This window comes from Gadus chalcogrammus, chromosome 21 (assembly GCF_026213295.1).
Source record: "Gadus chalcogrammus isolate NIFS_2021 chromosome 21, NIFS_Gcha_1.0, whole genome shotgun sequence".
NCBI classification, from domain to species: Eukaryota; Metazoa; Chordata; class Actinopteri; order Gadiformes; family Gadidae; genus Gadus; species Gadus chalcogrammus.
Window position 1 is genome coordinate 1564195 of NC_079432.1, and position 72089 is coordinate 1636283.

The following is a 72089-nucleotide window of genomic DNA, read 5'->3' on the forward strand; positions in this document are numbered from 1 at the left end:
GCGCCGCACTCCAGAAGTTCAGTGCGCGAGAGAAGCTTGACACTTGTTTTTATACTGGCAGCCCACCCCGTCTCTCTCTCTCTCTCTCTCTCTCTCTCTCTCTCTCTCTCTCTCTCTCTCTCTCTCGCTCTCTCGCTCTGCTCTGCTCTGCTCTGCTCTGCTCTGCTCTGCTCTATTCTTATCGTTTCTCTGTCTTATTGAAGTAGACCTCTTCCACACAAAGCCCTCCTGCTGGGTCATAAAGCCCCGGGGTTTAATGATTCAGCCTCTTGTGATGGACAGCAACTGTTGCCGCGAGGCCGCGCAACCCCAGGACCACGGAGAGGGCCCAATGCGCATGTCCATCTGTTATCACCCTCATTGGGACGGTAGTTGCGCAATTGTAAACACAACATGTGCTGCTGTTGTTTTTGTGTCGCAAGGAGAAGTAATATTTATAATAATGTGGTTTTATAAACAGAAAAAAATCGAAAAGCCTAATTTTAAGTCAAAAGGTTTATTTTATTTAGAGCAAACCAATTAAACAATATGGCGAAAATAATATTTTGCTACAAATATTTTCAATCAAATTTTTGTATTTTCTATTTATTCTGCTTCCGGAAGTGAAGCGTGGGTAAAAAGGTTAACGCGTAGAAACGTGACCACGTGACCACGCGAAAGGTCCGATCTTCGTTCTCCGGTCTTCTGGCGAAGTCGCTAACAGTTCGATTCTCCATCTAAATAATAGCATCCCCATCAAGACCGTCAATCAAAAGGATAACAGAACGATAACAGATCGACGACCCTCACGGCCGACACACAATCAGCGGTCGGGTTTCAGAGAGTTCGTTCTCCTGCAGAACAACATCCTGTCCGATGAGCTGAGCGTCCACCGGACCCGCCCATGGACCTGACCCCGGACCCGACCACGTACCAGACCCTGGACCCGACCCAGGGTCCGGCCCAGCTACCCCGGGACGGAGGAGCCGGTACGTTCTAACACCTTCTGATTAGTGGCGCTTGATTTACCGTTCTGGCAGAACCGCGTTGGACGATCAGTGATGTTACACACCGCTGAACTGCGGTGTTTACCAGACAGATAAAACCACAGTCAAATAAATATTTTATATCGTGATATACTGAATACGATCTATGAAGCAAGTGTAGCAAAAATAACAAGTTAGTATGTCGATTTTTAATAACTTAGATTTTTCGTTGTGTTCATTTTGGTTGTCCAACCAGTTTGGCTTGTGTTGTAAACACTAATCGATATTGATTCCCTTATTGTTCACCATCCAACCGTGATCTCTAAAGTCCTCCAGTTGTCCACTAACCTCGACAACCTCAAATACTCGATTAATATTATATTCTCATGAACGGGTAAAGTTAATCCTGCCTACAGCGAGGTTTTGAACCGAGGACTTTTGAGTCAAACACGCTAACCGCTGGTCAGCTCGGATACGGATCATAAACCAAAAACAACTCCGTGGACGTTGCGCCCGCGGTGAACGAGCCGTTACCATGGTTACTCCGGCAGGAGGCGGGGCCGCCTGGCTGGTGAGGAAGGCGCGGCTGGCGGTGGCGCTGGCGGTCATCAAGTCCCGCCCCCCCGGGCTGAGTGGCAGGCAGCAGGCGGAGGCTCTGGCCTCGAGGATGAGGAGCAGAGACGCCGGGCTGAGGAGCAGAGGCCAGGAGCTCCAGGAGGAGGTGCTGCGTCTGAGGCAGCAGCTGCTCCTCGCCAAGATGGCCGCCCAGAGACGGGACGTGGGCGGAGCCTCAGGTAAGATGGACGCCATCCGTCTGAAGTTCCCGGCCGTAGGGGAGCTGGGGGGGGGGGAACCAGACCTAGAGGGGGAGGAGGAGGTGATGGTGATGGTGATGATGATGATGATGATGATGATGAGGATGGGTGCTTGTGGGCTGTTTCATTATTTATCGGATGCTTTTATCCGAAGTGTCACGTAGTGGCCTCAGAGGCGGGTCACAGCTCCACGCCACCCGATTGGCCAAGGCGTTTGGCTCCTCTTTTGTTTGTGTGTGTGTGTGGGTGCGTGTGCGCGTGCGTGTGTGTGTGCGCGTGCGTGTGTGTGCGTGCTCGCAAGTGATTTGTCCATTCCTGAAGATGGATGGTTCAGCATTGTTGGGGGGGGGGCGGGGGGGGGAAGCACCTGCATGGAGGTACACCATCACACGGCCCCGTCGGTGGCGTGGACGGAAAGGTCATACCGAGACGCCGTGGAGTTGCCACCGGGCGGGGGATTGTGTGTTCGCACCGCCCAGATCAGAGCAGCCAATCAGAGCGGCCGTTGTACTCGGGGCTCTCACTGCCATAGTGGAGTTGGAGTGTGAGACTCGTGGGCCAGGGGGGGGGGGGGGGGGGGGGGGGGGGTCCGCAGCCGGACTCTCCGTCTTAATAAAGCCCGTTCTCGCCGGGCGTTCCCGGGCTGCTGGGTGGAGAGGGCTCGGAGGCCTATCGGGAATAAAGTGAAGACGGATAAACGAATAAATCAGTCCACGGGGCGGGAAGAAAGGAAACCTTGATTTTTAATTTACGGGGCTCTGGTTGTTGGGTCTTAATGAAGCGATGCAGACGGGGGGCTCTTAAAGTCTTTATTCCATTCCAGGAGACGCGCTGGGAGGGCGATTAGCAGCTGGCAGCCCACCATCGCAACACTCTAAAGGAGTCGTTTGTCACATCAGAAGCGCTCATAAGGTCCACCTGGGAACGTCTCCCGGGGTCTTCTGTTCTGAAGCCCGGTGCTGCTGGATCCTGGTTTTATTTGAATGAGGACTGTATACTGTTGAAACCTGATCGCCCGTTGTGGAGAACTACAACTCCGCTGGCCAGTATATTAGCAGTGGAGGGACGAGGGTTTGAAGTCGCTGTTGATGGACACCAGAAGCTTCCATGAATGTGGAGTGATATTTGACCTTCTGAAAGCACTCCCCCGTGACCTGCGTCTGACAACAACAAGGTGGGCGGAGGGCGAGGGAGGCCGTGTGTGTGTGTGTGTGTGTGTGTGTGTGTGTGTGTGTGTGTGTGTGTGTGTGTGTGTGTGTGTGTGTGTGTGTGTGTGTGTGTGTGTGTGTGTGTGTGTGTGTGTGTGTGTGTGTGTGTGTGGGTCCATGGCCGCCTGCTCCTTTTATGTGTTATTTTATTTACACTCAGGGCTCCCGTTTGGGATGGATTGAAACCGTTTTACGAAGAGCAGGGAGAATCCCTCCGGGATGACTATCTAGTGGCACGACAATGAAATGGGTTGGACGACAGTTGAATCCAGTGTTCTGTCAGTCAGGTGCAACATTTTATGTCCTTATCGATGAATCTATTGATCACTTTGTCCAGGTCATTCATTCAATATCTAGTGATTTAGAAGATGCTGTTTAGCGTCTTCGTGTCATTGATGAGCAGCTAGGAGTCAGGTGTCTTGCTCAAGGGCCAGACCGCAGATATCGTGGTCAAACCGGGAGCCTTTCGTCTGGAAGTCAAAGACCTTCATCACCTTCATCACTGTACCTCAGCAGAGGCTTTACAGGTCTGCCTGCTCCCCACCAGAGCCCAGGGAAACGCTGTTCAACTCCTAATGATCTTAAACGAAGAACATTCCGAATATTGACACTTCTGAAGCTGTCAATGGACCAGATGATGCTCATCATGAATGAGGGTTGATGAGAGTGAGTGTGAGGGCATGGCGTCTCGCGGGCTGTAGGCTCCTGGGTTTGGTACGGACGGTTAAACATGGCCGCCACAATGGGTAATGGACCGAGTATCTCCAGGAGAGACGCGGAGAAGCCGCTATCTCATCCAGCTAACGAGCCCCCCCCCCCCTCCTAACGAGGGCCCCCAGCCTAACGACCCCCCCCCCCCCCCCCTAACGAGGACCTCCACCCTCATGAGTCAACGGGGAGGGACAGCGTTGCTAGGGAAACCAGGACTCTCCTCATGCAGGACCACCACAGGGATGGACCTCCGTCAGCAGAGTGGGAGATGATCGACCAGGAAGACCTCCGCTCATTGGATGCCGTCAGGCCTTGTGCGTTTTGTTACCGACGGCAACGGCTTAAAACGCCACATCAGTTGTTGTGTCAATCACTGCTCAAACCATCGTAGCTCTAAAAGTTTGATGAAACCAACGGTGGACGTAGTGTTGAGCCAACACACTGTCACGCTGCAGAGCATTAATACTCTGCTGGAATGGACCATGGACTAGGCTCCAGTCGTTGCCGGGAAATCACTTGGACCGAATGTGGAGTGTTTGGTTTCAGGCGCTGAGATGTTTTTGGGAGAGACTTCATTAAGGGCTAACTTCCAGCCCTACCACCTCGGTCAGGCCTGCGGTCTCCGGCCCACTTTGAGGTCTTCGTGCCCACGTTGCATCACAGCTATGGTCTATTCAATATCTCCATTAGCAGACGCTCATCTCCCGTAGGTTCTGAAGCAGCATCTGCTGGGTATGATTGCGTGTGTGTTTATGTGCGTGCGTCGTGTTAGATATATATGGCATGGTGCAGATGGTTCACTTCAACTGTAGCTTGTAGGATTGTGTGTGCTTCACAATACAACTCATCTGCAGACTTCAAATAAACACAAATAATCGAATGACATCATGGATGACATCAGAAAGGCATCGGGTGTATAGTTGTGTTCTAGTGTAGGTTAAGGTGGGTAGGTCGTGACGTTGGTTAAAGTGGCCTCCTAACCCTGACTGTTGAACCCACTCCGCCATTAGCTCCCGGATAGCCAACCTTTAACTGGGGTTTCCCCTCACACATCTTTCACTTCAGCAGCAGTACAATTTCAAACCTTAATTACATATTCGGCCTCGACCTCATTAACCGGGACGTCACACGCACAGGGAGTTCAACCGAGTCTCGTGAGACATGGGAGCGACGTGAGACATGCTAGCCTGCGCTGAACCGCTTCGTGACGCCCTCGTTGTCTTCAGGGAAATAAAACACCTGTTGCTAACGAGCCGTAATCTAATTGTCTGGAGTTCCACAGGTGAGGATGGTTTCCTGCCCCAGGACCTGGGGGTCCCTGCTGAGGAGGAGGCCTCCATGGTGGACTCTGAGTCCCTCCTGCCCCACGTGGACCCGGTACACCCCGTGGTCTCTGGGGGTCCACACACAGACCCTGTACCCCCTGCGGTCCCCGTGAACCCCCAGACCCTCTCCTCGGCACCCCCCAGGTGGTTCCCCCCGCCCCAGACCGCCTCTCCCCGGGGGGGGTCCATGCAGGGCCACATGCGGTTCCTCCAGAGCCTGTGTGGGCTCCGGCGGGCCGCGGACAGGGGGGGCGGCGGGGGGGGGGCCCCGGGGCCCGCCTGGTCCGGCCCCCAGCAGGAGGGCTCTGCGGTGATGGCCGAGTCCCTCAGCCAGCTGCTGGGCTCGGTGGTGGCGGCGGCGGTGTGTCCGGCGGACCCCCCCGCGCTGCCCTCGGGGGCCCTGGTCCTGGAGGCCTGCCGCGTGCTGGCCGGGGCCACGGACGCCGGGGGTTTGAACCGGCAACCCTTGTTCGTGACGGAGGTGGAGGGGTCCCTGAAGGAGCTGGTGGGGCTTCTGCTCAGCGCAGATCGACTCGGCAAGGTGAGTCACGCAGGTGTGTGTGTGTGTGTGTGTGTGTGTGTGTGTGTGTGTGTGTGTGTGTGTGTGTGTGTGTGTGTGTGTGTGTGTGTGTGTGTGTGTGTGTGTGTGTGTGTGTGTGTGTGTGTGTGTGTGTGTGTGTGTGTGATCCGTACACACCCTTCCTCAGCGTGCCTCTGGCTTTAATATTCATTTTGGTATTTTTCCCTAACAACGGTTACATAAAAAGGCGGCTCACAATAGAAATATGAATCACAAAGGCCTCGGAGCTCAGGACGACCATTACTAATCCACAACACATCGTGTTGTGAAAAGAAAAGGTCCTTTAGAGACGGAAGCAGCAGCCTCACAGCTGTTCACACGTCCCTGTGGTTGGTTCCCCCGGGTGGTGGCTCGCCGGGTGTCGACCCGGTCCACGAGAGCTGTTCAGATACCAGTATCGATACCGATAACAGTATCGAGTCTATGGACCAATCCGATACCTTCACATGAGTAGCTCCTTTACTACACAGACAGAGAATGTCGCAAACACGACAGTGTTACGCTGCGTCCGTTAACGGTAACGGAGGTTGAAAGTCGGAACAGGAAACGCGTCATATCTGACGTACGTGCGTTCGAGTGACGCTGTCAGAATAACATGGAGGCTCACGCTTAACTATAATAATACAAATGTATTATAATTATAGATTATAGATGTTAATTATCTAGTTCTGAAAAAAATGTGTGGACACTAAGTGAACTGACTCTACATTGCTGTCATCGTAAGAGAACCCTTCAGTAAGAACAATTGCTAATAGTAGTTTGAATGCTAGATGCTGCATCGGTTTATGCTCGGTATCGGCCAATACTCAAGTTCAGGGATCGGTGTCCCATTAATTTTTCTCATTTTAATGCTCTTATCAACATGGAGAAGTGCATCGGCTTGCCTTGTGCAAATGTTTTTTTATTGATAACAACATTGGCATATACTGATCAAAACAGGACGATACAAAAAAAATGCCTATAGTGCAATTAAACGATGAACATACAAACATACTGCCTTGAGCATAGCAGTCAGGCTACTGCTTCTTTGTTTTGAGCCAAAGAAAAAAAAAATAAATAATAATAATTAACGCTGTTACAATTGGTTTGCGTTAACGCCGTTAATAACGCGTTTAACTGACGGCACTAAAAAAAATGGTATGGGACATCTGTAGTTGTGGCTCGGTGTGTGTAGACCCACTCCACTCTGAGGTCTGCTTCACAGCACAGCTCCGTGCCCTCTGGCCCCCTGGGGAGGCCTGGGCTGGAACCAGGTCTATGACGGCACCGGTTTGATGAGGTGTGCTGCTGTCCAGAGATGTGAGGGGAGCCGAGGCTCAGGAGGGGATTCAACCCTAATCCCCCCTCCCTGGAGGTCTGGGAGAAGGCGAGGAAGGGTTTCCACGGCAATATCACCACGGGTCGTCCGTGCCGACAACGCGGGGGCAATTTCCTCGGTAGTTTGTGAAGAAAGGCTGCCTGCCCCCTTGCTGGGAGGCAGGCAGGAAACGAGCCATTCTCCGTTTGTCACGGAGCTCGGGGAGAAGCCTTTAATGGAGGCAGAGGCCGAGGACAGCTGAGCTAGTTGCCGATGTCGACACGATGTCGACATGCTGATAGGCTTAAGACTCACGACAGCGTTCTGAGCCATCCGACTGAGCGGTCATTACGTTGAAGTAGGCGGACGTTGGGAACGTGGAAGCAGAACTGAAACCAGTTACCCTTCCTCTGTTGACGTTGCCAACCTCATATTGTGCTAATTTTAAGGACGTATCTTCTATGAATCATCGAAACCACAACACTGTTATCTTGTTGAGTCGATACCTTCATTTCATGACCATTCAATACCATACAAAGACAAAAAGAGATCATCTAAATGAATTATTGCCAGGCTGCATGTGAACGTGATGCTGTGACTGTGTGTGATTGGGGGGAGGTGGGGGGGGGGTAATATTTAGCCCTAGACCCCGGCTCATCACTGGTTTAATACCAGACCATTAAACCGTTCCATTAGGTGATGCCGGCCGTATTCACTCTTTGATAGAGCGTCCCACAGATGAATGAAACATTAGCGAGGCTCGTTTAGGAGGATTTTCCGGATGGTTGGAAAACAATTGGAGTCGAGGAGATCAGGGATCTTATCCCCAATGAGCTCCGGGTTCGTTGGGATTTGATGGAAATTGGTCTGTGGATCCGGTGAACTTTCCTTATTAGCTTTTTAGTCGTGTGATAATGACAAGTTAGGCAGCTTTGTGCTGGTGTGTTGAAGGCCAGCAGGGCCACATTTCTCCACTTAACAATGAGCCCCGGTATTATGGACATTGTTGACGGACTTAAAAGAAATATGACAAGAAATCCATATTTTTTTGAGAGATATATATATATATTTTTTTAGATTTTGTGAAGAAAACTCATTTTTATAAAAAAAAAATAACCCTTTTTCTAAATGTAAGAGTTTCTAATGCACTTGAGAAGGTTGGACTTTGGATTTCTATCCTGTGATTAGTTGAATACTTAGGTGTGTCAAGGCTGAACACTCTGCCCGTCAAGTCTTCTGTCATCACAGCCTTCAGAAGAAGTTAGCTTTCAAGTTGAAAGGACCTTATACAAATCCCCTAATAAAGGGGCTTCCCTTGATGTTCCATTACAAACCTGATATTTCATCTTATTAGCTAAATCATTCAAAGGTTTGGCTGATTGATGATTAATTAATCACAGATTCCCATGCAGAGGCAGGGGGTGGGTTTGTTTACCAGAACCCTTTGGCCTCTGGGGGCCAGTCTGCCCCCCAGTCATCAGGACAGTCTTCCCTTTGATCAACCTCAAGACAGATTTAATGCTTCTAATATCTTTAAGAACTCACCGCCGGTCGTATTGATTCCCGTTGTCTCGGTTTGAGAGCCGTTTCAGTGGCTGGACGCGCCCATAAATCAGAGCTGACAGCCATTCCTGATCCTAATTGTGCAATTTCTCTGAAGGAACTGAAACACAGGGCAGAGCTGTGTCGTCATAAAGAGACCGACCATATGGGTGGACGGTGGACCTCAAAGCAGTAACAAGTTTTGATAATAATTATAATTAGTCTGGACCATTATTTTGCAGACCCTGTTGTAAGTGTTGACAACCACCAGACATAGATTAGAAACAACAGCTGTTTATTAGAAACATTATTGGACAGAGTCAAGACAAACCATAGGCAGCAGAAAGACAAGATAATTCGATTTTAATTGTACATTTTTCTTTTCATTGGTGCATTTCAATCTCAACATAGTGTGTGTCTCACAAACAGTATTCCTACTGTCTTTGCTGCTGTCTTCCACCTGATAGTACACCTAAACACTCTTCAGGTTGTAAGTATCATCTCTACCAGTGAATATCGGGACCATACATGTCTCTGTTTGTCCCAAGCCCTTGACACTAACCTGCACAGACCAGTGACCTGTACTGACCAGTGACCTGCACAGACCAGTGACCTGTACTGACCAGTGACCTGCACAGACCAGTGACCTGTAGTGACCAGTGACCTGTACAGACCAGGGACCTGGCTGTACTGACCAGTGACCTGTACTGACCAGTGACCTATACTGACCAGTGACCTGTACAGACCAGTGACCTGTACAGACCAGTGACCTGTACTGACCAGTGACCTGTACTGACCAGTGACCTGCACAGACCAGTGACCTCTACTGACCAGTGACCTGTACTGACCAGGGTCCTGTACTGACCAGTGGACCCTCACAGACCAGTGACCTGCACAGACCAGTGACCTGCACAGACCATTGACCTGTACTGACCAGTGACCTGCACAGACCATTGACCTGCACAGACCAGTGACCTGCACAGACCAGTGACCTGTACTGACCAGTGGAGCTGGAGACGGGAGGCTGAGCGTTGGGTCCAGACGTCTTCAGAGCAGGATGATGCAACACCGAGAGGATCCGTGGCAGAGCTGGAAAGCAATCCGCTAAATAATAAATAACACATCGTACGGCCCGATGGAAGCAGGGAGAATTAACTGAAAAGCTTTTAAGTTTCTCCCAATCCATTTCAATTATTCGCTTTTTCCGACCATTCGTTTTATTGTTTTTCTGTGAGCTTAGTTTTTATAAATTATGTAGTGCTTGCAGTTCTCTGTTCTATCAGTGACTTCACACCCACAATGGAGCTGCCCGATACTTTTTAACTTCTAACTTTTTAATACTTAGTTTACGCTGTAGCTTTAAGATTAAAACATGCTTACTAGTCAGCACGTCATTAACTAGTAAAGTAATGAGATATGTAGACAACAATTTATTCACACTTTTGGGATTAACCAACTAGGTTACCTTTGGTTAAATAACAAACTTAGAGCTGCATTACATTGTGGTCTGCACATTATGGTCTGTACATTATGGTCTGTAGATCATGGTCTGTTATTGAACAATACGGTCTGTACATTTAGGGCTGTACGTTACATTCTGTAAATTATGGTCTTTCGATACCACACCAGCTACAGTTAAAGGGAAACCGTCCATCCTGTTTAAGCCCTAACACCTATTAGCACTTTCCCGCCTCACTGAGACATGTTGGGGTTTGGGTTCCTGGTCCTAAATGAGTACGCCCTGTGCTGGGTTCCCGGGGCTGCGCCTGGTGTCTGGTTCCACCCCACCGGAGGTGTGCATGAGCATCACGGGAAGAGCATCCTGTTCTCTTGTTCATTAGAAATACTCGGCGCTCCTCTGGGCACAGCGGCGGATCGCTTCTCCGAAAGCACTTTAGCCGACCTGGATGTGACAAGGGGGACTTGTTTGTGATACAGAAATAGCATGTTTTATGCAGCGACCACTTCCAGGCTGTAATCAGCCCCCGGGGCGTTGGGTGTAGCTGGGTGTAGCTGGGTGTAGCTGGGTGTAGCTGGGTGTAGCTGGGTGCTCTGGCCCCTGGCCTCCCGGCCCCCCCTGGCCCCTGGCCCCCCGGCCCCCTCTGGCCCCTGGCCATTCGCCCGCGGCCCCCCTGGCCCACCCTCCGTCCTCCTGTCCCTCCCTCCCGCTGAAGGGGAAGGCGCTCTGCTTCAGACCGGGACTAAAGACTGAGCTCAGGTCAGGAGCCTGCTTCGTGCCGTCGGGCCGCTGGCCTGGTTCAACGGAGTGCAGAACCCGACGTAGAGGAAACCGGCGGGACAGGACTCGCTCGTACGAGAGATGGACTTCCACTAACGATTACCGTCATGGACAACATACGATGAAAGTGATGTTCCGTCGAATCCATTGTGGTTTCGGGTTATCGATCTCCTTCCGTCCCATCCAGTCGATTTTAATGGGTGGAGCCTACTCTCCCTCATGGCTATGTAACCAAGGTATCGACCAATTACGGTGCACTTCAGCTACACTCAGATCTACAGAGCACTGATACACACTTTGAAACTCTTCTGACAGGATGTTGGGGAGGTGTGGTGGCTTCCTCCCTCTGGGATACGTTGTGTTTTAGGACCCTGCTGTCTTCACTTTAATTCATACTTCAGTTGACTTACTTTCTCTTCTATAAGAAGGACGGGCCTCACTTAACCTTGACCCAAGACCATGGAGCTCATGGAGATAAACACTGAGATAATCATACAGAGGATACAGCTCCCTGTGGTGTACCCCTGTACCCCCTGAACCCACGCAGCGCTGACAACCCGACCTAGTTCTAACCACACCCCCCCCCCACTGTTTTGGATTCATCCGAGCCCACACGTAGTGCTGGAGTCATGATGCACTCCATGCCATCACGGTGAACAATAATCCCCTCTCACTTAATTGTATTCCCTCCTACAATCGGTCAATTTGTCAACCTTTAGATTATTTCTGTGCGTGTGATGCATGAGGAGCCGGCTCGTCGTAGCAGGGCACCGAGACGGGGCCGGGCTAATGGGTTTGGCCGCGGGCGTGCGGACAGTTTCTGAATTTGATTTGCTGATTAAGTCGTGCCGTGTGCAGGTTTGAGAGAGCAGCCTTTCATGTCGTATTCATTCGGGTGCGGCGGCTTGGGGAATGGTTTTGACCTTTTTGTTTGCGGTGCCGTCACCTTGTGTCGCTCACAGGCCCCTGGATCAGGCGTCTGCTTTTTTCAATCAGACAGCGGTGGGATGATGGATAAGGCGTCGCCCGTGGTTTTATTCGCCCGTAAACTCAGAGGACAAGTACTACATTAAACTGCTCTGCATCCAGTGGAACAGTAATGGAGAGGCAGTAACTGCTTCATCCATGCTGTGATCAAGACCCTCCCGAGGCAGGGACGGCCTGGCAGTGATTGTGTCTCTTTCTGCGTGATGTGCAGGACATTGAGATGCAGCACTCGGTTTGGTTTCGGTTTGGTTTCCCATCTCTTGAGGTACGGCAACTCTGACGGGTTGGGCGCGTTCAGTGTGTCACAAAAATGGTTCAACGCGCCTAACGTGCCGTACGCGCCTACGCAGCTAGGTGAGCCCGCCCAAAACGTATTTTCCCCCGCTACTTTACTTTTGCTCCACAAACGAGCCTGAGATCACCACCATCGCTGCGCTGTATTTGATGTGGGAGTTCGAGGAGAGAATGAAACCCAAACGCCGTCGTGTTTGGGTGCATGACATCCTCCGTAGGCGCTCACAGCTGGGTGGGTTTCACCACCTCCTCCAGGAACTCCGCCTGGATGACGGCCGGTTAAAGCGGTATTTTCGGTTGACTGGGGCCATGTTCGATGACCTGCTAGCCCGGGTTGGTGCCAGGACCTCCCGTCAGGACACCAACTACAGGCGCTCCATATTAGCTGCGGAGCGCTGCGAGCGCCTGTCCTCCGTCTCTCTGCCAGTGACGCCGGGTCAGGCTCAACGCTGATAGGCTATCGCGGCTAAACGTCACGCGTAGGAGTGTAAAAAGTTAAATTTTCTGAACTCTGCGCGCAGGTACGTTTGGCGCGTAGGTGCGTTGGGCACGTTATTTAGGTGCGTCTAACGCGCTGCTTTACCGCGTGTAACGCATCTACGCGCCTAAACCAATGGTTCCCTATGTGGATAGTGGTTCGGGTCTTGGACTCCCAGTTGACCGGTTCTTGGTTCGAACCCCAATAGCCAGTCTTCCTTCCTCCAGCAAGATGCCCTCTAACCCCTACCTGCTCATTAAGGACTTTGTATCTTTAGAGTAACCTTGGATAAATAACTAAATGGTACCTTAACACTGGCTCTGTTTCCTTCTCTGAGAGGGACTCGCTTGCTGTGAGAAGTTAAAGCGGTCAATCAAAAGGTCTTCCAATGCCCCCGGGCAGACCTCTGTTTGGGGGGTCCGCTCTGGGGCTGGCGGGGGAGGGCTGGGTGTCTGTACGGATCCACGGCGGTGTAATGGGGTTCCTTATGAGGTGGACCGTCTGGGGCCGGAGGTCCTGCAGGCCACGCTGGAGCCGAAGATTGAGCGCCGCTGAAGAGCCCAGACGATTAAAACGTCGATGCTGCCTCTGCACCGGCGACCTCTGAGATATCAATCTCTCTGCGCGGTGCTCGTGTTTCATAACCTTCTGGGTTGACGGGTTCTGCAGAAGGCCCTCGAACAGCCGTCTCCTCCAGCCCGGCCTCGTAGCACCAGTTCAGAGCCCAGCCGATACTGGTGTGCAGCTTCATTTGTCCTGGTCCCATCTTCAGCGACTGATGCCTCCTCCGTTTGCCTGGCCTCGTTTTAATATTTCATCCCGACATTGCTGATGGAAATGATGGCAGAGAAATTAAGTCATATGTTTTTTGAGGGCGAGAGATACTGGCCAAGGGCTGGACAAATATAGATCCAGGCTGATATCTTTCTCTGTTCCCGCCCTATCCCTGTGTCTTTTGGGAAGGAGAGGGAGACTGCCAGACCCAGACTGCAGCAGGAGAAGAACGGGTTAAACTGTGGGGAGGCCGGACGGAAGTGGAGCTAAAGGTTGTCTCCATCCACCGCTGTGATGGCTGGGAACAGAAAAAACCTGAGAGCAATTGAAAAGCTTTTCATTTTTTTTTTCTCTCTCTAAATGAACTCTGGCAAGATTCCCGTAGGAGAGACATCACTACGAGAGCGGAGCTGGATTGGACAGCTTCACGTTAATGGATGACATATTTAAATGTGTTCACCGGATGGATTCGTGAATAAATTACCGTGAAAGCAACTTAAAACACCGGCTCCATTAGGCGATACACACTGACTTGACAGCCTAAAGAGGTTCAGCGACCCAGAGGTCAGCTAATTTACACATTGGTGTATAAATACATTGACCCGCCCCCCCCGAGAGCCCCTCGTCCAATGGCGTTCTCCCAGTGATAGGTTGTGAAATGCCATTGCTCCATGGTACACAAAGAGGGGTGGTCTCAGCAATGCTGATACCCAACTAATTAACTTTCTCCTTAATTTTTTTTTTTTAAAAATGATATTTTTTTGTAACAAAATGCTGATACCCAACTAATTAACTTTCTCCTTAATTTTTTTTTTTTAAAAATGATATTTTTTTGTAACAAAACATGCTGTTGATACATCTGATTATAAAAAAATCTTTGGAAAACCATTTTTTTTGCACAGAGGGCATTTTCTCTCTGAACCAAGGCCTTTTTCCAGAGTCACAATTCTATTTTGTAAGGCCTTTCATAGAAAATAGAATTATTATTAAATCCCCCCCAAAAAATGTCTCTGAACCCAATACGATCCCACGATGATTGATTAAACAGCGATTTTATCATAAAGATGTTTGTTTAGCACCAGAAAACCAACGGGCACCGCGGCCCGGGCACCGTGACCTGGGGCACCGCGACCACTCCCGCGACTCCCGCCGTGCCCCGTGAACAATGAATGAATGGCCCGGAAATCAGATTGAACGCGGAGGCCTAATTAGGCCTGTATATTTTGTATTTGAAATGCAACAGTCTTTTCGTGGAGACTACTCCTAACTCCTCACAGACGTGCTCTCATTATGTCACTAAACAACCACTCCGATCCGTTTGGCGTGTCGTCAGAAGCCCTGGTGGTTCTGGCTCAGAACCTCTCAGTAGGAGCTGTAGCCCTGGTGGTTCTGGCTCAGGACCTCTCAGTAGGAGCTGTAGCCCTGGGGGTTCTGGCTCCGGACCTCTCAGTAGGAGCTGTAGCCCTGGGGGTTCTGGCTCAGGACCTCTCAGTAGGAGCTGTAGCCCTGGGGGTTCAGGCTCAGCGGTGCTCACGCTGTCCCCTCGGCGCCCCTCTACAGGGGGCTGTGAGCGGGGACCACCTGACGGAGGTCCTGGTCCTGCTGGGGGAGAGCCGCCTCCTCCGGCCCGTCCTCGTCCGCCACCTCCTCTCCCTGCTCCGCGGCCTGGCCCAGCGGCTCTGTCACCTGTGCCAGGTAAGCTGGCGGGCCACGCCCATCACTGATTTAAAGGTGACATATTATACCAACCAGGTGTGAGTGTGATTAGACGTTACTCTCCTGACATCAAAGGTGGGCGTGTCCACCTAGACGTGTGCTGGATGGATCGGTCTACCAGCCCACCCAGTGGACTGTAACAAATGTTACTCATCCAGATATTCAAAACGGCTTGTAATCGCTAATCACACCTGGTGTTATACTATGTCACCTTTAAAAGGTTTTACCTGTGTGTATGTATGTATGTATGTATGTATTTTTGTATGTATGTATGTACGTTTATGCATGGTTTTCAATTATGGCCCCCATTGCACTCCTGACCATCCCTGAAGGAGGGATCCACAATTCTGAAGGAGGGATCCCCCACTCTGAAGTTGGGATCCCCCAGTCTGAAGGAGGGATCCCCCAGTCTGAAGGAGGGATCCCCCACTCTGAAGGAGGGATCCCCCAGTCTGAAGGAGGGATCCCCCACTCTGAAGGAGGGATCCCCCAGTCTGAAGGAGGGATCCCCCACTCTGCGTTCCTTCTCTAGATATCTTCCTTGTTAATTAAAAGAGTGTTTTCTTGCCCTCTTGGGGGGCTAGGGTCAGGGGTGGGACTGGACCTGTGATTAAGGGCTATACAAATGACATTGAATTGTGTTGAATTCCACCGGGTCGCGACAGGGGGTGGACTTGGTCTCTAGCGCTCTATCCAGAGGGACGTGCAGTAGGGGTGTGCCAAATAATCGTCATGACGATGCATCGCGATTCTAATTTTCACGATCTACTGCATCGATTGTTGACGCCAAGAATCGATTATTAATTAAAAAAAATGAATAATAAAAAAAAAATATATATATTTTTTATTTTTTTTATATAGTTTTATAAAGCCTATTCACTTTTTGTGGCATCAGTTTGTCCTCTTATGTTTATGAAATTATATTGTTGTTATAATGGCAGCTACTTCCAAAAGGGGAAATGTTAGAATGTTTTCATTTCATTGGTTTAAAGGACCACTGAGGCCATGTAAACGGCACTGATTATCCTTATTTTGTTATTTTAAGTTTTATAGATCCTTAGCACTTCTTGTCAGTGTATCCAGTAATAGTCGTTTCAATAAATACAGCTATGTATGAATTGAGTTGCTTTGAGTTATCAATTGAACACACTATCCAGATCATACACAGCCAGTCAGCCACTGGTAATGGCTTAATTTTTTTTTAACAGTGTTCAGTGAAAATTCGCAATGCATCGCAATAATTCAAGTATCGTGATGCATCGTGATATAATCGCATCGTGGCATGTGAATCGTGATACGAATCGAATCGTGACTTCTTTGGCAATACCCACCCCTAACGTGCAGGGTGTTTCTTGGTGTTTAAGGCGCAGGTCGTTCGTCAGCAGCTAGGGGTGTGGATCAGACAGACTCTGGGTGTTGGGGTCGGAACCTTCCGTCTTGGGGCAGAACACCCAGGCCACCACGCTGGCCTGGATTTTTAGGCGCCACTATTGTCCTATTCTACTGGTTTAAACCCTAACCCATGAACTGGTTTAAACACTAACCCTTGTACTGGTTTAAACCCTAACCCTTGTACTGGGTTTAAACCCTAACCCTTGTACTGGTTTAAACCCTAACCCTTCTACTGGTTTAAACCCTTGTACTGGTTTAAACCCTTGTACTGGTTTAAACCCTAACCCTTGTACTGGTTTTAAACCCTAACCCTTGTACTGGTTTTAAACCCTAACCCTGGTGGGAGCCTGCGTCACACTCAGGGCTCCGGCACAGTGACAGCTGAGTCAGTCTCATTTCCAATCCGAAAAATGCACTTACTCTCTCACCCTCTTGTCTCATTTCCATGGAAATTTCAGTTTTTTTGTTTAGCATACGGCACTGGGCCTATTTCACTGTCGCCCGTGAGTCCTATGCTAATCACCCTGTTTCATACTCCGTCGTTATGGGAGTGGGGGTTCAGGCCTTGCTGTTACATCACCTTAATGGACGAGAGGTTCTTGTTCTGCTGTCTTCTCTGCATGAGGATGTCTTAGGGATCCCTCACAGCTCCAGACATGCGCTCACTGCAGCTGGCGGCACGACTAGAAAAGCACATCCACACCTCAGAATGGGTTTCCATCTTCACCTCTTCTTTAACCCAGAGTGAGATGCATTATTCATCCCATCCGGTGCCTCTGTCCCGTCGCCATCATGACCGTCTCCATCCCGCCCCCCCCCCCCCCCCCCCTCGCCATCCTCCAGGCTGTTCCATCCCGCCTCCCCCCCCCCCCTCCACCGTCTCCTGTCAGTGCCCTGTCTTCACCCCGTCCGTCACTCCTCCTCCCTCTTCTCACCTCCTCTGTTTCTCCGGCGATCCTCTTATCGTGTTTAATCGGCGGGGGTCGCAGCCGATGAAAACGCGCTTTAGTATTCAGCGTTCTCCCGATAGCCTCCGCCGCACACGGTCCTGATGGGAGAGTAACCGTGGAGACCAGAGGCAGGGGGGGGGGGGGGGGGGGGGGGCTCCATGGCTCACTGAGACACGACGGAGGACAGAGAATACAACATGAATAAAAGAGACGACAGTGACGACGAGCTGAATGCGTTGAATTAAAACGTAGTTATTGTGTGTGTGTGCATAAAAACAACATATTGTCGTACTATTTCACCGGCCCTCCGAAATCAGACAGCGTCTGGAGGGAGAGGAGCAGGCAGGAGCAGCTGGAAAAGTAGGAAACCAGGGCGGCCCGGTTTTATATCTCGTCCTCTTTCTGTTTTTATACCGTCGTTCCACATCATTCCTCTCCGCCGTTTATTTCATATGTCTGAACGTCTGCCCAAAGCTGCGCCTGGGGTGGGTCTCGTGTGTGTGCACGGACCCCCACAGGCTGGCATGAGGGGGGGGTACTGTGTAAATACTAGACCCGCAGTCCCCTCCCTGCAGGCGTTGCCTTCGGGGGGGGTCTCCTGTCTTTACAGGGCCTGCGGGCCCCTCACTGTGGGTCCTCCCTGCCCCACATCGATACCCCCCATCCCGCCAGCTTCCTGTCGGTTTATAGAAGTGGCTCGGAGCCGTCCGCCCCCATTGGCCGGCCCTCCCTCACTGTCAGCGCCCGGTGCCTCGCCAAGACCCACGGGGACGGAGAGAGATGGGAAAAGTGCAAATGATGAGAGGATAAGATGGATGATTTGTGCATATTCAGCCTCCAGTGGTCCTGTCACGATTGTATCCACCGGCCCTCCATCCAGTCTCTCTCTCTCACTCTCACTCTCACTCTCACTCACACTCACACTCACACACACACACACACACCGTCTGAGCTCAGAAGACACTCGGACCGCTGAGAGTTGACAGTTCAGGAGCATCATCTATTAGAGATGTTCCCAGACCATTCTTTCCTTCCCGATACCGATTCCTGGACTTCGGCCGAGTTTATACCGATACAGCATCTAGCATGTTGTTTTTTTATCCCGCCACCTCCCCCACCTCTTCGGAGGGCTTCTTTGTATTGAATGAAGCAATATATATATACATACACACATACAGCATACAGAATGTTACATTCAGATCCATATACATTGCATTTACTATTTTCCTACCATAACGATCACCCTGTTTTAGTAAGGTTCTGAATCCATATAAGGTGAGGGAGGATTATAGCACCACGATAAAGTGTAACACATAACACATACAACGCGACAAGGTGACAACAGACGACAGAGGGAAACGATACAGGACGACATCAGAACTGACAACACGTGACTGGACAAGACAATTGACGAACATAATGGGATGGTATTAAAGATGGGGTGGAGTGATCTGTGATTCACATTAAGTGGTCACGGTTAGGGTGTAGAAAAGGGTTGGTCATGTTATGCGTGAGTGTGGATGGTGTGTGCCTATGTGTATGTGTAAAGTGGTAGTTGCAGGGACAAAAGAAAAGGAAGAGAAAGAAAACAAAACATCTAGCATTGTTACCCTGCGTTCACACCAAAAGATGCATTTGCTGCCCGAACGCGTTGACGCCTGAGTTTTGCGGCGCGTCAAATCAAGTTTTGCGGCGCGTCAATGGTTTGCGGCGCGTCAAAAGTTGAAATATTTAAACTCGAGCAGCATTTGACGCGCCGCAAAATACGTGAACGCGCCCTTCGCCGCGCCGCATGCCGCGCCGCATGCCGCGCCGCAAATCAGATTTTGGCGCGCCGCAAATCAAGTTTTGCTGCCCGTTTTCTCGGCAGCAAATGCTGCGGCAGCAAAGCAGCAACGCGTCTCTACATTCACTTTGAATGGGATCACGACGCGCGTCAACTTTTTGCATCTTTTGGTGTGAACGCAGGGTTACTACTAACAGCTCTTGTTCTTATGAAACAAATTTGAGAACTAGATAGTTGATATTTATAGTCTTTAATACATTTGTATTATTGTATTTAAGAGTGACCATGTTTTTTCCGACCTGGTAGCTGAAACACACGTAGGTCAGCGCGTAGGTCTGTGTCGTAGATGGTGCGTTTCCCATTCCGACTTCCACCTCCGTTACCGTTAACGAACGCAGCATAACAGCGGAGTGTTGGTGACGTTCTCTGCCTGCGTGGTAAAGGAGGTAGTCACGTGATGGTATGGGATCGGCGCGTAGACTCGCGTGCTCTCCGATACGCGGGGGAATTTGTGATGCGGGTATCGTTATCGGAACAGCTCCATCCTCTGTGGCTGTAGAGCCAGGCCTCCAGACCCCGGTGGGCTGAGCGGTCGTCCGGGAGGGGTAGCGCGGATCGCGGAGGAGAAGCTCCTCTGGGACGGTCCCCCTCCTGGCGTTCCTCTGAACCTTAAGGAGGAACAGAGTTAATTTGCAGCCGAGTCACCTTTGGCCGGGCAGGTTGACGTTGGAACGCGTCCCAGGAGCCAGGGGACCTGCAGAGAACCTCCTGATCTCAGAGGTCGCCTTCTGTCCCTCTCTGGGGATCAGTCCTGCCCCAGAGCCCTTTGGCAACCAAATGAGGGTCCAATCAGAGGTTAAGATCGGGGAAAGAGGAGCCATCTACAGAGCGATCAGAAGGGTTTTGTCAGAGATGGACTGAATAGCGAGGTTTAAATATGATGATCCGCATGGAAGGCTGTTCTCAGAGGACTAGAGGTTTCTTGCTTTGCTTCCAACCGGATTCCTCAAGAGTGGAGAGAGCGAGAGCCAGTCAGTCATCTGAATGGCAGAAAGTGAGGCTGCGGCCATATTTGGAAGTCAATTGCTGCCAAGCCAAAGCCTGGCTGATAATCAGGAGGAATTTGAATATCTGGACGGACTCACAAGGGTAATCGGCTTGGCCCTCGTATGGAGAGTGTTGGACTCAACCAGGCTCCCCAACGCCTCCTCTTCCTCCTCCTCCTCCTCCTCCTCCTCCTCCTCCTCTCCCTTCCTGTGAGGGGGGAGGAGTGGCCGGTGTTTGAATGCGGTGGCGAGCGTTTGAAGATGCAGCCTCTTCATCCTCTTCATCCTCCTCCTCCCCTATCCTCTTCATCAGCTGGCTCCCCACTCTGCCTCCTCCCCCAGGGGGCAGCCAGTGTCTCCGTGCCAGAGGGGGGGGTTCCCCCCCGGGACCGCCCCCCCCCCCCCCCCCTCCAGACGCGTTGCCCCTCTCCACACACATCTCTGAGGGCTGTTCAGTCTCTGTTCACATGAAGGGCCCCCAACCCGCCCCCCCTGGGCCCCTGACCGGCGTGCTGCTCTCTCCTCCTCCTCCCAGCGACCGGCCCTTAGACGGCCCCCGTCTTAAGGACGTCCCTTCTGAGTGTGTTGCTAGTCATGCATATTTAAAAGCGCTTTTTTAAATGGGTTTTTAAACGACCGATAAGGTTTCATAATGGCCGATACCGATTGAGAAACTTTGTCAGAACTAAAGTGGATGAGCCTGTAAAAGCTTCCTCTTACTCCTCTCCATAAAGGGGTCGGCATCGATGCCAGCGCTCTGTTGATGCAGTGGGTGTTTCCATATCGTCCTGAAGTGTGCATATTTAATTAAATCACCTCTCTATCTCTATCTCTCTGCCCAGTCACATGTTGTGTTATATATCTATATCTATATATCTATGTCACTGGGTCCCACTGGGTCGTGTTATATCTATATCTATATCTATGTCACTGGTCCCGCTGGTTCCCAGTAACTGGTCCCACTGGGTCGTGTTATATATCTATATCTATATATCTATGTCACTGGTCCCGCTGGTTCCCAGTAACTGGTCCCACTGGGTCGTGTTCCTAACAGCGTTGGTGCTCCGTGTTCCCAGCTGTCACACTCTACAACCACGACGGCGGTTCAAACCGGTCGTAACCGGGCCTCCTGTCACATCCTGCGGTGTGATCTCTGAATGGATACGACCGCAGCGGCGCGACGAAGATGAATTCCTCCAGGGCCGCGGCCGCTGCGTCGTCCCCGTGGGCCGAGGCGGTTGCCTGTGCGCCGCCGCCTCCCGGTTCACGAGGTGCGCTGATGCAAGGCCTTGCAAGGCGGCTGCCGGCTGAGACACATTAAGCCTCCGCCAGCACCCTGATCCCGTTATGTGTGGCCACCGTTCACTGTGCTGGAGACGGACACACCGGAGCATCGGAGAAACTATTACACTGGAGCCGGGTGTGTGGGGAGGGTTTTGTGTGTGTGTGTGTGTGTGTGTGTGTGTGTGTGTGTGTGTGTGTGTGTGTGTGTGTGTGTGTGTGTGTGTGTGTGTGTGTGTGTGTGTGTGTGTGTGTGTGTGTGTGTGTGTGTGTGTGTTCTCTAAATGTACTTGTGTGTGTGTACTTGTGTGTGTGCTGTAAGTGTGTTTGCGCTGTAACTGGGTATGTGTGTGTGTGTGTACGTGTTTTCTTTATCTAAGTGTACTTGTGTGAATGTGTATCTGCACTGTGTGTGTGTGTACTGTGTAATTCCGCGGTGTCCCTTGCATGTATTGAGCCTCTTTCTAAAGCTCTCGGAGTGAGGGAGGACATGATGTTCCATCTCCTCTCAGCTGCTCCTGCTCTCTGACTCTCGGCTACAGCACACAGCTGTTATTGTGCTTATTGTCAAGGCTATATTGTACGAGCTGAGAGATTATTCGGAGAGTTGTTTGGCCTCCCTTATATATTTATATAAAGTATATCGTGATCCAGAAAGAACCCAGTGCTGGGTTTGGACGGCCGATGTCGTCTGCATCTCATCTCGTCTTTCTTTATGTCACGCTCGCTCCCTTTGACCAGTGACTCGTAGCTCGGAGCACCAGCCCCTCCAGGGCCCTGGTGAACGGGGCTTTCTGTGGAGTCACACCCCATCCCACACGAGCCAGCGAGCAGGGACGTTCGGGGCCCGGAGCCGACGGAGAGCTTGAGACGAACGTGTGGGAGCAGTGGGAGTAATCTAGAGCCAATCTGCCGGGGAGTGCGTTCACCCTGCGGAGCCGGTTCCTCGGAATGAGTGTGAGTGGTTCTGCTGTTCTTTAGTGCTCAGTCGCAGCCTCGCCCCCCCCCCCCGCCCCCCCCCTACCCCAGAGCTCTCTGAGCGACTGCTCCCCTCCCCTCCCGCAGTGTTTCGGGGAACGGAGGAGAGGGAAGTGATGGTCAGGATGTGTGGAGGTCACCCCGCTCTTCCCTTTGAGGTGTGAGGCGTGGGGGGGAGGATGGGGGGGAGGGAGGGGGGCGGGGGGGGGGGGGGGGAGGATGGGGGAGGCGAGGGGCGTGGAGGCGAGGGAGTGCTGGGTAATGCCGGCGTGTGGCGGGGAAGGTGGAGCTCTGTGGGAGAGCACTTTAGCTGCCAGTCGACGGCCCTCGTCCTTAAAGTCCCATCCAGCTAATGGAGCCACCGCATTAAAACAATGACTAATCTGCATCAAACCTTTAGCACCAGCACCCCGGGGGGGGGGGGGGGCTGTGTGTGTGTGTGTGTGTGTGTGTGTGTGTGTGTGTGTGTGTGTGTGTGTGTGTGTGTGTGTGTGTGTGTGTGTGTGTGTGTGTGTGTGTGTGTGTGTGTGTGTGTGTGTTATGTGTCAAGTGGAAGAGTGTGTGTGTGTGTGTGTGTGTGTGTTATATGTCAAGTGAAAGTGTGTGTGTGTGTGTGTTATGTATCGAGTGGAGGTGTGTGTGTGTCTTTGTATGTGTCTAGTGGAGCAGTTTGTGTGTGTGTGTGTGTGTAGTGGAGCATTATGTGTGTGTTATTTGTCTAGTTGATTAGTGTGTGTGTCTATCTCTCTCTATGTTATCTGTCAAGCTGAGCAGTGTTTGCGTGTGTGTGTCTGTCTGTGTGTCTGGTTGAGCCCTCTGTGTGTGTGTGTGTGTGTGTGTGTGTGTGTGTGTGTGTCTGTGTGTAGCCTGCCCCCCCTGTCGCCCCTGAAGCAGGTTCTGGTGAGCAGCATATGTTTCATGTCAGCGGCGGGCAGTGATGGATGTTGTCCTCTAGAGAACCCTGCTGCTACTAAACCCCACCGCCTGGTCGAGGACCAGCTCCCCGGAACCCTCTCCCCATAGGGCCCCCGGCCCCCTGAACCCTCTCCCCATAGGGCCCCCGGAACCCTCTCCCCATAGGGCCCCCGGCCCATAGAACCCTAGGCCCCTATAACTTACAGCGGTAGAACCCTGGGCCCCTATAACCTACAGCGGTAGAACCCTGTGCCCCTAAAACTTACAGCGGTAGAACCCTGGGCCCCTATAACTTACAGCGGTAGAACCCTGGGCCCCTATAACCTACAGCGGTAGAACCCTGGGCCCCTATAACTTACAGCGGTAGAACCCTGGCCAGTAGAACGTGGCTGTCATGAGGCTCCACAGGACTCCTCCCGCTGCTGCGAGGGAGCGTGTGGAAGGCTCTAGTCCCCGCGGTCCGTGGCTGACTTCAGGGCTCCAGCCTCGTTACGTTTCACGACGGAGATATCGATCGGGGCTCTGCTGTCTGCTAAGAGTCCGGAATGGACTTTAAAACGTCCTGCGTTTGAGATCCCGAGTTACGAGATCGGGCAAACGGTAGATCTTCTTTAAGGCTCTCTTCATCAAACACGTTTTCATCGGTTTGCGGGTTCTCCGGGAGACACCAGCCTCCTGGTACTGGTTCAGAGTGATCATATCAATATACCGACCATTAGAATACTTTGTGCTCATCTGTTCCTGAAGGCCGAGGCAGAACCTGACCTTTGAAACATTCTGCCGTCTTTGAGGATGCTCACTCATTCTCTGCTCCTGCTCATACGCCAGATATTCAAATTATTGATTTGATTTGTTCTTCAACACAACAATAATGTGACCTCGCTCCCTATTATACTTTGGGGTCGCAAGACTGCATTTCAGGGGCGTTCGCAAACGGAACAATGGTCATTTTAAGCCCGGTATCGTGTTGAATCGCTGCCCTGAAGGGAATCTACGAGCGTGGACGGTCCACAGATGATTCCAACTGGCCTCTCCACCCGTTGTTGCGGTTGTTCTTGATGTTGGGGATTGAGCCAGCGACCTCCCGGTTCTCCTCCAGCCGTGGTCGGTATTCTGATTCACAGAGCGCGTTAATGAGCCCAATGCACTCCGAAGTTATTCTCCAACTTTGATCGCGGGTCACCGAGAAGCGGGCGCGCCAAGATGCATTAGCCCGCGCTGAGTGGCTCTTCATCACCGCTGCGTCTGTCGGGGGGGGGGGGCACAGCACAGCGCAGCGCCGTATGTTGTGGCCATTTGCATTTGCTGACACCACGAGCTTGTAAACCAAAGGTTAGGAGCGGGTGAAGGTCTGTGTGATGTGGCAGGGCCTGATTACCCCGCCTCGCGCAGCCAGAGGGGGGGGGCTACGATGGAGGGGGCGTTCGGAGAGATGATCACAGACAGAGCCGAGTGGCGGAAGGTACAATGAGTCATCAGAAGAACGTTCCGGCGCTTTCTCTGAGAATCGGAGGGACAGTACGCTTCTAGGTTTAATATTGTCTTTAAAATCCGGTACATTTGTATTTTTTGTATCTTGCGTTCCTTTTGTTGCAGCTTGCACAAAAATACTCATCACAAAATTGTTACACACTTATTGTATGTTGCACGTCGTGGCACTTAGAAACAGTACTTGGCATCGTGTAGCATCTTTTCCTAGCTATCTGTGTTGTATACGAGGAATGGGTTAACCTAGTGATTGTTAGTGCTTGGCACTTGGTTCTATGAACATCCTCACTGTACCGAAAGCGATATATTGTTGTTTCTCCTTCTTCCTACAAATGTACTTATTGTAAGTCGCTTTGGATAAAAGCGTCCGCTGAATGCTCTGAATCTAAATTTAAATGCAGCCATATTCCAGAGCACATTCCAGTTAACACTCTCAGTTAATCTATGGGTAGAATGCGACGAAATCGCACACAAATAGCAGCTTCCACGCGTAAGTCGAGCTGATCAGTCAGGCAGCAGGCGTCTGAGGACAGCGTGCGGACTCACTGATCCATGCTGCCGACACACCGGCGACCGCCGTGTGCAACGGTGCATCCATCTTGTTTCGGCGAGATAAGGGAGAACGGGGACAGAGGCTGAACGAACACCCGGGCTGCGTCAGACGGCGTGGTTAAGAGAGGCACCGTTCAGCCTATTGATTGAAGCTCTGAGGGGGGAAATCAAGACACCCAATCAGGGGAAGTCGTTACCCCTAATCGGTGCCCTGGGTTAAGGCTAGCCGATGCAAAACGGAGATTGGATTATGGACGTTGTGCGACGGGGACCGGAGACTTCAGCGCCGTTCCAAGGGCTTATTCATACCCCCGATTGAGGCCATTGGGTTTCAATCAGCTCCTCTCAGACGACCGACCTACAGCTAGGAGGCCCCGCCACGCTCCGGGCCCCGCTGGCCACACCGGGCCCCTGGGCCGTCCTTGGAGGGCCGCAAGGCATACAGATGAGCTGCCATCTGTGGACACCGGGGCTCCGTCAGAGGGCGCGACGGTCACTGAAGGCCCCGCTCCCCAGGGGGTCCGGGACACCGTCGTGTCCCCCCCCCCCCCACCGCGGGGGCGGCGGGGGGCTCAGGAGGTAGAGCAGGGAACCAGAAGGTTGCAAAGTTCAATCCCCAGCTAGGATACTCCTAGCTGAGTGCCGAGGTGCGACAGCCTGCTTCTGACGAGCTGGCTGTCGCCCTGCGTGGCTGACTCCGCCGTCGTGGCTGACTCCGCCGTCGGTGTGTGAATGAATGAGTGAATGTGAGGCAGGGTTGTAAAGTGCTTTGAGTGGCCAGTGGTCAGTGAGGCGCTGTATAAATGCAGTCCTTTTATCATTCACAGGCACACTGCTCAGCAAGACCGCTGTCGTACCAGCCCTGCACCCGTGTGGCTCAAATGATTATTTCGCTCAATATTGTGATGGCGATGATTGATCACGATTCTTCATCCATTTTGAAGAACTTCTTTCATCGAACAGAAAACAGCCTCCACAGCAATAACGTATTTTATGAACCTATGAATACAAGAACGAGCAAATCAAAACAGGGCTTTCCTCACATGTTTTCCTAAGGCTACATATCAATACAGTTTTACCAAAATGAAGAAGACACCGAGTCAAAAGGACACACCCCACCTGCCCCTGGCCATCACCATGGGGGGGTTCAGGGGGGGCAGCGGGGGGGCACAGCCACTCTGGAGACTAAGATGGGGTCTGGTTTCTTCTGTCCAAAGTGTTGACCCTCTCCTTAAGACCGGGACGGTCCACAAGGCCTACTGGACACGTGTCTTTGGCCAAATGGAAGGCGACAGCCTCGTTTGTCTCAATACGTCTTGGAGAACGGGCTTGATATTGAGTTGTGTTACGAAGTCCCTCTTATGGATGCCTGTTTTGGACGGGAATTTGTGGGGTTTATTTCAAATTTATTGTATTAGAAATAACCCCTTGAGATGAACCCACCTCGTTTCTCAAAGGTTAGCAACCTTAACAACATAAAGTACAATAACAACATCTTAAGAACATATTTCTTAATAACCCCAAAAACGTGTCTTTCATGCGTTTTCCATATTCCACTTTTGGATGACATTTCAGGCGGTTGAACGCAAACCATGCAATTGACTCCACACAGCAGGAAACAAGCCCTTTTCTGGAAGCAGCCTTCGCCTTCCTCTGCGGCTCGTGACATTCCCCATGTCTGTCGCAGGCCTCTGCCTGGTGGAGCCCACTGTGTTCCTGCACTAGTCGTGGAGGTGTTGTACAGCAGGGGGGAAGGAAATGATTTTCCCAGCACGCACTCGGAACTAACACCTGGGATTGGTCAGTGGCGAGACCTTGTCACAAATTGAATACTATTAAATGTAAAATATACTTCATCTATATTATTCTTTTTTTTAAATAAAAAAAATCGACACCTACCATGATCAATAATTTTTTTTTATGACATTTTCACAATTACCTGGCGAAAATCAATGAATGGTTGAGGCCAATGTCGTCGTCACAGTAAATATAGATAACTGTGCAGCCCCCCGCCCCGACCAGCGGTACGAATGATGGAGTACCAGCGCCGCGCTTCTCGTGGTGTGAACCCAATTTTACACAATATCAATAAACTTGTACCGGTGAAAGACGAGTCCTGAGTTGAATGTGGCTGAACAGCGAGAGCAGATGCTCTGTACATGCAGGGCTCTGTTCCCGTCAGCCCTGCCAGCCTCACAGACGCCCCCCCCACACACACCGCAGTACGTCCAGCCACCGACTGTAAACCTGGAGGGACGGATCAACCTCCCAGCGTTATCGGTGTGGTTGTCATTGTCCTGCCGTCGGAGCTCCCACCAGGACGCGCCTCCCTCCCCCCGCCTCCCCCTTCATCATCACCTGCTGCTTCTGATCGACTGAAGATCCGCTGCTGGTGAACGGTTCAGAGGGAAGGCTTCCTCTGGGGCCAGCGGTTCAGGCGCAGCACACTGTGTTTGGCTGTGGCTGCGGTGCGATCTGGACGGTGTTTGCGGTTTCCTGGATGGAGCGTGGCCCCCCCCCCCCCCCCCCTAGTGAATCCCCTTAATGACATCAGGGCCAGGCAGGCGTTGATGAATGAGTGTAATCAGACCCTCTGCCCGGCGCAGCAGCCCTTCACGCCAGGCCGTCCTGCGGCTCAGACCACGCTTATAAAGGCTGCTGCCAGATCCAGATGCCAGAGCCGTACTGCGGTCTTTGGCTCCCGACCCCAACGCCGGACCCCCCGACCCCCGGCAGGGCTGTAGGTCTGGGCCCGGCAGGCCGCGGGGGGCCTTCCTCGCACTTCACCCCCTCTCCTAGATGTCAGGCGTCCAGCTATCTTCCAGAGCGCTTCAGAAGCCCCTCACAGCGCCGGTTCCTGTCTGGAAGCCCCCCCGTCACTCACCCCCTCGCCGCCCGCCTGGCACTGATCTCAGCAGATGAGAGGAGACGCGCTGTGCTCTCTGCTCAGAGGCCTGAGAGGTGCCCCCCTCCCAGCCTAATGGGCGCTGCTCTGAGGAGGATGTCTTTGGTCTGGGGGGGGGGGGGTAGGTAGTGGAGTAGTGCCTGAGTGACGGTTCCCTGCGACAGACTAAAAGCCAATCTTCCCCCAGGAAGCCCTGGGTGTGTGGTGGCGGCGGCGTTAATGCTCTGTGACGTTAAGTGTTCCACCCCCCCTGCACTGGGCTGTAGCGGGAGACGTCCCTCAATACCGTGACACCCTACAGTCATACAAGGTGTTCTAACGTCCATAATGAATACCTCATCCGCATGATTCATCTCTTTTTGCGGACTGCCGTCGCGCCTGCTGTTCATCCAACAGCGAGACGAGTCATTTGGTTTTGAGGACGCCGCGTGACGAGGCGTCGCGGTGAGAGGGGCTAGCTGCTAACCTCACCAGGCTAGCGGCTAGCGGAGGGGCGTCTGTTAGCGTGTGTTAAGCTGAGTCAGCTGTACAGTGATAAGGGGAGATTTCTGCCCTCGCTGTGGGGGAGAGGGAAGCGAGAGCGTCTTATCAGGAAGCACACTGCAGATAACTGCGCCGTGCAGTCAGGAGCCAGGAGGAGGACTCTCCTCCACATGGCCCCACATCCTTCCATCAGTCCCCAAGATGGAGGACCTCACTATCCCCAAAGTCAAAGTTTTCCACTTTTAGTATTTTTTTTTTCCACTCTTTTAGATTGTGTTAAATGTGTTTTCTAAAGTGGGTATTGAGCCCGCCACTGGGAGCCCCCAGTGTGGCTGCGCGTCTCGGTGTTACGTCCCCAGTGGTTGGCTGCCGGTTGGAGCTCTGGTTTCCAGTGTGGTCGGCACTCATTCCAAAGCCATGAAGCCATCCACCGTAGCGTTGGAACGGAGCCTCCTCTACAGCCGGACACACGGGTTCACGTCCCAGCCATCGTATGGGTTGTGTTTCCTCTCCGGGGAGGGGAGGGCGAGAGGGTCGTAAAAGCAGAAGGATAACGCAGACCTCGGATCTATGAGTGCTTAAAGACACTCAAATCAAATCGAATCTAGGACTGCCTGCCATCTCACTGTGTGTGTGTGTGTGTGTGTGTGTGTGTGTGTGTGTGTGTGTGTGTGTGTGTGTGTGTGTGGGGGGGGGGCTGCATAAACAGAGCGCCACCCTTTAATGCCCCCTTGTAAAGCGAGAGGATCTATATGGTAGCGGGAGTGGAGACGGCTGCCGGTTCCGATCGGTCGCAGGCGGCCTCTTACGGCTTTGGCATTCTAGTCCGCCGCTGTAACATCAAATGAAAGCACGATTCGACCGCTGCAACATGCCCATCACACCCGGCGTCCTCTGAGCGTTGGGTGTGCTGCCGTCCAATCACATCGCTGCTCTCTCCCAGACCGGTCGAGGCGCCCTGCTGAACGAGCCTGTAAAAACAAAGGCTGTCGAGTAAACCCGAGTTCCAATCAGTCCGTGTTATTACTGTGATGAAACGTGAGAGATGACATCGACATGCGATGTAGCGCACCTGTAATCTACTGCTGACGGCTCGGAGAGGACGGATCAGGAGACAACCTACATTTACCACCGACAGTACCTGTCGTTGGTAAATCACTCTCTCTCTCTCTCCCTCTTTCTCTCTCTCTCTCTCTCTCTCTCTCTCTCTCTCTCTCTCTCTCTCTCTCTCTCTCTCTTCCTCTTCCTCTTCCTCTTCCTCTCTCTCTTCCTCTTCCTCGTTGCGTAATCCCTCTTCAGGCTCAGAGTAGCCTCCAGGGAACACGCCGTCCTTCCCACACCGGAGCTCCGACGGTCCCGGGTCGCTGCTCCTGGCCAGGACCCCCCCATCTCCCCTCCCCTGCCTCCTCCCTCCTCCCTCCTCCCTCCACCCTCGCCGCTGACGGCCGAGAGGGATGGTGTGGCCAGGAGGGGAGGGTGGGGGAGAGGGGGGAGGAGGAGAGGAAGGAGAGGGGGGAGGAGAGGAAGGAGAGGGTGGGGGAGGAGAGGGTGGGGGAGGAGAGGAAGGAGAGGGTGGAGGAGGAGAGGGGGGTGGAGGAGAGGGGGGGGGGTGGAGGTAGCAGAGGGGGGGGGGGGTTAGCGATGTGCTATTAGCCGTGGATCAAAGTGGAGCAGGCTCTCTCCTGGAAGCACACGGCGCTCGTTAAGGAGCTGACCAGGAGAGGGAGGAGAACCCTGATCCCCCCCCCTCCGTCGCCCCCCGGGGAGAGGGGAAGTGGTTTCGCACCGTTTCCTGTGACATGGCGGCATGATGGCTGTCAAATGATGAAATGCACACACCCACGCTTAGACACACACCCTCATACACACACACCCTCAGACACACACACACACTCCGCTCCCGGCCCCCCGTCCTGACGGACAGCTCGGCCCGGCCAATGGGAGAGGCTGAGCGGTGGCAGTCAGACTTGTGGTGTCATGGTGTTGTTCTCTGGGGAGGGAGTGACAGCCCTCCGTCAGAGCTGTCGTATCAGACGTCTACCGCCAGCGGGGAGGGGGGGGGGGGGGGGGTCAGTCTATCAGGAGCCCCGTCTCCTGGGTGCTGTGTGAGTCTCCGGTGTTGTGAGTCCGCTGTGTGCGTCTGTGTATCTCCAGTGTTGTGAGTCTGCTGTGTGCGTCTGTGTTTCTCCAGTGTTGTGAGCCCGTTTGTGTGTGTGTGTCTCTAGTGTTTTCAGCCCGGCGTGTGCGTGTGTGCTTCGGCCTTCGTCTCCACGTGCGCACGGCGAAACAGACGTGGACAAAGGCGGGGTCGAGGTCCCCGTCGCCGGGCGCACGCGCGGGGGGCAGACGGCTCTGAGAGGACCCGGGGCTCGGCTGAGATGGTATTGATTTCCTGTCCTGTGAGCCTGAGGAGCGTCGAGTGCTCCTATCTGATCTACAGAAGGAGCAGGTCGGCGGGGAGGACCCGGAGGAGGAGACTGTGATAGGAGCTGCTCTCCCGAGGTGGTGGGTCGACATGCGCTCTGGGGGGGGGGGGGAGGGGGGGGTGAAGGACAGGGGGGAGTCACCCCCGTCCTCCTCGCTGACCACGCGGCATTCAGAGCTCGTTCCCCAGGGAGGAGGAGCGTTAAATCACGTTGTGAAGGAGGAACAGGGTTTGATTCCCCATGGGTGAATGTATTGATCAGGTATCAGTGTTATAGGCCATGCCAGACTGGGTTTAATGACATGCTTTATAACACCAGAGATTTATCGGACGAGGCAACTCAGACCTCAGCCTCCGCGACGGGAGGGACTTCCATGATGACCCTGGTCGTCATGATGTGAATAATATGTAACCGGTTGCTCGGTCATTGTATAACGTTGAAGAAGTACCGCGATGCCTTTAACTGTCGTGGATGTACTCGAGATCAGGCGATTCGATGCCTCGACTAGCGCCACCCAGCCTCTCGCCGGGCACCACCACGCTGACGAACGTCGACCTGCCGTCCCCTGAACCCACTGCTCTCCTCGCCGCTCCACACCGCAGGCTCCCTGCTTCATTCTCTTTGTTCTCCGCTCCGGTGGGTCCGAGCTCGGGTAACAGCAGAGAGCAGAGAGGAGGGTCTCGTCTCACGCACCGTTAAATCTCGTGGAGGGCTGCGCTCCGTAATCTCTGCTGCTGCTGTTATCTGGCGGCGGCGGCGAGCCCGCGACGCCACTGGAGGAATACTAATTAGAGTCCAGGTCCCCACGGACCGCAGGGGGGGGGGGGCACTCTGAGGGAGGTCGTCACAACACACGCATGTACACACGCACACACGCCACACACTGTCATTAACCTGCTGCCAACACACAACACACTGGCATTAGTGTAACCTGCTGCAAACACGCACGCACGCACGCACACACACACAACACATGATCTTTTGTGTACCCTACTGCATGCACACACACAGCAATTAGTGTCTTCTAATTAACTTTGATTAACAGGTAGGCTGCATCCAGTTTTGTCTGCAGCAGATGTTGGTAGATGGGTGCAGAAAGCCTTTAGAAAATATTATGTTTCAAAATGTGAATGCGATGAGCTATTAAACAGTTTTTTTTCCCTCGGGGGGGCAATTTCACCGATGAGTTGCAGTATAAATGACAACAATAGAGTGGATCTGCGTCCCTAATTCTAGGATTATGTAAGACGTGGTTAAGGTTTGCCGGCGCGGTTTTATCCTCAAGGTAACTCATTGCGACTGTTCCAGGCCGGGGGGGGGGGGGGGGAATAAGGGTGTTTATCTTCTGAAGAGCTCCCCCCCCCCCCCCCCCCCCCCCCCCCCCCCCCCTTTACAGAGGTGTGATCGTCTGCCAAGCTGCAAGGTCTCCCCACTTTCATCTCATTGCTAGAAGTTTACGTTCACCTCATCGCCCCCCCTCCCCCTCCTAAACCCGAGCCGATCTGAGCTGTAGTCAGAACCAGGTTCGATCCCCTGCTCCTCCTAGCTGTGAGTGTCGAGGCGTCCCACAGCAAGGCGCCTCACCCTGACTGCCCCCGACGAGCTGGCGGTCGCCCTGCGTGGCTGACTCCGCCGTCGGTGTGTGAATGTGTGCGTGAATGGCGGAATGTGAGGCGACGTTGTAGAGCGCTTTGAGGGAACACTGGTTAGAACAGCGTGGTGTGAATGCACTCCGTTTACCATTGAAGCCCTATAGGTCAGAACACGGCGGCGACGCCTTCCAGAAGTGTTGTTTAACCTCCGCCACTGTCCCCGGCGACCAGCCGTGACTTTAACCACTCATTTGGGCGGTTAGGGAGATTTGTTCGTACGCCGGTCAAAGCAATTAGTTTTATTGGCAATAAATCACTGCATTTACGTTCTTCGCCTGTCCGATACGTTTGGTCCACATCTCGCTGATTCCGAAACATTTCCAAGTCAGAGGCTCAAAGTGGCTCTCAGAAAGCAATTGCTTGGTCGGTACATTCTGACATTTGTCAGAATGACAGGGAGGGAGAGAGGGAGGGAAGGAGGGAGGGAAGGAGATGGTCTTTGTGTGGAGGAGATGAGAGGGGGGAGAGAGGATGGAGGGAGAGAGGAGGGAGAGAGAGAGAGGAGGGGGGAGAGGATGGAGGGAGAGAGGGAGGATGGAGAGAGGATGGAGGGAGAGAGGGAGGATGGAGAGGGGAGGGAGGGAGAGAGGAGGGGAGGAGAGAGGGGGAGGGGAGAGAGGATGGAGGGAGAGAGGGAGGATGGAGAGAGGAGGGAGGGAGAGAGGGGGAGGGGAGAGAGGATGGAGGGAGAGAGGGAGGATGGAGGGAGAGATGATGGAGGGAGAGAGGAGGGAGGGCGAGAGGAGGGGGGGAGAGAGGATGGAGGGAGAGAGGATGGAGGGGGGGAGAGAGGAGGGAGGGAGGGATGCCGGAGGGAGGGAGAGGGTCTATACGTGAATGAGATGAGAGGGAAGGAGTAGGGAGGGATAAAGTGTCTGCCAGATGCCCTGAAGGTAAATGTTCCACCAGAGCAGAGAAACGAAGGTATGGATTCAGTGTGTAAAACCAAACACTAATCTCGGTATCGTCTGACACTCTGATAATAATAATGACTTGTGTATATTAATGACTAGAACCACTGCTTGTTTCAGCGTGAGATGGAGGCTCTGAAAACACTGTTTATCGTAGCGTCCTTACCCATCATCACCTCCGCTCTGAGCACACACGGGTCGCGGCCCTCAGGGGCCGAGCGTAAAACTGGAATCCATTTCATGTCCTCCTCGCCTGAATCCTCCCGCCGAGGAGTTTTATGTAATTTCTGCGATTTCAATTAAGTTTTTGGCCTCCGAGGGATATGAAGTGTGTGTGTGTGTGTGTGTGTGTGTGTGTGTGTGTGTGTGTGTGTGTGTGTGTGTGTGTGTGTGTGTGTGTGTGTGTGTGTGTGTGTGTGTGTGTGTGTGCGCGTGTGTGCGCACCGGTCTATCTCGGGCCCCTCTGGGGAGAGTGTAATGCTCTGCTCAGCTGTCCCTTGGCAGAAGGGACAGACTAGTGGCTCTGAGCCCCCGTTGTGGAGCTGGGGGGGGGGGGGGGGGGGGGGGGGGAGCAGGGGGGGGGGGGGGGGGGTTGGGAGATCAGCGATACACTGAGACGCAGCTCTCAGGCTTTGGTGCATCGCAGTCCGATTTCTGTGTGTTGGAAGCCAAACTCTGAAAGAACTTATTATAGATTAAAGTTATGCAGTGGGTTAGATCACAGCGCGGTGGATTCAGCCTGGCCCCAATCTCCACCTAAACGCAATTAAAACCTAGCCTTAGCCCTCATGACACACAGCCAGCGCACACCTTTATGACGCACAGCTAGCTTGGGATGGAGACGAAGAGAGAGATACATCTTCTCAACACCTTGAACTTCAGATGACACGGTGGGGCGTGAGGGTGTGTGTGAGGGGGTGGGGGTGTGCGTGTACGACAGACCCTCAAGCCAGCCATGCGGTACGAAACAGCTTTCAGGGTAACTTCAGCTGCTTACATAACGTCTTTCTCTGTATTCCTGTGTTCTTTAATACGGATTATCCCCGGATGACTGACAGGAATATGAATGTAAGACGACGGGACCATGAGTCTTCTAAAAGCCTTTCTGAGTCCTTCAGCTTGGGAGGTGTGAGTGTGTTTGTGGTGTGTTTTTACGGTGCTTTATTTGAGTATGGTGTTATTAGTGGTGTGCATTATTTGTCTTGTGTTTTATTTGTGTGGTGTATTCTTTTTGTTGGCTGAATTTGTGTTTTTGTTATTTCTGTTTGACATAGGCAGGGGTGCTCATAACTGGTACGCAAGTACGCATGCGTGGCCATAATCAGGGATGTCTATCGTCACTTTTGTCTCTACAATGCTTCTGCGTAACTAACGGGAGATCGAAAAAAATCGAAAAAACAAAATACATTGAGCAGCAACTTTGGCATTCACCACCAGCAAAGAAAAGACAAATGGTTTTCTTCCATAATAATGGAAAATTGTTTTTGAAAAGTGGTGCCAAGATGTGTCGTGGCTCGAAACGAGAGATACGCACCCCGAAATGTGCGCTCGTGTGCGCTGTGCGCCGTGCACACACTGGAGAACTGCCCAAAATCAGCTGATCGCAACGTTCCTTGAGTGAGATATTGAAACGTCAAGCTGCTGCAGTTTGATAAAAAATAAATAAAGGTGGAGCAAAAAACACGGCTGTGCTTAAGAAGTGCAGCATTGAAAATGGAATCTCCTTTGTGAAACTGGGTAAGTTTCATAAGTTCAGAAGTTACTTGTGGGGCTATGTGCGGGGTGCGTACCACCAAACACCATCTCCTGGTACTCACCTGAGCAACTCACTACAAAACGTTATGTGCACCCCTGGATGTAGTTGTGTTATTCATGTGTGTTGTGTCCGTTGATTTTATTTGTGTGCAACTTCGGTTTGATCTCTGTTATCTGTGTTACGCTGTGCGACCCTGGTGTCTGAGCGTCCGTCTCCATGGTTACGCCCCCCCCCCAGGTGGAGGAACACCTGGAGCCGGAGGACGAGGTCCTCCACCTCCACGAGAACTCCTTCCACCTCTTCTGGCTCCTGGAGCGGCTGCTGCAGCCGGGGGTGGAGGGGGCCCCCCAAGACTACCAGGGGGCAGGGGCCCCCCAAGACTACCAGGGGGCAGGGGTCCCCCAGGAACAGGGGCCCCAGGAATGCTTGGGGGCAGGGGGGCCCCAGGACTGTGGGGGGGCAGGGGTCCCCCAGGACCGTGGGGCCTTCCAGGGGCCCCAGGGAGGGACCGAGCTCCAGGGGCCCCAGGAACGCGAGGCCTTCTTGGGGCTCCTCGGCCACAGCGTCCTGCTGCTCTCCGATGAGTTCCCGCTCTTTGCTCTCTACATGTGGCGGATCGGGGCCCTCCTGTCCTGGTCTTAGAATCAGGACCCCCGCGCCAAACCAGTACACAAACCAGTGCACAAACCAGTACACAAACAGGACACAAACCAGGACACAAACCAGTACAATAACCAGTACTCAAACCAGTGCACAAACCAGTACACAAACCAGTGCACAAACAGGACACAAACCAGTACACAAACCAGTGCACAAACCAGTACACAAATCAGTACACGTTCAGCTGGGTCCTGTTTATTTAGTTGTTTCAGTCGGATCAATAAATGTTATACTTTACTGCAACTATTTTGTATTTTTATTAATGTTAAGCCGTTGCTATAAACGTTTTTATAAAGAGTGTCGGACCCCGGCTCATTTCTCAGGAGTTGATGGACTGACCCCCACGGTGAGGTTGGGGAACTTGAACGCATTCATTAAAAATTGTGATCCGAATGTCAGGCGACAAAAACACCCTACTGCACTGTAGTGGTGTTGTGTAACACCGTAGTGGTGTTGTGTTGCACTGTAGTGTCCTCACTGCACTGTTACACTGTGGTGTCAACACCGCACTATGTTATACTAGTGTTATTGTGTTACACTGTAGTGTTGTGTTACACTAGTGTTATTGTGTGTGTTTTTGTGTAACACTAGTGTTGTTACACTGTAGTGTCGTTGTGGCACACTAGTGTTATTGTGTTTGTTGTTCTGTCACACTGAAATGTTGTTATGTGTGTTGTTGTGTCACACTGTAGTATTATTTTGTGTGTTGTGTTACACTGTAGTGTTGTGTGTGTTTGTAGTGTTGTTGTGTAACACTGTAGTGTTATTGTGTGTGTTGTGTCACACTAGTATTATTGTGTGTGTTGTGTTACACTGTAGTGTTGTGTGTGTTTGTAGTGTTGTTGTGTAACACTAGTGTTATTGTGTGTGTGTTGTGTCACACTAGTATTATTGTGTGTGTTGTGTTACACTGTAGTGTTGTGTGTGTTTGTAGTGTTGTTGTGTAACACTGTAGTGTTATTGTGTGTGTTGTTGTGTCACACTGTGGTGTTGTTGTTTCACACTAGTATTATTGTGTGTGTTGTGTTACACTGTAGTGTTCTGTGTGTTTGTAGTGTTGTTGTGTAACACTGTAGTGTTATTGTGTGTGTTGTTGTGTCACACTAGTATTATTGTGTGTGTGTTGTGTTACACTGTAGTGTTCTGTGTGTTTGTAGTGTTGTTGTGTAACACTGTAGTGTTATTGTGTGTGTTGTTGTGTCACACCGTAGTGTTGTTGTTTCACACTAGTGTTATCACCAGTGAAATGTTCTCTCTTGATGTTTCCAAGCGGCGCCACTGATGTGGAATATCGGTTGTTTTGCTGCGGCTGTTTTCCTGATAAATTGACTATTACTCGCACGGTGATTACTTTCCGACGGCACCAAAGGAATAACAAACCCGTAACCCCAGCCACTCATCCCCGTTTCATATTCCTCTCTCTCTCGCTGCTCTCTTCATCGTGTTCTGTTGGTGGTGAACAGCCACAGACACTCAGAGCCAAGAACCCAGAACCAAGAACCCAGGTCCAGGTCCAATCATCACCCAAGACCCCGGGACCCAGAACCCAGAGGCCAGTGCCCGGGTCCAGGTCCAACCATCGCTCCACAACTCAGAACCCAGAGCCCACAATGTCAACTGCCTTTGCCCAAACATCTGTCGCACTGCCTCCAGTCTTTCCACCACCGCAAGGTTAGCCCGGCAACAATAGCCTCAAGGTGCCCAAACAATGAGGCGCGCCCACGGTCCTCCCCAGTTCGGATCCTCTGTTTCTGCTGAGGTGGCCTCCCACTCACGGCCTCCATCTGTCATGTGAGGAGGAGGAGGAGGAGGAGGAAGAGGAGTCGAACAATGAACGCTGATTTCCCAGAGCTATCATTTGTGTTGGAGACGGAGCGCTTTATCACCAGGCCGACTGTATTCAGACGGTCGTGCGTCCGAGCGCGTGTTGATTACACGAACCGCTGGTAGGGAATGAGGAATGAATCATTCCCATGTCGTCCTCGCGTTCCGGCCCAACATCTGGCAGTGGAGCAGGGAGACGGATGGGTTTTGTCCTGATCCCGTCGGCATTATCATAGTTTAGCATAGCGTTCCTATTGTCGGAAGAGTAAGCCGAAGCACTATCCGCCAAGCTATCGTCGATCCATCAAACTTTATTGAAGTATCGCTATTCTTGCAGAATTGCGGAAAACTTTTAAAACGAGGGAAGACCGGGACATGAAGGAACAAGAGATGGGGAACAACATGAAGAACTGAGGCTCATCAGAGAGAGGTAACCCTCACACTCAGTCAGAATAAACTATTCACTTATATCAATCTGTTCGGCTGCATCACATGTTCTTCTACAGTAACACTGTCGTGGTTCATTCCACCGTTACCAGTAATATCCGTTTTAAAAACGTTATTGATTTTGTGATGGACCTAATCAGCTGAAGCCTAAACCTGCTGTCATGCTCTGAGCTTCGTGTGTGGGACCGTCGGTGTGGTCGGGGTCGGTCTTAGTGCTGGTCTGTAGCTGATGGTTGGTCCAGAGCCGTCCAGGCAGAGGTGTGTTCAACGACCCGCACTGCCTCTCACTCCACCTCCAAACGGTCCAATACCGTTCAGGTTCCCTTCAGCTCCCGGTTCTTTGGTTCCACGATGGGTTCTGTGATCCCCATACCCAGAGGTACACACCCAAACACACACACACACACATGTACACACACACACGTACACACATACACATCCATACACATTCACACAAGCTTACACACACGTACACACCCAAACACACACACACACATCTACACACACACACACGTACACACACACACGTACACACATACACATACATACACATTCACACAAGCTCACACACACACACACGTATACACATGTGTACACACACACGTACACACATACACATCCATACACATTCACACAAGCTTACACACACACACGCACACACGTGTACACACACACTCCTCACCCCCCCAGCGATGTGAGGCGTGGTCCGGTGGGCCCGGCGCGACACACCATCACCATGGAGACCAGGGGACACACCATCACCATGGAGACCAGGGGACACACCATCACCATGGAGACCAGGGGACCTCATGCAGAGATATGAGCCTCTTTGTGCTGCTTGAGGTTCTCTCCCTAACTCTCTGTCTCTCTCTCTCTCTCCCTAACTCTCTCTCTCTCTCTCTCTCTCTCTCTCTCTCTCTGTCTCTCTCTCTCTCTCCCTAACTCTCTCTCTCTCTCTCTCTCTCTCTCTCTCTGTCTCTCTCTCTCTCTGTGTCTCTCTCTCTCTCTCCCTCTCCCTCTCTCTCTCTCTCTCTCTCTCTCTCTCTCTCTCCCCCCTACCCACCTCTCTCTCCCTCCCCTCCCCCATCTTTCATATCCTGTTGAGAGCCGCTCAGAAGAGAGAGGTGGGGGAGGCAGAGGGAGACACAGACAGCGTTTACGTGCAGAGACGCTTAATGTGGAGAGGTGAGAGGGAGGGAGGGAGAGAGAGAGAGGGAGGGAGGGAGGGAGAGAGAGAGAGGGAGGGAGAGAGAGGGAGAGAGAGAGAGAGGGGGCGAGAGAGGGAGAGAGAGAGAGAGAGAGGGGGAGAGAGGGAGGAAGAGAGTCAGGGAGGGAGAGAGAGAGGGAGGGAGAGAGAGAGAGGGAGGGAGGGAGAGAGACGGTCTGTGAAGAGATGAAAGGGAGGGAGGCGGTCTAGACGTCCTTTTGGCTGCGCCGAGTCAAACCGTGATTTAGTTTCCTTTACCAGTTAAATCGTGTTTAAAATGTGTTGAGAGGGAGAGAGGGGTTCTGTGGGGGGAGGAGAGGGAGAGAGGGGTTCTGTGTGGGGAGGAGAGGGAGAGAGGGGTTCAGTGAGGGGAGGAGAGGGAGAGAGGGGTTCTGTGGGGGGAGGAGAGGGAGAGAGGGGTTCTGTGAGGGGAGGAGAGGGAGAGAGGAGTTCTCTGAGGGGAGGAGAGGGAGAGAGGGGTTCTCTGAGGGGCGTGGCAGGCGATGGAGGAGGTGCAGGAGGAGAAGCGGCCCGAGGAGGGACTCCTCGTTCTCTGAACTCCTCGTTGCCTCAAACACCACTTAGTTAAAGTCCTCTCGCCGAAACATCGCCCTATTAATGGCTGCCCTGGCAGAACGCCAAGAAGGCTGGAGTTATTCCAAGAAAGGGTCCAGCCCTTCCTGCACTTTAAGACATTCAAGCAAGACGGCTCACTCTTCAGCCGGGCTGAGGACCTGAAGGGGGACTTCAAACACATAGCCTGAACTCTGCATAATTTGAACATTGTGGATATGAAATGTTTGTGTCGTCAGTATTTAGCCTCAAAGTTTGTTGGGGGAGAGTTAAGGTCCACAATACGGAGAGTCCTGAATGTTTTAAACTCGTCAACCCTTTGGACGGCTCTGTGCCTCACCGCTGCGCTGCTCCAAGTGTCGTCACGTTCTCTCTGCAGCAAAGTGCTCTGAACTTTACAGGAGTTAGCAGGAGAGACGACTTTAGACATCACACCGCTGACCCGCCTGATGGATCGCTCTGCCTCAGGCCCGGGACGAGACGCCGAACGTGTGTCTTCGCTACCGGGGGCGGAGTCCTCCCCTGCGGACCGGGGGGACACTCGTCCGGGCTGAAGGGCGACGCGGCCCAGATTACCTCCTCCAGCCGCAGCCCCGCTCCGCCTGATGCCAAGGTACCGGGCGGTCCCAGAGGGCCGGCCCGGGACAGAGGGAGTCCTTCACGGGCTGCAGATGGATGGTCTGCCACTCTGCATCGATCACCGCTAATCACTGTACACACACCGGGGTTTAAGGAGCGCTGGGGTTCAGGGGTCACTGGGGTTCAGAGGTCGCCGTGGGCTGTTTCGGGGATCGCCGTGCAGCGATGGAAACGCTTGGAAAGGAAATGGGAACAGAGGCCCGGCTTGGTGGCGCCTCACGTCGTCCCTGCATATTGTCACAAACGTATGCTTTGCCAACCCTCCTCTCTTCACTTTGTTTTCGTGTTCTTGCAGATGAACTCGCGCCGCAGAGCAGAATGTGTGCGTCATGCGGGTTCAGAAAGACGCCGGCTCAGAAAGTCACCGACCCCTGAAGGATCCAGGATATTGATTCGCTGGGTTCTGCTGCCCCCCGGGGCAGGGTGGTGTCGTGGCTGGGGGGCTTCACTCCTAGCAGAAAGGCACTGGGTTCGATCCCCAATGCCCACAGTCTGTTCGCATCCTAGAGCATTATGACATGAATATTCATTGAGCCCAACCCCTCCCTGCTCCTCGCTGTCGCTTTGGATTAGCGTCCGCTGAAAGCTTGCGCAATGCGCAGGCAATCTACTTTTTATAAGTGTTTTTTTCTCATATTTGTATGACAAAAAAAAAAATTAATGAAGGAATTCTCTTTGCATCCCGACAGCAATCAATAAATCAACGGCTCTAAAACAAAGAGGAAAATAATCGCTAGGAAAAATCTGAAGGACGTTGTACAAACGCTCCCAAAACACTCCCGAGCGCTCCCGAAAGGACGACCCATAACGAGACTAACGACCAGCGTCAGAGGAGGTCCTGAAATCACGGAGCATTCAGCGGGCGGAACTCCCCGCCCGGGAGCTGGCCGGCGTCCGCCCCGGGACTCGAACCCGCGCCCCTCGGCGTTGGAGGCCCGTGAAGACGTCCTGAATGTGGAGTTAATCGGTGATTCGGGGGAGCGGCTGACGCACGCTGAGCAGATTGAGCGGGAGGAGCTCCGCCGCGGTTCACCGAACACGTTCCATCCAGAGGATGATTTATGATCCGGGAGGGGAAAACAAAACGAAAGCTGCTCCTGAGTTTGTTACCATGGTGATTTATTAGGGGGGGAAACACGGGCCTTGTTGTTCTTCCAAACGCTCCTTTGATGGCTGAGTTTAGCGCCGGTGTTGACAGGTGTCTGATGGACTGGAGGGAGAGGAAGAACCCGGTCTGGAGGGCGTCTTTCTGCTCTGCCTCAGGACCTCCAGGACCGGGGGCCGACCTCCTCATCTCCTCCTTGGCCATCACCTTCTCACCACGACCCTCTCTCTTCACCCTCTCGCCGTACCTCTGAAGGGATGAGCTCCAGGGTTACCACTTACCTCCGCACTGTGGGACAGCCGTCCGTGTGGGTTGGTCAGTCCCAGACGGACACTAGACACTTGTTGACCTATCAGGCCCCAGTGCAGAAAGGTCACGATCATCTGTTAAATCTCATGAAAGACGTTTTTATACGCTGGCTTTTCCTTGATGCCGGCATCTTCTGCCTCTGCCTCCATTAGCATTTCGGTATTCTGTAATTGTGTTTAACGATTTGTATTTTATGTGAAACGCTTTGTAAACCGTTTTATACAAATGTTCATTGTGATGATGATGATTATTATTATTGTTCTGACATTAGCAGACACGATGGTGCAGCTCAGACCAGACCCAGTGAACCCGCCACTCAGCTAACGACAACGTGATGCTTTGTTTCTCTTAAGCGCTCCGTCGTTTATCCTAACATTGTGTTTAAAATATATTATTTAAGGAATATTTACGGAATCGTTGAAAAAAGGTTGTGAGGAGGAGCAGTCTGTTGATGATGCTTTCATCCCTTCACCAGCGTACGGCCTCCCTTCAGTCAGGTAAGTGTCTCTTACCTGAATGAATGAATGAATGAATGAATGAATGAATGGCCCTATCTCTAGATTAAGTTATTAAACACAGTTCCATAGGCCATTATTTAAATCCTGCTGGCGCCATTTTGATCTTGGTTTATAAGAGTAAATAAACAAACCACGCTTTTATAGACAATACTGATATTAAGAAACGGCAGTGCAAACAGCATCAAGCCGTTCTCCAGGACAGCCGTCGCCGTCGGAACCGGAGGAAAGAAGCATTATTCTTCCTTAGGAAAACCACTTAATTATCATCCCTGTCTCCCGATGCTCTGGTTTACCCAGGCTCGGAAACGACTACCATTTGTTTAAATTGAAGCGATTGTGAAGTGTCATTTTGGGGAAAGAACCAACGCTTGTTCCCTTACCGGTGATTTACAATAGATGCTGTTCACTAATATGGCACGTTTCCACAGGCGGGTGCAGTTAGGCCCGGTACGATTAGGTAACGTAAGCATCGTGGAATCAAGCAGCCCGATACAGTGTAGCTTGCTAATAAATCCAAAGAAAAAGAAGAACACGACACATTAAACAACATGCGCAACATTTTCTTCAATAAACAAAGTTTATTGACGAAATACCCGCAATACTTTGCAGGTACTGTTATTGTTTGTTTTTATCCCCCTGTTGTGATGATGAAGTAATGATTCTGGCGACCAATCAACGGACGGCGTGTGTAGCTCGAACTTGTAGGCACCCTTTCAGACCGCTTGGTACCCCAACGGAAGAGTACTGAGAGATAGTACGGCTGATCACGGCTAAGTCCGACCCCCGCCTGCTTTTGGCGGTGGACACGCGAACCGTTCCGCCCATATTCATACTCACCCGAACCGTACCTGCTTGTGTAAACGTGCCAATAGATACGTTTGGAAGTAAACCGGGCAGCCAAAGGGCAACCTTGGAGCTGTAGTCTTTTGGCCGAGCACCAGACTGACGTTTCCTCATATAGAGAGACGCAGAGAAAAACATATTGAATCCAGAAGGGCAGCACAGAATGAACCTGACCTCTGCTTGTCCCACGCCTTAATACAACACACACCATCCGGGCTGTCCCCTGAAAAGCAGGAGATGGTGATTTATGAGATCTTCATGATGATGTGGACGGAGCCCTGAGCGCCTCTGAACGTGATGGATACCAGAGCTCATTGGACTTGGAAGCTTTCCCAGATGCTTAGCAGCTCCCGTTCCGATCGCTGACGTGGGATGACAGATGTTTCAGGAATCAGCTCGTAATGCCTCGCTAATGATCGACCGAGCAGAGCAATTAAAAACCCGACCGGTGATTTGACAAAAGAGAGTTTATTGGCCTGAGGACACGAGATTAGCCGCATCAACGATAGATTCAGCCGAAGTCGATTGTTTAAATGCGTTCTGTCTGACGTTCTTCCGTTTCTGTGGATAATAAAGAGGGGAATTACAGAGGAAAGTTGGTGACAACTCATTTCAACACATTAAACTGCTGTAAAATCAGATTAAAATATCGGTTCTAAGGCCTAGAGGCGGACGCATCGTCGAGGGCAGCTGCACCGCGGCCAAGTCCTCCGGGAGTGTTCCCTGTTTGGTTCTGACTCCTCTGCTTTAAACGCTTAATGGACCACACTGTTCTCCATCGCTCAGACTGTCTCTGACCTTGAGGCCCACTCCATAACCAGGACGTGCATCCTGTTTGTTCCTTCGCACATAAATAACCACCGACGTTCTCTCAACCTTCAAACAAGCACAGATCTCAATCTGCTGTGTTTGGTCTTGCGTGTCGTAGTAGACTGTGGTGTTCTGTAGCATCACAGTTTAGCTTCGGGTCATAGTAAACAGTGGTGTTCTGTAGGACCACAGTTTAGCTTCGGGTCATAGTAAACAGTGGTGTTCTGTAGCATCACAGTTTAGCTTCGGGTCATAGTAGACAGTGGTGTTCTGTAGCATCACAGTTTAGCTTTGGGTCATAGTAAACAGTGGTGTTCTGTAGCATCACAGTTTAGCTTCGGGTCATAGTAGACAGTGGTGTTCTGTAGCATCACAGTTTAGCTTCGGGTCATAGTAAACAGTGGTGTTCTGTAGGACCACAGTTTAGCTTCGGGTCATAGTAAACAGTGGTGTTCTGTAGCATCACAGTTTAGCTTCGGGTCATAGTAGACAGTGGTGTTCTGTAGCATCACAGTTTAGCTTTGGGTCATAGTAGACAGTGGTGTTCTGTAGCATCACAGTTTAGCTTCGGGTCATAGTAAACAGTGCTGTTCTGTAGCATCACAGTTTAGCTTTGGGTCATAGTAGACAGTGGTGTTCTGTAGCATCACAGTTTAGCTTCGGGTCATAGTAAACAGTGGTGTTCTGTAGGACCACAGTTTAGCTTCGGGTCATAGTAAACAGTGGTGTTCTGTAGCATCACAGTTTAGCTTCGGGTCATAGTAAACAGTGGTGTTCTGTAGCATCACAGTTTAGCTTCTGGTCATAGTAAACAGTGCTGTTCTGTAGCATCACAGTTTAGCTTCTGGTCGTAGACGGGGAACGCAGTGCTGGATTGTAGTACCAAAGTTTATCTTCTGGTCATAGTGAACAGTGTGTTGAAGAGTAGCTCCACATTTTAGCTCCTGGTCGTAGTGAACACAGCGTGTTGGAGTGTAGCACCAGCCTCTGGTCGTAGTGAACTGTGCTGGACGGTGGCCAACCCCAAGTGAGGGCAGATGAGTGTAATCTATTCGGACACACTGTGTAATGTAAAGTGCTCCACCCCCTCCCATCTCATTCATCTTCATTCTCCACTGAGCTCTTGCGTCACAGCGTTTGCCTTTGGCCTCAGCAGGTGGCAGTGCTGATATTCCTCATTTATGAGGACTGGGAGGGGGACCAGGGGGCGCAGGGAGAGGAGGCGATGGCAGCGTGGAACTAGGAGTTCATAAATTCTGACAGGGTGCCGAAATGAGCACCTCCATTAGCTGCCTCCCACTGCAGGACTCCAGAGCGAGCCGGTATTTATTACAGAGCCGCAAACATCCCTAATTTACTTTATCCCTTTAGTTCTTGGCTCCCGCTTGACCTCAAGACAAACAAAGTTCTTCTCTACACTTTGGCATTAATTACTTTTTCATTGCTAACAAGATCACGCAACACTGAATATTTAACGAATAACTTTCCTAAAACCCTGTCAGCTGTCAGAATCAGACGCTGTCCTGCGTTCTGTCTGTTTAACAATTTAACAACTGACAACTTAACAACTTAACAACGGCTAATTGGGGCGAAATTAGCCGTTACAATGAAGAGATCCTGTGCTGTGGAGCACTAACTCGTGTGTGTCTGTGATCAATATTCGGCCGACTCAATAAAGCTCTGGTTGTATTTCTATCGGGGCTAATCTGGGAGCTGGGGGGCTCTGCTGACGTCTGGCTTTCCCCCGGTGTGGAGGCTGATTGCCGGCGTTATTACCTGCCGCTCCCTAGCGCTCGTTACTCACATTCATGGGTTTGTTTAGAGAGAAAAGGCGCGGTGGTGACGCGAGTTCAGGGCTAATGCGATCAGGAGGCGCCGGGGACCCACGGCGACGACGGTGGCTTGATTTCCCTCCAACCTGCAGTGCAGGTTAATGTGGAAGAGCGATTAGAATACAGAGGAACAACCTTCCTCACTGGGTCAGAGTTCACCACGACTCTGCGTCTCTGCCTGTGGGGGCAGGACCGAGGAGCAGGCAGCTGGAAGCCAATCTTCCCCGCTTGTGTCGAAAACTCTTTAGTGTCACCTTTAGGAATGACGGGCAGGGTTCGGGGTCATGTGGAGAGAGGAGACAGCTGATCCCTCTCAGAATGCACATGTCTCTGCTGTGATAGACGACATGTTCTAGGTAATAATAACGCCGTTGTGGCAGCGAGCTTCAGACCCTGAGACTCCCCGGCCGTCGGGGGGAGAGAGACATGGGATGGCGGCCTCTCTCTCCAGACAGAGCCATCTCAGTCCTCCATCTGAGTGTCTGTGTGGACGACGTGGCTCTGAGCATAGTAAAACCACAAGTCTGCTCATTACCGCCACACCGGGGCGCCGGCGGGGACGGGCGTGCAGCGAGCGATCCTCGGGGTAAATGATTCTCCACACGTCGGCCCCGGAGGATTCAGGCAGCCGTTTGCTCTGCACTCGATTAGCGGATGGTTGAGGAGGAGAACGCTCTGAGGAGAACACACTGAGGAGAAAACACACTGAGGATAACCCACTGAGGAGAACACCCTCTGAGGAGAAGACACTCTGAGGAGAAGACACTCTGAGGAGAAGACACTGAGGAGAAGACATTGAGGAGAAGACACTCTGAGGAGAAGACACTCTGAGGAGAAGACACTCTGAGGAGAAGACATTGAGGAGAAGACACTCTGAGGAGAAGACACTCTGAGGAGAAGACACTCTGAGGAGAAGACACTGAGGAGAACACACTCACTGGACGGCTGGCTGGATTGGAATCTAGAATAAGATCTGTGGCAAGGAGGGAGCCTGTCACACACACACCTCCACACACCTATACACGTGCACACACACACACACACACGCACATACACACTGTGGAAACCCGGCACGGTAAGCAAACCGCCGCCTCACAGGGCACACGGTTCTCTTAAGTTCTTAAGCCACAAAGGCACTCTTAAGAATACAAAACAAGGATCTCTTACTTAAAAGAACAAAAAGATAATTGGCGGGATCCACAGCCTGGCTCGGCTGGGTGGAAGCACCCCAGCCACAGTGCCTGGTCTCTCCCCACACCCCAGCCAAGAGAGCCCTGGACGCTCCTTGGAGCAGGCTATTTAAGGTCTGCCCGCCCACTGGCCCTCAGGAGCCCTGCATCGAGTTGATTGGCAAGGGCCGGGGTTGCCACAACACAAACACACCTATGTACACACCTACACACACTTCTACACACGCACACACAGACAGTGGACCCAACATGGAGTAAAGTGTGGGCATGTTCCCGACCAGGTGGTGAACATTTGGCCCCCGGCCCCCCCTGGCCACAGCCACCGGCAGCGGTCCTGTGTGGTTGTGTGAATGTTTGCGAGTGTGTAATGAGGTGTGTTTTGGGGAAACCTGGATGAGGCTGGCTCATCTCCAAATCACAACACATGGTGTTCTCTGAATCCTTTCGAGCCCTACACTATTCAGGGTGTGTGTCTGTGGGTGCACGCACACACCTGTTTGCTTGTGTTTGTCCGGTGTATGTTTGTGAGCTTCTGCATGTGTGTGAGTGTGTGTGCATGTGTGTGAGTTTCTGCACACCTATTTGCTGGTACACAGGTTTGCGTTTGGCTGTGTTTGTGAATATGTGTGCACACTAACGATTGTGTAAGTGTGTCCTACCTCATTTGTATTCTCTACACACCAGCTGTGGACTGCTTCTACAAGCCATTATTTTGGGGGGAAACATTCAGCCTTCCTCTGAACTAAAACAGTGTGTTTGCTAACTGCTCTATGATTTGTATTAGGATGAGGTCTTGGGTTCTTGCTTGTCACTCACCACTGAATGGTTGTCCTTCAGTGGGAGGAATAAATAGACACGCTTTGATTGCAGAAGTCGTCCCGCAGAAAACACTTTGTTTGATGGAAGAAAGCAACATTTTGACACGTGCAACTTGATTATTGAAAATCATTGATCAGTGTGTTATCGATATTTCTACAAACTGCTCCCAGTGTGTGAAGGACTGAAGTGGCTCTTTGTCACTTCTGAGAATCGCCGACTCCGCTGGTTTTTACGGTCCTCTGTATCTATAATATAATATTTAGAACATTAGATAAAAGCCGTATTAATAATGCATTGTAGAAATCAACGATACAAACTGATACTGGGCGTTTTATGTGTCGTATAATATCAAGAAGTCGGCGGCCAAGCAAAAGGAACCGTTGGACCTCGGTGGATAGTCAATAGATAAATAGAGGACAGTAAAGTGCTTTATACACCGGTCTGTCCTTGAACAGAACCCTCGACTTGTGTCTGCGCATGTGACTGTGTTCAGACCGTGGGTGGAAGGCTGGCTCAGGGATCAATAAAGTTCCACTGAGGGTGTTGAGGTTCCGCTGCTCGCTGGAGAGGCCGAGCGAGGCGAGGCCGGCCTCCACCAGAGCCTCCTCTCTACCAACGCCGGTTCACCGCGCTGTGAGGGGGAGAAGGCTTCAGAAACACTTCGCTGGTCTCCAACTCACGACAGCTGGTTTCGATGTTGAAGCGTTGTCGTGGCGACAGAATGGAGGTAGACCCCCTCCGGGCCTGAGCGGTGGTGAATGATAACCCGATCTAGTTTATTATTAATCGCTAATTCCCGACGGTCGGGGCTCAATGTGTTGATCGGTTGCCATGACAATGAGGAAGGAAGCAATCAGAAATGTCTCCAGTGATTTAAGGATGACGGGTCAAACCGCCAGGAGGAGCTGCTGAGCGACCCGAGCGCCGATCTGGAATGAAAGAATCAGAGATCTTCAACTCGGCGGTATCAAACACCAGCTAGTCGTGTCGTTTCTAAGACTGGGGTTCAGTGGTTAGACAGCTAGGATAAGACGCTACATGATGCTAAGCAGCGTTTCTAAGCGCAAGGTCGTACAACGTGGAATAAGGGTGTAAGAGGGGTGAGGGGGGGTGAGGGGGGGTGAGGGGGGAGGCTGTGTAGAGTCGAGGTGAGCATCGATCCTCGGCAGCCCGAGCCCCGCTCAGCGCTGAGCGATGGCCGGCGGCGTTCTGCTGACCGAGGTCGCCGTGGGGGAAGGAGAGCTTCCTGCTGTCGCGCGTCAGCAGGGAGCGGTCCGACCGCCGCCGCGCCTCGTTAACCTTCATTAAAGCAGGTCGCCGCTCGCCGCGCACGGAGACCGCGGCACAGCCCCCGCCGGCAGAGCGGGGCATGAGTGCGCGGAGAACCGTGCCTGGACACCTGGGGTTAGACGGTCCCCGGTCCGGTCCATTCCCGTCATGGTTCAACCCCTACCTGGCTCCTCCGGGGTTGGACAGTCCCCGGTCCGGGCGTGGTTCAACCCCTACCTTGTCTCCCGACCAGTACCAGTACCAACCAGTATCACCCCACTCGCGGCTGCCGACCGCTGTACTGGGTCGGGCGGGTCGGTGGTTTAACAGCAGAACTACGATCAGGACTTCCAGAGGAATGGGGCCCAACGTGGCAAATACATCGCAATTACTCAGAGTGTATAACTGTGTTGTTCCTACCAAGAGTTGGATTGCCGTCCAATCAGACAACACAAAGGAGGTCTTTAAAAATTATTAATTATACACTTTTTCTCCGGCTCTCCACAAGAAAGGCGTTTAACGAGGTCCTCGCTGCCCAGCCTTTGAAACTCGTTTGGCTTTGATAAGCAGAAATGTCAATGTGACGTTAATAAACGACAGCAGGGAAGCCAGCATGTCTGGAGAATCGTTGGAGAGGGAGAATTGTTTTTCATTTGCTCAAATGGGTTCAAAAGAGCCAAGTGGGCGTCAGCGTTCTCAACGTGTTTTTCTACACGTTATAAACGAGTGTCGGCCGATTGGAGTAGATGATTACATCTCTATAGGAATATGAAGACGTCCTGATCTGTAAAGAGGACTGCCAAACCTTAGAAATACATTTCTCAGGAAGGCTTCTAACGATGAGGACGGCTATGAATCGATCAATCCCGACGCGCAGCTCTTAGGCCGGGCTGTAGCGGAGCTGGCTGCCTTATGGTGTCAGGACAGATGAAATCACTGATTAGTTCTCCCCCTGTCAAGTGTCTGCTCCTTTTGTGTTGAGATCCCCGATCGATGTGTCCATCCTGTAGTGTCTGAATGGGTCTGAGACATGCGGCCCCTTCTGCTGTCAGCGGACATTCACAGGACGTCCCTCTTCCTCCAAAGTGATCGACAAGTGAGAGAACAATCAAATCAAAACTGGATTAACTGCCAAAACAAAGTGCTGAACGAGCAAGTTTCTAAAAGCAAAACCAGCCAAGTCGAACGGGCGGAGAGGCTATGGGAATCGGAACTCAATGGGAGAATAATTCAAGCTTTCTTTTTTTAGAGACCAACAGGTATTATATTGTTGTATCTAAACTAAACTCCAGAGCTAATGACGTTGCACATTTTTCCTTAGCTGGAGTGCTAAAGTATCAGTTGGCTTAGCTGCTATAGTTTGGGTTAGCCAAACCTGTACAGTAGGCCTTTGCTTCAGCTAAACTGCTATAGTGGGCATTTGCTAAACCGTTAAATTTGTTCAAACCTTCAGGGAGCTCATTATTATCAACCATGACTAATGGAGACCACCTCTGGTTCTGGGAGAAGTGAGTGTATATATTTATATATCTATTATTTGTAATGTTGTGGGCCTCTGGGTAATCGTTGTGTTGTTCAGTTCCCTGTTATCATTGAGCTGATACAGTAGCAGAGCCGTATCCATTATCCATAACGTCTGCTAATGTAGGGGCCGGTGACTCAGCAGGAACCAAAGCTTATTGGATCACACCTCCATCATCTCACCGCCCCGATACCGAGGGACCCCCCCTACAGGGCAATATCAACAACTCCTGTATTGATTCCTGCAAAACGTACGTACACACACACACGCACACGCACACGCACACGCACACGCACACGCACACACACGCACATGCACACACACACACACACACACACGAACACACACACACATTTACAGTCACACACACACACACACACACATATACACATACATATACAGTCACACGTACATATGTCACACACACACAAATACACGTACACGTACACTTACACAAACACATACATACACACACACAAAGACACACACATACATATACAGTCATACACACATACATATCCAGACACACACACAAATACACACACACATACACAATGACACACACACACACACGCACACACTCCCCCCCCCCCTCCCGTGGCCTCGATGTGAGCAGTGACTCACCCCTCTCCCCCAGCGCTGACCTGAGTCGGTTGCCGTGGAGAACAGAGGCGTTCCTGGATCTTGTGGGCGGGGTTAATGAGGACCACGACCTCACTGGCCAGGGGTCAGCGGGGCCCAGACGGGCCTGTTGACCCCTGACCCCTGACCCCTGACCCCGGCCGGGCCCAGTGAATCACCGCATCAGCGCCACCGTGGCGCTACGTCTCCCCCACCCAGGACGGGTCAGAGGGCGGAGCCTGTCCCGTGGACCCCGGAGGAACAAGATGGAGGCTGCGTCTTGGTGAGTCACTGCCCCGTGCTGCCTGGGGGTGAAACACGTCTCCGTCAGCAGAGGCTGCTTCAGTCCTTCTCCCCTCACTGGACACGCTGTTACAATCCATCCAGGGAGGGGGTCCCCCTCATCAGGGAGGGGGTCTCTCCATCAGGGAGGGGTCTCTCCATCAGGGAGGGGGTCCCTCTCATCAGGGAGGGGGTCTCTCCATCAGGGAGGGGTCTCTCCTCCTGGGAGGGGTCTCTCCTCCTGGGAGATGGTCTCTCCATCAGGGAGGGGTCTCTCTCATCAGGGAGGGGGTCTCTCTCCCAGTAAGGGGGTCTCTCCTTCAGGGAGGGGGTCCCTCCATCTCCCTCAGGGATGGGGGTGCCTCCAGGGAGGGGGTCTCTCCTGCATGGAGGGGGTCCCTCCATCTCCTCCTGGGTGAATAACTGCTTTTCTTCACCGAAGCAAATGAGTTCCATCGATTCCCTCTGAGCTGCTGAGGGGTGGAGGTCTGCTGACGTTGCAGGGCATTATGGGGGATTAGCGGGGGAGGGGGGGGGGGGGGGGGGGGCGGTGTGTGCCTGGGACGTCCCAGCGGTTCCACTGGAGGGATGCGACCCAAGGCTCTACTCTTTAACGTACGAGAAGAAAGAGGATGTTTGGAGAGGGAGAGATATCGACCCAGAGGAGAGACCCCGAGGAGATGAAGAACTGAAGGAATAAACAACAGAGGGGCTGCTTTCGATGGCTTAGATTACTTTGTTTTACAGCTCCCTGTGTGTGTGTGTGTGTGTGTGTGTGTGTGTGTGTGTGTGTGTGTGTGTGTGTGTGTGTGTGTGTGTGTGTGCTTGTGTGCTTGTGTGTGTGTGTGTGTGTGTGTGTGTGTGTGTGTGTGTGTGTGTGTGTGTGTGTAGACAGTGTGTGTATTTAGATGTGTGTGTGTGTGTACACTGTTGGTGTGCATGTGTAAACTGTGTGTGTGTGTGTGTGTGTGTGTGTGTGTGTGTGTGTGTGTGTGTGTGTGTAGACAGTGTGTGTGTGTGTGTGTGTGGGTAAACTGTGTTTGTGTGTACACTGTTGGTGTGCATGTGTAAACTGTGTTTGTGTGTGTGTGTGTGTGTTCGTGTGTGCGTGTGTGTTTGTGTGTGTGTGTGTGTTTGTGTGTGTGCGTGTGTGTGTGCGTGGTCGTGGTGACGTATCGATGTCTGACCACTGCAGGACCACCACAGAGGAGGTCTGGTTCTGTACTTCAGACGGACGGCGTTAGGATGAGGTGTGAGTGTGAGCCAGGGACTGGTTGATCGTTGAACACCACTGAGCCGTCGATCCACCGGAGGCTCTGTGGTGCTCTGTGTCTTCTGCTCCGCCGCCCACGGAGGACGGCGTGATGGTAAACGGTCACTTCCTGTTCGACCCCCCAGGCGTCCCTTAAAGGTCTGCGCCCGACCTCACCGGACGGGGAAACGGCGCCCTCTGTCTGGGCGGAGCTCCAGTCGGCCACCCTCATAAATTATCCCCAGCGTCACCTTCTGAAGTATAAATAAAGGTAATGAGGCAGAGTTCTGAGTCCCGGGCTGTCAGGCGGGGGTTAGAGTCTTACGTCAGGGGACCACAATCTACCGGGTGAATTCACCGCTGGAATTGACGGGATGAATCAATGAATCAGTCTCAGAGCCGAACACGCTCCTGTGATCACGGGCTCACGATGAGTTGGTATGCACAGAGCATGTTATGATCCTCATGGGGGGAGGGGGGGAGGGGGGGGAGGGGAGTGGGGCAGGGGGAGAGAGAGAGGAAGGGAAGGGGGAGAGAGTCAGAGATAGGGGGGGAGAGGGAGAGCGAGAGAGAGGGGGGGGGAGAGGGAGGGAGAGAAAGAGACGTACATACAGGCCTACTTATGGCCTCATGTTATGTCATGTTATTGCCTGTTTTGTTGGTGCGATGAGAGGAAATCTCATTAAAGCTCTTCGTGTTCAGAGTGTGTGTGTGTGTGTGTGTGTGTGTGTGTGTGTGTGTGTGTGTGTGTGTGTGTGTGTGTGTGTGTGTGTGTGTGTGTGTGTGTGTGTGTGTGTGTGTGTGTGTGCGTGCGTGTGCGCGCGAGTGTGTGTGTGAGACAAAGGGTGAGGAAGAAAGTGTGCGCAGTGCATCTGCTGTAACTTATGTTTACCCTTCATAAAACATTCAAAATTGAGTTGAATTCGTGCATGTGTGTGTGTGCGTGCGAGTGTGTGTGTGTGTGTGTGTGTTTCTGCGTGCGTGTGTGTGTGTGTGTGTGTTTCTGCGTGCGTGTGTGTGTGAGTGATTTAAGGCCTCCTGCTTTAATGATGACTCGCTGCAGTTTTAGGACATAATCAGGCTCATTGATTCACTGAGTAATTAGCCCACTGAGGAACAATGAATAATCTAGCAAGGCCGAGTGCTGAGGAAGGGCCTGATGGCTTCTGCTGCTGGAGAATCACTCTGCTCCCAGGAAACCTCTATGCTGAGAACTCCCTGCAGGCATCCACATTAATATTTGGACGTTGTCAATTAGTAATAATGAGGTATTTTCCCCTTCTTTACATTATTCCATTTAGGAGATGTTTGGTAAGTCCCTGCCCGGAGGCACTAGGGCAGGAGAGGATGAGATGAGACTGAGGGTGCAGTCTGCTCGCCCTCCTCCACACCCTGTCTTCCTCCTACCTTAAAGTAAGATGGATGCCATTTATACACCGGAAACACACCGTTCTTCCTCAAGGGATCTTCACTCATCTCCGTGAGAGAGAGAGAGAGAGAGAGAGAGAGAGAGAGAGAGAGAGAGAGAGAGAGAGAGAGAGAGAGAGAGAGAGAGAGAGAGAGAGAGAGAGAGAGAGCTCTAAGTGTTGAGTGTGAGGGGGCTGTATCTGCCTGCCGGTGAATCTGGGAGTGTCTGGGAGTATGTGTGCGTGTGTGTGTGTGTGTGTGTGTGTGTGTGTAGACAGTGTGTGTGTGGGTAAACTGTGTTTGTGTGTGTGTATTTAGATGTGTATAGCACGGGACGAATGAGACGGGAGCCCAGGTTCAACCAATCATGCGGTCCGCGCCCCCATCCACCAAACGAATACGGACTGCCTTTATTTACGTTCAACCTCATATACCGAAAACAGCACACCCAATTAACAAACACGTCATTCTCGGTGACGGTGGCGGCAACGATACATACATGGGAACATTCAACAACAAACACAACCAATTAACACCCCAAACCCAACGGGGCAATTGCTCTGTCGCTAGCTTAGCCACTTTTTAGAGTTTAACGCGGTTTTAAACTCAAGAAGTCACGTGATGTCTTAAGCTCCAATGCTGTGAGCCTGTGTCATATGTACTTGTGGTTTAACCTGCAGCTGCGTTTTACCTTGATCTCAATTGCTGTGCCTTCAGAGAAATTCACATCACACACTAGAGGGCGTATTTTGTGCGTTTTAGTCTAATCTCGAAACTGACGCGCTTTTAGAGGAGACCAAACCAGTTTGCAGGATGAAGCAAGGCTCCATCATAACCGACACACACACACACAGAATTTGTTTTATGAATTATTAGTAATAGGTATGTATGATACATTTACACTTATTACACCAGATAGGCCTTCAGTACAATACAGGCTACAATATAGGAGTTGCTTAAAGTGCCCAACTAAAACTCTACAAAGAAGAGATTACTTGTATGTAAAAAAATAAATGAACGAACAGAGGATCGTACCATTCAACGAAACATAAAAAGGTCAATGCTTAACTAAAATGGTTAGCAATGACAATTAATTGATTGACGTAGGTGAGGGCCGATTCCAGACTCAGATTGCCACTTAAGTTTCATTTGATAAAAAACAACAGTGTTAATCTTTTTTTTTTTCATGACGACCAATGAAAAACGACAGTGTTACCTATGATTTATTTGATAAATATCGACAGTGGCACCCCTTATGTTTTTTTCATGAAGACCAAAGAAAATCGACAGTGTTACCCCTTATGGTTTTTCTCATGACGATCAAAGAAAAACAACAGTGTCACCCCTTATGTTTCATTTGATAAAAACGACATTGTTACCCCCTATGTTTTAATTGGTAAATATCGACAGTGTCACCCCTTCTGTTGATATTCATGACGACCAATGAAAAACGACAGTGTTACCCCCTATGATTTATTTGATAAATATCGGCAGTGGTACCCCTTATGTTTTTTTCATGACGACCAAAGATAAAACGACAGTGTTACCCCTTATGTTTTTTTTCATGACAACCAAAGAAAAACAACAGTGTCAACTTCTTATGCTTCATTTGATAAAAACAACAGTGTTACCCCCTATGTTTTAATTGATAAATATCGACAGTGTCACCCCTTCTGTTTTTATTCATGACGACCAATAAAAAACGACAGTGTTACCCCCAATGTTTTAATTGATAAATATCGACAGTGTTACCCCTGCTGTTTCAATTGATAAAAACAACAGTGTTACCCCCTAAGTTTAAATTGATAAATATCGAAAGTGTTACCCCTCATGTTTCATTTGATAAAAACAACAGTGTTACCCGTTATATTTTTTTTCATGACGACCAATAAAAAACAACAGTGTTACCCCTTATGGTTTTTTTCATGACGACCAATAAAAAACAACAGTGTCACCCCTTATGTTTTTTTCATGACGACCAAAGAAAAACGACAGTGTCACCCCTTATGTTTCATTTGATAAAACCGACAGTGTTACCCCTTATGTTTTTTTTCATGACGATCAATAAAAAACAACAGTGTTACCCCCCATGTTTTATTTGATAAATATCGACAGTGTCACCCCTTCTGGTTTTTTTCTTGACGACCAATGAAAAACAACAGTGTTACCCCTTATGTTTTTTTTCATGACGACCAATAAAAAACAACAGTGTTACCCCCTATGTTTAAATTGATAAATATCGACAGTGTTACCCCTCATGTTTCATTTGATAAAAACAACAGTGTTACCCGTTATATTTTTTTTCATGACGACCAATAAAAAACAACAGTGTTACCCCTTATGGTTTTTTTCATGACGACCAATAAAAAACAACAGTGTTACCACTTATGTTTTTTTTCATTACGACCAATAAAAAACAACAGTGTTACCCTTATGTTTTTTTTCATGACGACCAATAAAAAACAACAGTGTTACCCCCTATGTTTTATTTGATAAGTATCGACAGTGTCACCCCTTATGTTTTTTTCATGACGACCAAAGAAAAACGACAGTGTCACCCCTTATGTTTCATTTGATAAAACCGACAGTGTTACCCCTCATGTTTCATTTGAAAAAAACAACAACTTATGTTTTTTTTCATGACGACCAATCAAAAACAACAGTGTTACCCCTTATGTTTTTTTTCATGACGATCAATAAAAAACAACAGTGTTACCCCCCATGTTTTATTTGATAAATATCGACAGTGTCACCCCTTCTGTTTTTTTTCTTGACGACCAATGAAAAACAACAGTGTTACCCCTTATGTTTTTTTTCATGACGACCAATAAAAAACAACAGTGTTACCCCTTATGTTTTTTTTCATGACGATCAATAAAAAACAACAGTGTTACCCCCCATGTTTTATTTGATAAATATCGACAGTGTCACCCCTTCTGTTTTTTTTCATGACGACCAATAAAAAACAACAGTGTTACCCCTTATGTTTTTTTTCATGACGACCAATAAAAAACAACAGTGTTACCCCTTACGTTTTTTTTCATGACGACCAATAAAAAATGACAGATTTCCCCCTTATGTTTTTTTTCATGACGACCAATAAAAAACAACAGTGTTCCCCTTATGGTTTTTTTCATGATGACCAAAGAAAAACAACAGTGTTACCCCTTATGTTTTTTTTCATGACGACCAATAGAAAACAACAGTGTTACCCCCTATGTTTTATTTAATAAATAGCGACAGTGTAACCCCTTCAGTTTTTTTTCATGACGACCAATAAAAAACAACGGTGTTACCCCTTATGTTTTTTTTCATGACGACCAATAAAAAACAACAGTGTTACCCCTTATGGTTTTTTTTCATGATGACCAAAGAAAAACAACAGTGTTACCCCTTAAGTTTTTTTTCATGATGACAAATAAAAAAAAACAGTGTTACCCCTTATGGTTTTTTTTATGACGACCAAAGAAAAACAACAGTGTTACCCCTTATGTTTTTTTTCATGACGGCCAATAAAAAACAACAGTGTTACCCCTTATATTTCATTTGACAAGGACAAATTCTTTTTTTTTTCAAATGTTTTTTTCATGACGACCAATAAAATATATTTTATTTGACAAAGACAACAGCGTTATCCCTTATGTTTTTTTTCATGACTACCAATAAAAAACAAGTGTTACTCTTGTTTTGTTTGATAAATATCGACAGTTGCACCCCTTATGTTTATTTCATGACGGCCGATAAAAAACGACAGAGTTACCCCTCATGTTTTTTCCATGTTGACCAATAAAAAATGACAGTGGTACCCCTGTCGACGTTTTTGCGGGGATCCGAACCTGAGCTGTTCAGAGTGTTAACCTCCGAACTTATCAATGCACCATCAAGACACTGAATAAAGTCGTCACAATGGTTATACTTAACTTTATAATTCGTATGAAATAGAAATTAGAGTCTTCCAACTGAGGATATCCACCAGACTTGAACCCCGGTCTCCAGGGGGTTAGCTCACAGCTCTCTCCACTTCCCACTGAGAATTGTAGCATCTTTTTATCTGAGGTTATATATGACGACCAATAAAAAACGAAAGTGTTACCCCTTAAGTTTTTTTTTATGATGACCATTAAAAAACAACAGCGTTACCCCTTATGTTTTTTTTCATGACGACCAATAAAAAACAACAGTGTTACCCCCTATGTTTTATTTGATAAATATCGACAGTGTCACCCCTTCTGTTTTTTTTCATGATGACCAATAAAAAACAACAGTGTTACCCCTTAGGGGTAACAACAGTGTTACCCCTTATGTTTTTTTTCATGACGATCAATAAAAAACAACAGTGTTACGCCTTATGTTTTTTTTCATGACGACCAATAAAAAACAACAGTGTTACCCCTTATGTTTTTTTTCATGACGACCAATAAAAAACAACAGTGTTACCCCTTATGTTTTTTTTCATGACGACCAATAAAAAACGACAGTGTTACCCCTTATGTTTTTTTTCATGACGACCAATAAAAAACAAGTGTTACCCCTTATGGTTTCTTTCATGACAACCAATAAAAAACAACTGTGTTACCCCTTATGTTTTATTTCATGACAACCAAAGAAAAACAACAGTGTTACCCCTTATGTTTTTTTTCATGACGGCCAATAAAAAACAACAGTGTTCCCCCTTTTTTTTTTTTTTTCATGACGACCAATTAAAGAACAGTGTTACCCCTTATGTTTTTTTTCATGACGATCAATAAAAAACAACAGTGTTACGCCTTATGTTTTTTTTCATGACGACCAATAAAAAACAACAGTGTTACCCCTTATGTTTTTTTTCATGACGACCAATAAAAACAACAGTGTTACCCCTTATGTTTTTTTTCATGACGACCAATAAAAAACGACAGTGTTACCCCTTATGTTTTTTTTCATGACGACCAATAAAAAACAAGTGTTACCCCTTATGGTTTCTTTCATGACAACCAATAAAAAACAACAGTGTTACCCCTTATGTTTTATTTCATGACAACCAAAGAAAAACAACAGTGTTACCCCTTATGTTTTTTTTCATGACGGCCAATAAAAAACAACAGTGTTCCCCCTTTTTTTTTTTTTTTCATGACGACCAATTAAAGAACAACAGTGTTACCCCTTATGTTTTTTTTCATGACGACCAATTAAAAACAACAGTGTTACCCCTTATGTTTTTTTTCATGACGACCAATAAAAAACAACAGTGTTACCCCTTATGGTTTTTTTCATGACGACCAAAGAAAAACAACAGTGTTGCCCCTTATGTTTTCTTTCATGACGGCCAATAAAAAACAACAGTGTTACCCCTTAAGTTTTATTTGACAAGGACAAATTCTTTTTTTTTTCAAATATGTTTTTTTTCATGACGACCAATAAAATAGGACAGTGTTACCCCTTATATTTTATTTGACAAAGACAACAGCGTTATCCCTTATCTTTTTTTTCATGACTACCAATAAAAAACAACAGTGTTCCCCCTTATGTTTTTTTTCATGATGACCAATTAAAAACAACAGTGTTACCCCTTATGCTTTTTTTCATGACGACCAATTAAAGAACAACAGTGTTACGCCTTATGATTTTTTTCATGACAACCAATAAAAAGCAACAGTGTTACCCCTTATGTTTTTTTTCATGACGACCAATAAAAAACAAGTGTTACCCCTTATGGTTTCTTTCATGACAACCAAAGAAAAACAACAGTGTTACCCCTTATGTTTTTTTTCATGACGGCCAATAAAAAACAACAGTGTTACCCCTTATGTTTTATTTCATGACAACCAAAGAAAAACAACAGTGTTACCCCTTATGTTTTTTTTCATGACGGCCAATAAAAAACAACAGTGTTCCCCCTTTTTTTTTTTTTTTTCATGACGACCAATTAAAAAACAACAGTGTTGTTTTTTTTCATGACGACCAATTAAAAACAACAGTGTTACCCCTTATGTTTTTTTTCATGACGACCAATAAAAAACAACAGTGTTACCCCTTATGGTTTTTTTCATGACGACCAAAGAAAAACAACAGTGTTTCCCCTTATGTTTTCTTTCATGACGGCCAATAAAAAACAACAGTGTTACCCCTTAAGTTTTATTTGACATGGACAAATTCTTTTTTTTTTCAAATATGTTTTTTTTCATGACGACCAATAAAATACGACAGTGTTACCCCTTATATTTTATTTGACAAAGACAACAGCGTTACCCCTTATCTTTTTTTTCATGACTACCAATAAAAAACAACAGTGTTACCCCTGATGTTTTTTTTCATGACGATCAATGAAAAACAACAGTGTTACCCCTTATGTTTTTTTTCATGACGACCAATAAAAAACAACAGTGTTACCCCTTATGTTTTTTTTCAAGATGACCAATAAAAAACAACAGTGTTACCCCCTATGTTTTATTTGATAAATATCGACAGTGTCACCCCTTCTGTTTTTTTTCATGACGGCCAATAAAAAACAACAGTGTTACCCCTTATGGTTTTTTTCATGACGACCAAAGAAAAACAACAGTGTTACCCCTTATGTTTTTTTTCATGACGACCAATAAAAAACAACGGTGTTACCCCTTATGTTTTTTTTCATGACGACCAATTAAAAACAACAGTGTTACCCCTTATGTTTTTTTTTCATGACGACCAATAAAAAACAACAGTGTTACCCCTTATGGTTTTTTTCATGACGATCAAAGAAAAACAACAGTGTTACCCCTTATGTTTTCTTTCATGACGGCCAATAAAAAACGACAGTGTTACCCCTTAAGTTTTATTTGACAAGGACAAATTCTTTTCTTTTTCAAATATGTTTTTTTTCATGACGACCAAAAAATACGACAGTGTTACCCCTTATATTTTATTTGACAAAGACAACAGCATTATCCCTTATGTTTTTTTTCATGACTACCAATAAAAAACAACAGTGTTCCCCCTGGTTTTTTTTTTCATGACGACCAATAAAAAATGACAGTGTTACCCCTTATGTTTTTTTTCATGACGAACAATAAAAAACAAGTGTTACCCCTTATGGTTTTTTTCATGACGACCAAAAAAAAACAACAGTGTTACCCCTTATGTTTTTTTTCATGACGACCAATAAAAAACGACAGTGTTATCCCTTATGTTTTTTTTCATGACGACCAATAAAAAACGACAGTGTTAACCCTTATGTTTTTTTTCATGACGACCAATAAAAAACAACAGTGTTACCCCTTATGGTTTTTTTCATGACGACCAAAGAAAAACAACAGTGTTACCCCTTATGTTTTTTTTCATGAAGACCAATAAAAAAACGACAGTGTCACTCATTATGTTTATTTCATGACGGCCGATAGAAAACGACAGATATAACCCTCATGTTTTTTCCATGTTGTCCAATATAAATAGACAGTGATACCCCTGTCGACGTTTTTGCCGGGATCCGAACCTCAGCTGTTCAGAGTGCTAACCTCCGAACTTATCAATGCACCATCAAGTAACTGAATAAAGTCATCACAATGGTTATACTTGACTTTATAATTAGCATGAAATAGAAATAAGAGTCTTCCAACAGAGGACATCCACCGGACTTGAACCCCGGTCTCCAGGGGGTTAGCGCACAGCTCTCTCCACTTCCCACTGAGATTTGAATTATGTTTATGTCTGAGGTTATGTATGACGACCAATAAAAAACAACAGTGTTACCCCTTGTTTTTTTTCAAGACAACCAATAAAAAACAACAGTGTTACCCCCTATGTTTTATTTGATAAATATCGAGTGTCACCCCTTCTGTTTTTTTTCATGAAGACCAATAAAAAACAACAGTTTTACCCCTTATGTTTTTTTTCATGACGACCAATAAAAAACAAGTGTTACCCCTCATGTTTTTTTTCATGACGACCAATAAAAAACAAGTGTCACCCCTTATGGTTTCTTTCATGACAACCAAAGAAAAACAACAGTGTTACCCCTTATGTTTTTTTTCATGTCGACCAATAAAAAACAACACTGTTACGCCTTATGTTTTTTTTCATGACGACCAATAAAAAACAACAGTGTTACCCCTTATGTTTTTTTTCATGACGACCAAAGAAAAACAACAGTGTTGCCCCTTATGTTTTATTTCATGACTACCAATAAAAAACAACAGTGTTCCCCCTTTTTTTTTTTTTTTCATGACGACCAATTAAGGAACAACAGTGTTACCCCTTATGTTTTTTTTCATGACGACCAATTAAAAACAACAGTGTTACCCCTTATGTTTTTTTTCATGACGACCAATAAAAAACAACAGTGTTGCCCCTTATGTTTCCTTTCATGACGGCCAATAAAAAACAACAGTGTTACCCCTTAAGTTTTATTTGACAAGGACAAATTCTTTTTTTTTTCAAATGTTTTTTTTCATGACGACCAATAAAATACGACAGTGTTACCCCTTATATTTTATTTGACAAAGACAACAGCGTTATCCCTTATCTTTTTTTTCATGACTACCAATAAAAAACAACAGTGTTCCCCCTTATGTTTCTTTTCATGACGACCAATTAAAAACAACAGTGTTACCCCTTATGCTTTTTTTCATGACGACCAATTAAAGAACAACAGTGTTACCCCTTATGTTTTTTTTCATGACGACCAATAAAAAACGACAGTGTTACCCCTTATGTTTTTTTTCATGACGGCCAATAAAAAACAACAGTGTTACCCCTTATGTTTTATTTCATGACAACCAAAGAAAAACAACAGTGTTACCCCTTATGTTTTTTTTCATGACGGCCAATAAAAAACAACAGTGTTACCCCTTATGTTTTATTTCATGACTACCAATAAAAAACAACAGTGTTCCCCCTTTTTTTTTTTTTTTCATGACGACCAATTAAAGAACAACAGTGTTACCCCTTATGTTTTTTTTTCATGACGACCAATAAAAAACAACAGTGTTACCCCTTATGTTTTATTTCATGACAACCAAAGAAAAACAACAGTGTTACCCCTTATGTTTTTTTTCATGACGGCCAATAAAAAACAACAGTGTTACCCCTTATGTTTTATTTCATGACTACCAATAAAAAACAAAAGTGTTCCCCCTTTTTTTTTTTTTTTTCATGACGACCAATTCCCTTATGTTTTTTTTCATGACGACCAATTAAAAACAACAGTGTTACCCCTTATGTTTTTTTTCATGACGACCAATAAAAAACAACAGTGTTACCCCTTATGGTTTTTTTCATGACGACCAAAGAAAAACAACAGTGTTGCCCCTTATGTTTTCTTTCATGACGGCCAATAAAAAACAACAGTGTTACCCCTTATGTTTTATTTCATGACTACCAATAAAAAACAACAGTGTTCCCCCTTTTTTTTTTTTTTTCATGACGACCAATTAAAGAACAACAGTGTTACCCCTTATGTTTTTTTTCATGACGACCAATAAAAAACAACAGTGTTACCCCTTATGTTTTATTTCATGACAACCAAGGAAAAACAACAGTGTTACCCCTTGTGTTTTTTTTCATGACGGCCAATAAAAAACAACAGTGTTACCCCTTATGTTTTATTTCATGACTACCAATAAAAAACAAAAGTGTTCCCCCTTTTTTTTTTTTTTTTCATGACGACCAATTCCCTTATGTTTTTTTTCATGACGACCAATTAAAAACAACAGTGTTACCCCTTATGTTTTTTTTCATGACGACCAATAAAAAACAACAGTGTTACCCCTTATGGTTTTTTTCATGACGACCAAAGAAAAACAACAGTGTTGCCCCTTATGTTTTCTTTCATGACGGCCAATAAAAAACAACAGTGTTACCCCTTAAGTTTTATTTGATAAGGACAATTTTTTTTTTTTTTCAAATGTTTTCTTTCATGACGACCAATAAAATACGACAGTGTTACCCCTTATATTTTATTTGACAAAGACGACAGCGTTATCCCTTATCTTTTTTTTCATGACTACCAATAAAAAACAACAGTGTTCCCCCTTATGTTTTTTTTCATGACGACCAATTAAAAACAACAGTGTTACCCCTTATGCTTTTTTTCATGACGACCAATTAAAGAACAACAGTGTTACCCCTTATGTTTTTTTTCATGACGATCAATTAAAAACAACAGTGTTACCCCTTATGTTTTTTTTCATGACGACCAATAAAAAACAACAGTGTTACCCCTTATGTTTTTTTTCATGACGACCAATAAAAAACGACAGTGTTACCCCTTATGTTTTTTTTCATGACGACCAATCAAAAACAAGTGTTACCCCTTATGGTTTCTTTCATGACAACCAAAGAAAAACAACAGTGTTACCCCTTATGTTTTTTTTCATGACGACTAATAAAAAACAACAGTGTTACGCCTTATGTTTTTTTTCATGACGACCAATAAAAAACAACAGTGTTACCCCTTATGTTTTTTTTCATGACGACCAATAAAAAACGACAGTGTTACCCCTTATGTTTTTTTTCATGACGACCAATAAAAAACAAGTGTTACCCCTTATGGTTTCTTTCATGACAACCAAAGAAAAACAACAGTGTTACCCCTTATGTTTTTTTTCATGACGGCCAATAAAAAACAACAGTGTTACCCCTTATGTTTTATTTCATGACAACCAAAGAAAAACAACAGTGTTACCCCTTATGTTTTTTTTTTCATGACGACCAATTAAAGAACAACAATGTTACCCCTTATGTTTTTTTTCATGACGACCAATTAAAAACAACAGTGTTACCCCTTATGTTTTTTTTCATGACGACCAATAAAAAACAACAGTGTTACCCCTTATGGTTTTTTTCATGACGACCAAAGAAAAACAACAGTGTTGCCCCTTATGTTTTCTTTCATGACGGCCAATAAAAAACAACAGTGTTACCCCTTAAGTTTTATTTGACAAGGACAAATTCTTTTTTTTTTCAAATATGTTTTTTTTCATGACGACCAATAAAATACGACAGTGTTACCCCTTATATTTTTTTCATGACGACCAATTAAAGAACAACAGTGTTACCCCTTATGTTTTTTTTCATGACGACCAATAAAAAACGACAGTGTTACCCCTTATGTTTTTTTTCATGACGGCCAATAAAAAACAACAGTGTTACCCCTTATGTTTTATTTCATGACAACCAAAGAAAAACAACAGTGTTACCCCTTATGTTTTTTTTCATGACGGCCAATAAAAAACAACAGTGTTACCCCTTATGTTTTATTTCATGACTACCAATAAAAAACAACAGTGTTCCCCCTTTTTTTTTTTTTTCATGACGACCAATTCCCTTATGTTTTTTTTCATGACGACCAATTAAAAACAACAGTGTTACCCCTTATGTTTTTTTTCATGACGACCAATAAAAAACAACAGTGTTACCCCTTATGGTTTTTTTCATGACGACCAAAGAAAAACAACAGTGTTGCCCCTTATGTTTTCTTTCATGACGGCCAATAAAAAACAACAGTGTTACCCCTTAAGTTTTATTTGATAAGGAGAATTTTTTTTTTTTTTTCAAATATGTTTTCTTTCATGACGACCAATAAAATACGACAGTGTTACCCCTTATATTTTATTTGACAAAGACGACAGCGTTATCCCTTATCTTTTTTTTCATGACTACCAATAAAAAACAACAGTGTTCCCCCTTATGTTTTTTTTCATGACGACCAATTAAAAACAACAGTGTTACCCCTTATGCTTTTTTTCATGACGACCAATTAAAGAACAACAGTGTTACCCCTTATGTTTTTTTTCATGACGATCAATTAAAAACAACAGTGTTACCCCTTATGCTTTTTTTCATGACGACCAATTAAAGAACAACAGTGTTACCCCTTATGTTTTTTTTCATGACGACCAATAAAAAACGACAGTGTTACCCCTTATGTTTTTTTTCATGACGGCCAATAAAAAACAACAGTGTTACCCCTTATGTTTTATTTCATGACAACCAAAGAAAAACAACAGTGTTACCCCTTATGTTTTTTTTCATGACGGCCAATAAAAAACAACAGTGTTACCCCTTATGTTTTATTTCATGACTACCAATAAAAAACAACAGTGTTCCCCCTTTTTTTTTTTTTTTCATGACGACCAATTAAAGAACAACAGTGTTACCCCTTATGTTTTTTTTCATGACGACCAATAAAAAACAACAGTGTTACCCCTTATGTTTTATTTCATGACAACCAAAGAAAAACAACAGTGTTACCCCTTATGTTTTTTTTCATGACGGCCAATAAAAAACAACAGTGTTACCCCTTATGTTTTATTTCATGACTACCAATAAAAACAAAAGTGTTCCCCCTTTTTTTTTTTTTTTCATGACGACCAATTCCCTTATGTTTTTTTTCATGACGACCAATTAAAAACAACAGTGTTACCCCTTATGTTTTTTTTCATGACGACCAATAAAAAACAACAGTGTTACCCCTTATGTTTTATTTCATGACAACCAAAGAAAAACAACAGTGTTACCCCTTATGTTTTTTTTCATGACGACCAATTAAAAACAACAGTGTTACCCCTTATGTTTTATTTCATGACTACCAATAAAAAACAAAAGTGTTCCCCCTTTTTTTTTTTTTTTCATGACGACCAATTCCCTTATGTTTTTTTTCATGACGACCAATTAAAAACAACAGTGCTACCCCTTATGTTTTTTTTCATGACGACCAATAAAAAACAACAGTGTTACCCCTTATGGTTTTTTTCATGACGACCAAAGAAAAACAACAGTGTTGCCCCTTATGTTTTCTTTCATGACGGCCAATAAAAAACAACAGTGTTACCCCTTAAGTTTTATTTGATAAGGAGAATTTTTTTTTTTTTTCAAATATGTTTTCTTTCATGACGACCAATAAAATACGACAGTGTTACCCCTTATATTTTATTTGACAAAGACGACAGCGTTATCCCTTATCTTTTTTTTCATGACTACCAATAAAAAACAACAGTGTTACCCCTTATGTTTTTTTTCATGACGGCCAATAAAAACAACAGTGTTACCCCTTATGTTTTATTTCATGACTACCAATAAAAAACAACAGTGTTCCCCCTTTTTTTTTTTTTTTCATGACGACCAATTAAAGAACAACAGTGTTACCCCTTATGTTTTTTTTCATGACGACCAATAAAAAACAACAGTGTTACCCCTTATGTTTTATTTCATGACAACCAAAGAAAAACAACAGTGTTACCCCTTATGTTTTTTTTCATGACGGCCAATAAAAAACAACAGTGTTACCCCTTATGTTTTATTTCATGACTACCAATAAAAAACAAAAGTGTTCCCCCTTTTTTTTTTTTTTTCATGACGACCAATTCCCTTATGTTTTTTTTCATGACGACCAATTAAAAACAACAGTGTTACCCCTTATGTTTTTTTTCATGACGACCAATAAAAAACAACAGTGTTACCCCTTATGGTTTTTTTCATGACGACCAAAGAAAAACAACAGTGTTGCCCCTTATGTTTTCTTTCATGACGGCCAATAAAAAACAACAGTGTTACCCCTTAAGTTTTATTTGATAAGGACAATTTTTTTTTTTTTTTCAAATATGTTTTCTTTCATGACGACCAATAAAATACGACAGTGTTACCCCTTATATTTTATTTGACAAAGACGACAGCGTTATCCCTTATCTTTTTTTTCATGACTACCAATAAAAAACAACAGTGTTCCCCCTTATGTTTTTTTTCATGACGACCAATTAAAAACAACAGTGTTACCCCTTATGCTTTTTTTCATGACGACCAATTAAAGAACAACAGTGTTACCCCTTATGTTTTTTTTCATGACGATCAATTAAAAACAACAGTGTTACCCCTTATGTTTTTTTTCATGACGACCAATAAAAAACAACAGTGTTACCCCTTATGTTTTTTTTCATGACGACCAATAAAAAACGACAGTGTTACCCCTTATGTTTTTTTTCATGACGACCAATCAAAAACAAGTGTTACCCCTTATGGTTTCTTTCATGACAACCAAAGAAAAACAACAGTGTTACCCCTTATGTTTTTTTTCATGACGACCAATAAAAAACAACAGTGTTACCCCTTATGTTTTTTTTCATGACGACCAATAAAAAACGACAGTGTTACCCCTTATGTTTTTTTTCATGACGACCAATAAAAAACAAGTGTTACCCCTTATGGTTTCTTTCATGACAACCAAAGAAAAACAACAGTGTTACCCCTTATGTTTTTTTTCATGACGGCCAATAAAAAACAACAGTGTTACCCCTTATGTTTTATTTCATGACAACCAAAGAAAAACAACAGTGTTACCCCTTATGTTTTTTTTTTCATGACGACCAATTAAAGAACAACAATGTTACCCCTTATGTTTTTTTTCATGACGACCAATTAAAAACAACAGTGTTACCCCTTATGTTTTTTTTCATGACGACCAATAAAAAACAACAGTGTTACCCCTTATGGTTTTTTTCATGACGACCAAAGAAAAACAACAGTGTTGCCCCTTATGTTTTCTTTCATGACGGCCAATAAAAAACAACAGTGTTACCCCTTATGTTTTATTTCATGACAACCAAAGAAAAACAACAGTGTTACCCCTTATGTTTTTTTTCATGACGGCCAATAAAAAACAACAGTGTTACCCCTTATGTTTTATTTCATGACTACCAATAAAAAACAAAAGTGTTCCCCCTTTTTTTTTTTTTTTCATGACGACCAATTCCCTTATGTTTTTTTTCATGACGACCAATTAAAAACAACAGTGTTACCCCTTATGTTTTTTTTCATGACGACCAATAAAAAACAACAGTGTTACCCCTTATGTTTTATTTCATGACAACCAAAGAAAAACAACAGTGTTACCCCTTATGTTTTTTTTCATGACGGCCAATAAAAAACAACAGTGTTACCCCTTATGTTTTATTTCATGACTACCAATAAAAAACAAAAGTGTTCCCCCTTTTTTTTTTTTTTTCATGACGACCAATTCCCTTATGTTTTTTTTCATGACGACCAATTAAAAACAACAGTGTTACCCCTTATGTTTTTTTTCATGACGACCAATAAAAAACAACAGTGTTACCCCTTATGGTTTTTTTCATGACGACCAAAGAAAAACAACAGTGTTGCCCCTTATGTTTTCTTTCATGACGGCCAATAAAAAACAACAGTGTTACCCCTTAAGTTTTATTTGATAAGGAGAATTTTTTTTTTTTTTCAAATATGTTTTCTTTCATGACGACCAATAAAATACGACAGTGTTGCCCCTTATATTTTATTTGACAAAGACGACAGCGTTATCCCTTATCTTTTTTTTCATGACTACCAATAAAAAACAACAGTGTTACCCCTTATGTTTTTTTTCATGACGGCCAATAAAAAACAACAGTGTTACCCCTTATGTTTTATTTCATGACTACCAATAAAAAACAACAGTGTTCCCCCTTTTTTTTTTTTTTTCATGACGACCAATTAAAGAACAACAGTGTTACCCCTTATGTTTTTTTTCATGACGACCAATAAAAAACAACAGTGTTACCCCTTATGTTTTATTTCATGACAACCAAAGAAAAACAACAGTGTTACCCCTTATGTTTTTTTTCATGACGGCCAATAAAAAACAACAGTGTTACCCCTTATGTTTTATTTCATGACTACCAATAAAAAACAAAAGTGTTCCCCCTTTTTTTTTTTTTTTCATGACGACCAATTCCCTTATGTTTTTTTTCATGACGACCAATTAAAAACAACAGTGTTACCCCTTATGTTTTTTTTCATGACGACCAATAAAAACAACAGTGTTACCCCTTATGGTTTTTTTCATGACGACCAAAGAAAAACAACAGTGTTGCCCCTTATGTTTTCTTTCATGACGGCCAATAAAAAACAACAGTGTTACCCCTTAAGTTTTATTTGATAAGGACAATTTTTTTTTTTTTTTCAAATATGTTTTCTTTCATGACGACCAATAAAATACGACAGTGTTACCCCTTATATTTTATTTGACAAAGACGACAGCGTTATCCCTTATCTTTTTTTTCATGACTACCAATAAAAAACAACAGTGTTCCCCCTTATGTTTTTTTTCATGACGACCAATTAAAAACAACAGTGTTACCCCTTATGCTTTTTTTCATGACGACCAATTAAAGAACAACAGTGTTACCCCTTATGTTTTTTTTCATGACGATCAATTAAAAACAACAGTGTTACCCCTTATGTTTTTTTTCATGACGACCAATAAAAAACAACAGTGTTACCCCTTATGGTTTTTTTCATGACGACCAATAAAAAACGACAGTGTTACCCCTTATGTTTTTTTTCATGACGACCAATCAAAAACAAGTGTTACCCCTTATGGTTTCTTTCATGACAACCAAAGAAAAACAACAGTGTTACCCCTTATGTTTTTTTTCATGACGACTAATAAAAAACAACAGTGTTACGCCTTATGTTTTTTTTCATGACGACCAATAAAAAACAACAGTGTTACCCCTTATGTTTTTTTTCATGACGACCAATAAAAAACGACAGTGTTACCCCTTATGTTTTTTTTCATGACGACCAATAAAAAACAAGTGTTACCCCTTATGGTTTCTTTCATGACAACCAAAGAAAAACAACAGTGTTACCCCTTATGTTTTTTTTCATGACGGCCAATAAAAAACAACAGTGTTACCCCTTATGTTTTATTTCATGACAACCAAAGAAAAACAACAGTGTTACCCCTTAAGTTTTATTTGACAAGGACAAATTCTTTTTTTTTTCAAATATGTTTTTTTTCATGACGACCAATAAAATACGACAGTGTTACCCCTTATATTTTATTTGACAAAGACAACAGCGTTATCCCTTATCTTTTTTTTCATGACTACCAATAAAAAACAACAGTGTTCCCCCTTATTTATTTTTTTCATGACGACCAATTAAAAACAACAGTGTTACCCCTTATGCTTTTTTTCATGACGACCAATAAAAAACAACAGTGTTACCCCTTATGGTTTTTTTCATGACGACCAAAGAAAAACAACAGTGTTGCCCCTTATGTTTTTTTTCATGACGACCAATCAAAAACAAGTGTTACCCCTTATGGTTTCTTTCATGACAACCAAAGAAAAACAACAGTGTTACCCCTTATGTTTTTTTTCATGACGACTAATAAAAAACAACAGTGTTACGCCTTATGTTTTTTTTCATGACGACCAATAAAAAACAACAGTGTTACCCCTTATGTTTTTTTTTCATGACGACCAATAAAAAACAACAGTGTTACCCCTTAAGTTTTATTTGACAAGGACAAATTCTTTTCTTTTTCAAATATTTTTTTTTTCATGACGACCAATAAAAAACAACAGTGTTCCCCCTTATGTTTTTTTTCATGACGACCAATTAAAAACAACAGTGTTACCCCTTATATTTTATTTGACAAAGACAACAGCGTTATCCCTTATGTTTTTTTTCATGACTACCAATAAAAAACAACAGTGTTACCCCTTATGTTTTTTTTCATGACGACCAATAAAAAACCAC

The 72089-nt window shown here is 47.6% G+C and overlaps 1 protein-coding gene across 1 annotated transcript; it reads left to right on the top strand.

Annotated features, from left to right (window-relative positions):
• Nucleotides 1-645: 645 nt before the first annotated feature.
• On the top strand, nt 646-36094 carry mei4 (meiosis-specific, MEI4 homolog (S. cerevisiae)). Its single transcript, XM_056581837.1, has 5 exons — nt 646-968; nt 1517-1759; nt 4982-5565; nt 14776-14910; nt 35690-36094. Exons 1-5 carry the CDS (start codon nt 884-886, stop codon nt 36092-36094), a joined length of 1452 nt encoding a protein of 483 aa, XP_056437812.1. The 5' UTR covers nt 646-883.
• The last annotated feature ends 35995 nt before the right edge of the window (nt 36095-72089 follow it).

What these genes read in the sequence shown, in the direction of transcription:
- mei4 (XM_056581837.1), top strand. Translation starts at nt 884, where the DNA reads ATGGACCTGACCCCGGACCCGACCACGTACCAGACCCTGGACCCGACC. An exon ending in GGACGTGGGCGGAGCCTCAG is followed by an intron (nt 1,760 to 4,981) that starts GTAAGATGGACG and finishes GGAGTTCCACAG; the next exon opens with GTGAGGATGGTTTCCTGCCC. An exon ending in GGCTCTGTCACCTGTGCCAG is followed by an intron (nt 14,911 to 35,689) that starts GTAAGCTGGCGG and finishes CCCCCCCCCCAG; the next exon opens with GTGGAGGAACACCTGGAGCC.